The sequence below is a fragment of the Cyphomyrmex costatus genome, unplaced genomic scaffold (assembly GCF_001594065.2).
Source record: "Cyphomyrmex costatus isolate MS0001 unplaced genomic scaffold, Ccosl1.0 scaffold205, whole genome shotgun sequence".
NCBI lineage: Eukaryota > Metazoa > Arthropoda > Insecta > Hymenoptera > Formicidae > Cyphomyrmex > Cyphomyrmex costatus.
In genome coordinates, this window is record NW_017276095.1 from 1,301,519 (window position 1) to 1,362,930 (window position 61,412).

The window sequence follows — 61,412 nt, forward strand, 5'->3', positions numbered from 1 at the left end:
AAGAATGTAAATCAATATAATAATTTAAAGACTCCTTTAATTGATAATTAACAAATATAATAATAATATAAAAACTGGACAATAATAGTCAACTCCTATTGCCCACTTCTTATATTTTATATAGATAAGAACAAATTACATAAGATCCTATGACACGTCATCATGATTACATCTTGATGAGTATACTTTGCACTCTCAGACTTTTGCTCCTTTTTTATTACTTTTATTTCAAAGTATTATTGGCTGTGGTCAGTAGACTCAACAGTTGAGTGAACGCTTCCTGCTATTGATGTACTCTTCTAAATTTAAAATTCTGTTTGGATAATCTAAAAGAATACATCAATAACAGCAAATGCTCACTCAACTGTTGAATCCACTGAATGTACCCAATATCAAACTCAGAAATCGCAAAACAATACAAATAAAAGAGAGATCAAACATGAGCAAATAATTGCTCAATTAACCTTTCTTTTTTTTCGTTACTTCCATTTCATGTCACTAGCTATTTCCATTTTACATTTTGAACATTTTTTTCATACAGATACCAACAGCTTTTCTGATATCTTACTTTTTGCTGTAAATATGCCTTTTATGTTTAATGCATTCATTTTTCATTATCAACGCTGAATGATTTGTTTTCATTAAGTTTAATGAATTTAATATATTATTTTGTATTACTATTTTTCAAATATCTGAATATAAATTCTTTCAAATCTTTATTGGACCATGAGAATTTTAAATGAGAAACTATAACGGGATACACTACAATGGATTAGCACACATTGAAAAGACTGCTTTATATGAAGTGTTTAAATGCAATAGATAATATTATCAACTTCGAAAATGAAATAATATTATATTCTATTAAATAATGACAATATCATTATTGCATACTTAATCATATAAGATATTTATATGTTTTTATATTTAAATTTGCTAATTTTACATTAAAAAAACAGATTTTTTAATTAGCCATAATAAGTCCTGAATTTAGTACAAAGTAATACTTATGGTATATCAACATAAATTCAATCAAGATTACAATCTTTGAAACAAGATTATAATAAACCTATTTGCTTTAACTAAACTTGCACAGTTCATCTTTTTTCTTTTTTTCAGCATGGAAAGAAAAAAAAAAGGGAAATGAACTGTGCAAAAAGTTCAGTTAAAAAGAGTAAGCCTAATATTTTTGCTATGTATGAGCATATTGAAGTTGGATTAAGCTTCTCTCTCTCTCTCTCTCTCTCCCTCTCTCTCTGTTACACATACATATTATAGCTACTTTCAGCATAAATTAATCTAAGTAGCCAATTCGCTAATAATTTATTATAAATTTATAATTAATTCACAAAGATCCAATCTGGAATGACTCCGCGATTTCATATGTCATGAATGGCGTAATGCTCTTCGTAAGAGCCGTTTCAAATAAAAACGCGACAATGAAAGGAAGTGAGAAGAGACCATAATAATTATCGATCACACGTGCACGTTCGAGAAAATCTTGAAAAAGTTGGATGAAAAGAAGGTTTGTAGGAATCTCGCGAGTATAGCAAGCATACCTCCAGAATATTTAAGATTGGTTGAACCGCCCTCGACACAAGATTCAATCAAATCTGCGGAATGTAGTCAGTGTCGTTAGTTATCCTGACATTCAATATCCGCGTTCAATTCTCAACAACAGAATCCGAGCTGTATTCCAACCCCAGACTCGCTGCTCAAAGAGATTCGTTGAGACTTTCGATAAAGAAACGATATTAATGTACTAACAAGTATTAACTATTTAACTGCGTTAATAGATTATAAAGATACGTTTTTGAAGGTTCTTGGATCTCCCCAGTGATGCCAACACACAACACATTAAGCTGGAAACACAATAGGCACAGGCAACAGGGAATAATGAGCCTTCCAATCAGAGCTCTGAGATATAAGTGCGATATTATATCCCAGAGCTCTGATTGGACGGATTATTATTCCACTACATATGTAACATGAATATGATTGGTTTATACATTTTGGTCCAATGGGGAACTAGCAAGACCAATCATAGCAATAATTTTACAATAGTTGCAAAGCTGCTTTTTCTGCTGAACGCAACCAATTACATTGCACCCCATAGGCACCCATAGTTTGTATACCAATTGAAGTCCAAACCCATCGAATTTTTACATAAGCAATTTAGGCCCTGTGAAAACACTAATATTCAATATGAATCGTTTTATGACAATTCTCAAGAGTAAGGAAACTCGCAATTATTTTATGAGGCAAGTGATGGTTATGTCATTTAAAGGTGCGTTCCACTTGAAGTCCGTAACACTCGTGAGCATCATTTGTCCTTGTTTAACATTCAATAAACAAAAAGAATGATTCGTAGATTAATAATTTTCATTCAACTCTAATTCAAGTTACTCAGCTGACAATTTAGGGATAGATCATCGTGGACGATAGTTGATATAATTTCAGCATTGTTCATCCTTTAGACTTTACAGGAGCGATGTGATACCGGCATCATAACCAAGTGTCTTTGTAAGGCCTTACAAATATCTAATAGGTAAGCGTATAGAAATATTTTAAAGGAAATGATACGAACGTATTGGCGAGCTTATTAAAATTATATGGGCATAAGAGAAACCTTAAAGCAGATAAGTCTAATTTAAATTATAAATTCACATTATTAAGGTCCTGGTAAAAATGATATTTTTAGATTACTTATTATGTATTAAACAGTAAGTTAAATCGATTATTTTATTCTCAATGATTCTGTGAATGGAAATGATTAGTTACTTGTAACGTTATTACTTACCTTATCATTACTCTGTTATAATAATGATTTGACAATGACAAATTTTTTATGACCATGATGGTCATCACAGTTGGAAAGTGATTCAGTTGATATTTTTTATGAGTTGGAAAAGACTTGTTATTGAAAAAATAACTCGACATTTGTAAGTCGTTGCTTTTTAGTTGTTTCTTGAAAAGAGAGTAACATTACTTGTAAATTCCTTTTTTCATTAAGTAAACCCGAAATATGTGTGATGCAAGTTACTTTTCAAACTTTCCTAAAAGTACTTTCCTAACTTTCTCATACTCCACTAATTATGAAAAATTTTCATAAATGTTTCAACCTTTTACATTTTATGTATAACAATTCTGAAAGGATTCTGTAATACTTCACATAAAATGTTGCAACAAAGAATTCTGCAATATGTCACATAAAATGTTTCAAAAATCTATCACATGCACTAAATTGAAAAACATCCAAACAGAATTAACAAAAAATCATGACATTAAAATGACTCCAAAATGTTTACTAAAAGTCATTTTTTGATCAATCAATTCAGTTTAATATTATTTTGATGCTATTGTAACTTGCGTTTTACTTAATTGCAAAAAACTTTTATATATGAATCATTTGTTCAGCTGTAATTGCGAAAAACTTATATATAAATAACAATATTGTGTAGAAATACAGGTGTGATTTTTTAATACTGATTATATATATATATATGTTTATACATATAATGTAATTAATCAAAATAGTTGGCGGTATAATTACAATTTTTGAGAAATACTTTGAGTTTATTTCAATAAGTTTCGTAATCTGTGTAAACAGATCACACTTTTTTTTTTTAATAAATTTTAAATATTTTAAAAAGATTACAGATTTTTTCTGTAATGTTTCAATAATCTTTCAACAAGATTTTTTTGTACAAAAATCGCAGACATTTTGCTACTCCAGAGTTGTCTAAAAAATGTTGCAGACAACTTTTATAAGAGAAATGTTTCACTTTTCAATTAAAATATTTCTGAGACAATTCTGAAAACTTGGTGCTGTATATAAGTTAACACAATTTCTATGTTTAGTTAATTATCATTACAGTCATAAAATAAAATTACATCATTATCAAATTGTAACTATAAAAGTAACGGAATAGTAACTGTTTCATTCTTTGTTATTTTAATATTTAATATAATAAAGATTTTTTCTGTATATTTATTGTGAGTTTTATTATAAATTGCTTAGAATCTACGAATGGAATATATAGAAGATATAATTAGTAAGCTATATAGAACTATAACTATAATTAGTAAATTATATAATGTCTCCTTGTATAACTTGAATGCGAATTATGAAATTCATATACATTTTTTTAAGTTTTAAGATAGAGCAGCATATGAAAACCGAGTGAACATCAAGTCGGGCGCACTTTGAATTATCACTACTTATGCAGGTCACGATGGTGCATGTGCGTATCGAGATATTACGTGATAAACGATAATATTTTTTTAGCACGCATTTTTGGGGACCCGTTGCTAATTGGGCGATACCAATTGCTGCCATCTCCGATATCCAGAGAGATCCTAAGTACATTAGTGGTAAAATGACCTTTGGTTAGTTCAATTATCTTTTCTATATGCATTGCATCTTGTTCACGAGTTTTAAGGTATTTGAAAAATTCGGGTCAACAATTTTTATTTATTAAGTTCTAGTAAGCGTACAGTTAAACTGTTTTCTATTGAATGTAAAATATATATTTTCTATTAATTTGCAACATTTGTGATACTTATTTTGTATTTATGTTAGCTACAAGATTTATAATAATTTAAGTAAAATTTAATAAAATTTTAGAATGAAAACTATACTTAGCAATATCTTAGTGTTCTTATTGTACAGGGTGTTTGGAATTTAAATATTAAAACTTCGGGAGCGTGTAGAGGATCGATAAACCAAGAAAAAAAGTCTCTCTCTTTCTCTCTCTCTGTAAAAATATGCTCGTTTTTGCTTCATTTTGAAGAAAAAAAAAATAAAACATAGTTTTCGATTTTATACTTTTTTATTACTCATTCATGTTGTATTTATTTACTTGCTTAATGTAGATATTGTTTAAAATGTTGGCATTTAAATTCCGGACACACCCTGTATGACAATATCTATTTCGAGAATAAGACTTCAAAGAAATAAATTACAATAAGTAAAAAAATATGCAGACTAATATAAACCGACACTGGATAGAATATTGCTTGTTTCGTCTCTTAGTTTGTCTCGTATTCAACTATAAAAAAAAAAGATAAATGTTTACTATACGAATCTTTATAACTTATTTTATATTATTTTAGGATTTATGAAAATAATATGAAAATAGCTTTCGAAATTTCGTAATTGTTTCTTATTTACTCGTATCAATTTTCAAGACTTTATGCTGATTTTTTTTCAGCCTTATGCTTATATTCAGCAATGTTCATGAGATTTGCAATCAAGGTGCAACCACGCAACATGCTTTTATTTGCCTGCCACTTTGTCAATGAAGGTGCACAAATTACGCAAGGTTGTAGATTTATTAAGCATCATTATCTTAGTAAGAAAGAGCAGTAAGTCGAAATATATAATATACATGATATTGATTTTAAAACAATAGGGCTTTACATTAATATATACAAAGATCATGTTATGTATAGATATTTGTTAAACATATAAATACATAAACAACAATTGTCTCTTAATGACTAATGTGTTATCAATTTTTCTCCACTAATTTTTAAATTTAAAAATAATGAAAAAATTTTGAGAGATTGAATTTTCTTATTAAATCTTGTACAGTATTGGGTTTTCTTTTTTAAGAAAAATATCAAATATCTTAGCAATTAAATCATAAATTAAAATCTTATTAAAATATAAACTGTATTTTAATAAAATTACATGATAGCATTGATATAAACTGATGTAAAATATTTATATTTCATGTAAAATACTGATTACTAAATACATAAAAAAAACTACAATTATTTATCGAATTTCAAAATATCGATTTATTATATTATAAATAATAGAAATAATTTTAAGATATAATTCGTACATATATTTTGTATAATAATATAAATATAATCTCAATTAAAAATGTGTTCCATATTTTTTTCGAAGACTATATTTAAATGTATATAAATGTATATATATCGTAAATATAGAACGTATTAAAATACGTAAATGAATAAGATTATATTACGTTAGAATTTATGAAATTACGTATAATTATGATTAAAACACAATAAAGACGTTTATTAACAAACGTTTATTGCGGACTATATTGTATTTTGTCCATGAACACTGTCTTTGGAATATATTTAATATAAAAATTGACGTTTTTTTTATAATTGTGTATATGCCTATTAAAAAAAAAACATTAATCTAAGATTATGCATAAGTTTGAACGCTTACGTGTTTTTAAGTGCTTATAATCATTTTGTCTTTATCCTTTATTAGTAGTGGTGTGCGAGATCTCGAAAAAACCCGTTTGAAACGGGACGGGAAATCCAAACATTTTCGGGAAACTCGAATATTTTCAGGAATCCCGAAATTTTCAGGATTCTGTCCCGATCTCGAAAAGTCCCGATCCGATTTTGCACACCTATTTATAGACATAAAACAAATAAAAGCGCTGAAAGCGTCCAAACCGAACGCAGAATATCTTATACATTCATTAATTGAAAGATTGTAAACTTTTTCCGATGAGTTTTAGAACACAATCTGCTCAAACCAAAAAATTGTTGACGTTCTTGTTTCCTGCGGTAAAATTGCTTCGAGGACACTTGGTTGAGAAAAATGAGATTTTCCCTGCTTTAAACGTTTTATTCGTAAATGCTTTACGTGCGGACGAATGTGCGTTATACTGAGTATTGTCAATTGATTGATTTTTACTTATGGATCTAACTATGTTCAACCACTCTATAAGCAAAACAGTTCCAAAATCCATCGAAAAAAGCTGCAACCTTTTAGTTCATGAGTGTACATAATATATATAGTAAAAAAATTTTAACAATATCAGTTTACTAGCAGATTCGACCAAAATATTACAAATTGATATCAACTGTTTATGTTTGCACTATACTAAAATAATTTTCTCTAAAAATTTACCCTGAAATTATAGTCGTGGGATAACATTGTATTTCAAAGAATTTTATGTTTGTATAAATCTCTTTCATTCACACTAATAAAACTACAATAAAATATAAAATAAGTTTGCTTAATTTTACTGAAATGCATGGTAAAAATCTTTAAAATATTATATTGTACTACATATTATTTTCAGAATAAATTTTAAGAGAAAATTCTTTCCGTGTTGGTTCATATTTTACAAGGACCATCACACACTAAAGCCCATGACATATATTAAAACGTACAATAGGAAGATGTAAACTACAAACGAATTAGCCAATCACAGTAGAGACCGTAAAGCCAGCAGCGAATTCAATGTTACGGTTTCATTACTACTTTACGTTTTTGTACGTGCGATGGATTTAAATGATATAAGCTTCATAATCATAACATAAAATCGCTGAACTAATGAATATCTTATATATCAATCAATATGGCGTTTTTATGTCGAATGCTTATCCAACGGCTTTACGTAGCTTTGTCATTTTGTGTGTTAGATTGCCCTAAAGCCCCTATTAATATCTGCAATCGTATTCTATTAACAGATTTTGGTATATATCTGTGTTGGTATTTTGTCAACAAAATTATAACGTTTTGCACTGTTTTTGATAAATTTTGCTGTTTGGATTTCTACATTTCTGTTAAGCTAACTTATAAGAATACAAGTTTCTACAAAAGCGCATGTATCAAATATTAATAGATATTGATAAACAATTCATATTATAGAACATCTTTCAGTTGTTACTTAACTGCTAAAGTGTCGGAGACTGGAAAACAATCGGACGGATTCGTTTTTGGACGGGTTATATAACTATCAAATAATTTAATGTCATTTGCATCGTTAATTTCAATCATAATTGAATAAGTAAAAAAAATAAACACACATGTGTTCTCATCTTCAATACCGCTTTATCATAAAATTCCGAAAAATTTTATGTAGATATATTTTTTGAGATTCGATTAATATATTATAGATATGAAAATATAAAAGTATAAAACAAATTATTGTCTTATATGCATTTATCATTACAAAAATCGTACTTTGATTCATAATTCATTTATATGTAATATGTATGTACGAGAATCGTCTGAAGTTTTGAATTTAACATAGAAATAAGTATTTTTTTGAACAAATTCGGAATGCTCTTGTCATTTTTTGAAAAATAATGGTTACGGTCGATTAGCGTAACTCAATGTGAATGTGTTCTATTCACCACAGATACGGATACACCGACACGTTGCGCTACATAATGTATACTGTACCCTTTCTTCCAGAAGTGCAATCATTTGGGTAACTTCGGATACTGGCAAGTGTCCGCGGCATTTAAAAAATTTGCAATTGAGACTATCTTTGTTACAAACCTCAAACTTCCTAATAGTCTCTATCGAGAAAAGAGAAGTTCGCGCTAAGCGAGGATGTAAGTGACAGTTTTGCGTTAACGCGAACTTCAAGTCTTCTTTTTTCTGGATAGAGGCTATTGGGAAGTTCGCGCTTTGTAACAAAGATAGTCGCATATTGCAAATTTTTTTAACGCCGTGCAGACCACTTGCCAGTATCCGAAGTTACTCGCATAATCGCACTTCTGGAAGAAAGATACAGTATGCGTTATAAAGCAAAAGTGATCACTTTTAACGTTCAATAAAAAAGCAAATTAAAGATAAAGATTCACTCTTTCGACTGCTGCAAACAGCACTTTCGTGTAATTTTTATGAATTACTCACGCCATAGATCTTTGTAAAGTTTATGAAAAATTTTTAGAATTGACGGATATCCATTTGTGTCCGTATAACTTCATAAAGTATCAAACAAATTGAAATTCCAATTATAGATTTCGAAAGTAGAGATTTCAATCTTTAAAATACTTTTTTAATTTTTGTCTGCGATGATTTTTCACCGAGTTACGGTGTTCTGAATATTGCCCAATTTTTAACGTATTCGAAAGTGTTCCCTAGATTTTGTTGAGTAATATATATGTATATAATACATACATATATACATAAACCCCAACTAATATAAAATAAAAAATATACATACATATATATATATATATGTGTATATACAGGGAAGAAAAGTAATTAATTATTTGTAACTAACAGAGAAAAGTCCCCAACTACGTAATTCAGAAAACTGTGAAACTGTAATAATTAATACATAGAAAGTATGTAATAAATAATTTTTTTGTTGCTTAAATTCACTCTGAAAGGGTAAAATCAACCTTTGAAGATTATCTCACTTTTTTATTTTATTATTCACAAATAGAACAAAATTTTAGAGAAAAAAAATTTATGTTTTAAAACAAAATATAATAAAGAATTTAATATGATGCCTTGGGGGGGAGTCAACACTGGTTATAAATGTGTGTATACAGTTCAATATTTTTATAGCGAATTCAATTGGACGCGCTAATACGCACTTCTGCATATTAAAATAGTTGTATATACATAGATTTAATCTGAATGTAAAAGTAATATTTATGTTAACAAATGCAAATATTTTAAAGTATTTATATATTATATAAAATACATATTTTATTATCGATGAGATACTATTAAAGACCGACATGCTTACGGAAGTTAGCGTTCCCGTTAAAATTAAAGTGATTAAGACCCAATTCTACAATTTATTATTGCTTTAAAACAGTACTTAAGACGATTTTGAAATAAGAACCGACTATAAATACCGACCTTTAATCGAGGTTCAACATATATTTCTCATCTCTTTTCAATTCTTAGAATTGAAAGAGTTAACTGTGAATTGTAAAACGGCCTATAAGAAATTAATAATTTAGTACAATACTAACTTTATGATTTATTAATTTCATAAACATGTATTTAAAACTTTATAACAATTAATTTTATCTAAAATTATGATTTTAATATTATCATTCGAGTTCTATTATCAATAGAGATGATAACTGTAGAGAAAAAAAATTGTTGCGACAATATACATACAAGACACTATAGAATTACAAGTGCATACATTTATGGGTATTTATATAATAAAGAATCATGAATTTAATTATGTATTAGTTTGCAAATATTTATGTTAATAAAATCGTAAATTTATATCAATTGTCGATAATGTCAGTGTTCTTCAATTACCTCCAGGATTTCGGAACTCTTTTTTTTTTTTTGTAAAAACGAAAATTTGTCCAGGGTTGATGATCTTTAATAGTAGTAGGGAGTTTTTACAATACCGTTTACCCCAGTGAATACGGTGAATGCTAAAGTCACGTTATCCTTTTCTTAATTAGATGTGAAGAAAAAGATAACGTGACTTTAGCATTCACTGTATCTGGAATAAACGGTATTGTAAAAACTCCCTATTATCTCGCCGGTGACTTTACCTAACAGCACAATAAGTAATACCGAGCAATTGATACGCGTGTCAGAGGTAAATTTGAGAGAGGACCTTTTATGGCGAATTCGACAGACTGCATTAGTGCGCACTGAGTACGAACTTTTTTGGAGCCATGCATTCGAATTGCGCGCACCGTATCAGTGCGTTTAGATTGTCGTATTTGACAAATGAAAACTGACCTAGGCACGATATAAATTAGGCCAGTGGCGTAGCCGATGCTCACCAAATGTGTCACTAGTATAAAAAAGAATATTTGAAAAAAACTAATTTCTACAGCCTTCTCCCCTTCTCGAAACATTTTTCTACGCCACTAAACTAGGCCATTAAGTATTTCAAGGTTTAACCAATTTTCATATTTATAAAACATAAATATTTATATCAATTTATGTACGACAGCTTTAATGTGCATCTGTGTGCACTGAGTGCGTCTAATCTAATTCGCTATTAATTATATTTCTTTCAGTAACTAGTTATTAATTTGAGTTACTTTTACTAAATAATGATGTTACAAATATCATAGTTACTTCCATTCCCTGGTGTATGTGTTTGCATGTACCTTTATGTGCATGTATGTATATATATGTATATGTATATACACACCAAATATGTATACATACACACAAGATGTCCAGACTTACCATATCACCTGTTGGCAGATTCCTAAAGTCATTTAAAAACAAAAATTCTAATATCAAAATGTCAAGGCTATAATAATTTTTGAATTATAAGTATTTATTCTTTCAAACTTGATTTTATTTGAAAAATTGTTCTAATTCAATTTATGTGCCTTATAATAAATAATTCATTATTAATTAAATAATTAATTAAAATATAACAATTAAAGGACTAGGGACTAAAGAACGTTTAATTTAAAAACATAAAAATAAAAATAATTACATAAACAAACGTTTCGATGCCGATCGAATCATTCTCAATGTTGCAGTAAATACATTATAATTATAAAATTATTGGAAATCTATAAAATATTGCTTCATAGTGGTATTCTCGTTTTTTTTTCCTTATCATAATGTTGCAAGTCAATAAATTAAAATAGTCAAATTGGTTGTTGACAAATTCATAGCATTCATTAACTTTAATTATTTATAATTTAAAAATATTATAGCCCGACATTTTGGTATTAGAATTTTTAAATGATTTCAGAAATCCATTAGCAGATGGTGCAATAGATCTGCAATACCTCATATATTTTTAATAGTACTTACATTTATAATGGACGGCTTAAAAGAGATAATTGCTAATACAGCAATTGTAGCAGTAGCTATGTTATCTCAAAATGTTAAAGACATTTTCAACCCCTTCTTTGAACTGGAAAGAATATCATCAGCACTGATAACAGTAGTACCCAGCTCGCTTGAATTGACGAAGCACCAGCCAACCGGCACTTGAACATATCATATCTAAAATAATAACATATCTATAGAGCATATATAATAATAATAAACAATAATAATTATGATAAAATCTATAAATCGTTTATCATGTAATTATTAGTAAATAATTTTAAGATATTATTATAGACATAAATTTTAAATTACAAAAAGGAAAAGTATAAAAAATGAATTTACCTTGTTTCTTTATCATTAACGATATTACTAAATTCAGCTTCCACTAATTGTCCATCATAATATGTAATTAAATCCTCAAATGGATATTCAAAGCCTTGTTTGCATTCACATTTGTATCCACCTATTTCAAATCCTCTTCCAAGGATAGGTACGCACTATGGAAATCAAATGTTTAAAACTTATTATTATTATTATTATTATTGACGTAAGTAAAATGATACTGATTTGATGAAAGTGTTTTGAAATTATGAAATATAAAAATATTTTGCAATATTTTATGTTTACATAATATAAACGTTATTACTCAAAAGAATAAAATAATATCCGCTTACGTATGATGTTTTTTTATCACACTTGTGTGTATCCTTGAATGCATTTGGTTTGTAAAATTTATCATCGCATTGGTTTAAATCTAACTGAAGCATATCCATAGTAACAGCCACGATACCCCTGTAAGTATCTTACTGTTAAATATGATCTTCCTCGTTTCTTCCCTTTTTATTACAAAACTGGTTCTATATCTCTGCAGTGTCTCTCATATTAAATTTCTTTGATACATGCGCGCAAGCATGCACAGATATACACATACTCGCACGCTTACAGGTGTATGCATTCATACATATCCATACATACATACATATATACATACATACATACATACATACATACATACATACATACATACATACATACATACATACATACATACATACATACATACATACATACATATACACATACATTGCACTCCTTTCTACCACGTGTAATGGCATTCCGATGAGAACACTTACTTAAATTCCAGTTTCGCCTTCAAGCTGTCCCAGCCGAAAAATGGGGATGCATAGGTAATTACCCACTTATTCGTACCGTTACAATCGAAGTACGGAGTTGTCCAATGTCCATGGTCCAGGTTTGCTGCCCTACACAGACAGTCCATTCGCCACATTCCCATACATTAGAATAAATTGTACTTTAGAGATCAGATTCCCCCCAAGCTTTCGGGAACGTAATCCTTTTATACTTTAATGCTCCACTGCTTTATCATCACTTTGGAGCACATCGACAAAATACAATCATGCGAATTTTGCACTAACAAATAATATACGTTTTTTTTTTACCTGTAATAATTTGGATAATGCTCGTACTTTTTCAAGTGCTCTCCTGTTTCATTAAATCGAATCTTTATCTTCATGTAATATTTCTCCAACTGATCAAAATTTGTTGCCCAACGTTGCTTCAATGCTTGGAAATAACTCTTTCTCGTGTATACTTCATCTATAATCACATAAATTGTATCACAGCAAATCAACAAACATAATGCATTGAAATTAATATATTTACAAAATTTGAACGCTTACACATGAATATAATTCACCAATGGAATAAATTTAGTTAAAAGAATTCGATTAAAAAAAATACACGTTTCGATTTAAATTATATTTCTACTCGTTAAATAAATAATTTTATTTTACCTGATTTATTGAGTCTAGCTAAATCTTCGAGTTTAAAGTTGCGCGTATTTAACTGTGTCTTGTAAGCGTATGGGGCAAAGAATGTTCTGTTGGTAAATTTATTGCGATCCCAGAAAACACCAGCTGTCCATATCTTTGTGTCACCAAGCACCAGGGCTAGTGTCTCCCCTATCATTTGATCTTCTGTGAGTGGTCTATCAGCCACTCTCTTGCCAGAGTAAACTTCCAAGGGATCTGATACTTGTAAGAACGCACTGATAAAGTTTGCCAATCTAATTGCCATTTTCGCTTCATTTTCGAAGAACTCTTCTGCACCAAAACTAATGTCTCCACGTAACATTAACTCTGACGGCGTTTTACTGAAATTACAATTTAGAAATTGCACACACACAAATTCGAATATTTTAATAACAAAAAATGTACAATATGCTAACAGAATAACATACTTCTTGCAATTGTCTTTTTTCATACCCAAAATGTATTTAAGAGCTTGGTCGATGTTCAACTTTGTATCCTGTAATGAAGCTGATCCGGTTGAATAATTTCTATAATGATGATATTGCTCGAGATATTTTTCCCTGAGGTATGGTGGTGCTTTCTTCCATTGCACTGGCATTTTATGAACCCCTGCAGAATAAAATCCTTGTTAAAAGAGTGCTGGACAATATTATGGTCAAATTAAAAAAAAAAAATTAAATTAACACATACAGCCAATCTTCGAACAATCAAAACCATTGTAATATTGTTCTTGCGTGGCTCTCTCCACTATTTCACCGAGATAAGGTCGTCGTACGACAGTTGGTAATCTATAACCTGGTTTACATCTACATTGATATCCACCTCTTCTGAAACCCCAACCATGTATCGGTTCGCACTATAGATCGGATACATGTGAGTGTCAGTTAATTGTTCATTATAATAATAAGTAATCACTATAATAATTCTTATAAATAACCATTATAATAAAGTTTATTATAATAATAAACTTAATAGAATTTAAATATGCTCATTTTATATTATTACATTATAATATGCTCATTTATATTATTACATTATAATATGCTTTATTAATAAATTTAATAGAATTTAAATGTGTACCTCTGTAGTATCAGATTTGCACCTTGCAGTATTAGCAAATCTGTTGTTGCCGCTGTTGCCTTGACCCTTAGGACATTGATTTATATCTATTCTGTCAAAATCCAGTTCCATCACTGAAACGGCAGTGTATGTTGGGTATTCAATATGTCTGAAACCAGTATGACGTGGATAAATATCTGCTATAGGTGATACCGCAGCTACAAGCCATCGGTTTGATCGGCCACAATCAAAATAAGGTCTAGTCCATTGAACAGGTCCAGGATATTCATCGGCAGCTGCATAATAAAATTATGATAAAAATAAATACAAAACTTGAAATTCTGAAGTAACTTCTATAGTTCTTTCATTACCAGGTGGACCATGGAAGTTAACCGTTTCATTTGTATTGTTGGCATAACGAATTTCAATGTGATATGTCGTCTTGGTATCATGTCTTTTACCTACATTATCTGGCAACCATTTTTTGTACCTGTAAATAAATGAATTCAAAAGTAGAATAAGTTTATAAAAAATTATACATTATACAATTAGTTTTAAATTATCTTAGTACAATAGTTTCCACTGTTTGCTTTCATATATCCATAAAATTTATTTATCAGTAAAATTTATTTTAGTATAAAAGAGTTTATAGAAAATTATACATTATGCAAGTAGTTCTTAATTTTTTAAATAAAAGTTTAGTTATAAAAGTTTCTATTGTTCGCTTTTACATACCATTCGTTTATACGATAAAAATCAGTAGTATAATCATCACTGAGTCTGGTGCTGGGAAATGCCCCCAAATCTTGTACAATAAATGTGTTTCTAGTCGATATTCTTTCCAAGTGTATAGGATCATTGAAGTCATCAGCCCTGAAAGTCCGTGGTGCAAATCTAGGAAAAGTCTTATTGAAGAAACCTCTATAGGAAGGTGAGTAAGACATGTTAGGCGAGAAATAGATAGACGAAGCATTGATGTACGGATTAGCAGAAACATCTGCCACTGTGGACAAGAAATAGTACATCATGCCAGGATCGTAAGTATCATTGATCGCTGGTCGAATGAAGCGTGATTGCAGAATGTAACTCCAGAAGAAGCTCCTGCTGAGTGCCATATTATGAAGGTGTAACAGAGCGGTGCGATTCGGGAACACTGGATTGATATTGATATCCTTTATATCGGGCAAATGTGACACCGCATCGTCCGGCAAGTACAAATCACCGAGGTGCTGTATCTGGCAGTTATCCTCGTTCACCTTATCTATCTGCATGCGGACCTCGTCGAAGGAGTCGCGAGCTTGCCACTCGTACTGACCGACAACGCCCAATAGGGAGTAAAACCAGCAGGCGATGACGACTGGCGTCATCGTTTGGAGAATTCTAATCATTTTTGAAAAATGCATCCTTTCTTCCTCTCTTAATTCAATCTACGATCACCGTTGAAGGTTTCTGAACATCTCAATTAATCTCAATGTACACTATGCATTCTGGCTTTCCCGCTCTCACTATGTTTCTTCAATCTCTTTTGGATACTTACTAATTTGTATAAACAAATTACGTTTTCTTAGAATAGAAAGATTTTTTTATTGTATAAGCAGACTTTTATAGATACGTCGATGAGCAGAGATTCTCGAGGTTTCTTACTTGCTCGTGCAGTGGACGGATCCCTCGATCGAACGAAGATCCAAAGAAATTCAAAGAAATTCAGAGAGATTGAGAGTGATTCAGAGTAAACACGCCCAATTGGCAGTCAAGTGAGGCGTGTTTCATGATCCACAATTCCTTCGATTGTGATGTCATCTGGGTATCGATCATGGAACTTTTTCCCTAGATCGGAAATATGAAAAGTAAAAACTTTTATATGTGCACGCGCGCGTGTGTGTGTGTGTGTGGTATGCATCAATATATTCTTCTTCCTAAATTAATGGTTTTCGCTTCTCAAAATTGTAACACAGGAGGTCGATACGGCCAGATCACGTCTTAAGAGAGTGTTAAGTTATACTAGTCGAAAATTATGATGCAATGCCCGCGAAAATGGCGTAGCCCGCCCCCACACCGGACCGTCTGTGCCTACGACGTCGTCGTAACGCCGCAAAAACGCGCGTCAGGATGAATGAACGGGCGGCCGTCCAAATTCGAGGGACAATCAATTGAGGTACTTATTCTCGGTTTAGTCAACAACACACTTTCAAAAATATACAATTAGATTGTATATATATATAGCACCCGAACCGTTGGAGGATCAGGGCCAACAATCTACTAATTGTAAGAAGAAGAGCACCCGAACCGAAACGCGTTCGTCGCGGCCGAGTGGTTCTCCAGAACTCATTTATGTACAATATAATTATGCTTTTCTTTTAGAGGACATACTCAAAACAAATATCGTTCTATCTTTATCATTCGTTGAATGTCAAGAAGGATAGAAGGACGTTTGTGTCTAAAAGGAAAGTATACACGGTACGTGAAAATTTTCATTTTTTATATTTCAGAGCATCAATCGCGTAACTTTTTCCCTAGGAGGAAAATTTTTTGTATATGTTTGCATACATACATACAAAATTTCACGTTTCCGCTCTAGCGAAAAAGTTACATGATTGATGTTCAGCTCTAGAAAAAAAGTTACACGATAGATAAGTGCCTATATAATTAGATTTGTTCTTTTTCGCTGCACTGTGTGCACCAGACAGACGGTATATATATATATATATATATATATATATATACAGTGAGAAAGAATTAATAAATATATTATTATTAACCTTCGATTTCACACAGTGATGATTATTTGAATTCCTCTTTTCAAAATTATATTGGACAACTCTATATCCTATAGAGATCTGAATATTGCTTTGATTATTTGAAATTAAAAAAAATTTTGAAAGTTTATTATTTTTAAAAACAAATCTTTAAAATGTTTTATTATTTCTGTAGTGTAATAAAAAATATTCTGTATGTAAAACAAAAGAAATTTAAATAATAACTTTCCTATAGGTACATAACATTATTTAGTATAAAATAATATTTTAGGCATGTTATTAGTATATTAAATGTAACATTTTAAGGATACTTTGCTAAAATTATGTAATATTACATAATATTCTTGGAATATTAATACATAGTTATGTGTTCACTCTAGATAATATTATACGATTATTAAAAATAATGTTATTTAATGTTATTTTAATATTGTATGAAACTATGAACATTAAAAATATTATAACAATCTTAACTTTAATTTTTAAAACTATTGCACCGATTCAGTTTAAATATACATTTAAAGATTGAAAATGATTTTGGCGTACAATTGTAGAACTAGATATGTAAATCACATCGAAACATTATTTAACAAGATGCAACGGGTGCTTTCCAACAAACGACGCAGATGACATGACATGGCATAGTGTATCAGTGTGTCCTTGTTGTTCGCCAATGTTAAACAAGGATGAGATGATCACTGTGTTGCACTGTATCGCTTGTTGGAAGGCACACATAGACTGATAAGACTTTTTCGTTACTGGATTATGAATTCAAATTGCACTAATATAAAAATAATTAATATTAATAAACATTTTATTAATATTTCAGGGATATTAGGGTTTAGCTCCAATAGATTAAGGAATACAGAATTAGGAATAAGGAATAACGAGTTTTGACCTATGAGAATACACTGGAATGTACGGTTTTTGATAGGTTGAAATTTCTTATTTCTTATTCCTAATCTTTATTCCTTTTATTGTAGCTGCACCCTTAAAAGAGATATACTAAGGATATTATGTAAGTGGACCTATATATCCACAGAATACTTTCATAATATTAAAAAATATTATACAATATTCTTGATATATTATAATAACTTACTTTACTTATTTTTAATTAAATAATTATATAGTATTCTTATTATCTAAATAATTTACATAACATTCTAGGAATATTTTGTGCCTATGGGAATGATACGGTGACACAGTGAATTATTACATTCTTATTGTGTGCCTTCCTAACAAGCGATATGGTATAACACAGTGATCATCTCATCTTTGTTCGCCAATGTTAAACAAGGATGAGGTGATCAGTGTGTTATACTGTGTCGCTTGTTGGAAGGCACACCTAATAGCATATTTCACTGGCTGCACTGAGTGCGCACTAGACGAGAGCAGCGTGTTTCGCTGAGCGTTTCGGTACGCACGGAGACGGTGCGTGCTGTTTCACTGGGAAACAATGGAACTGCATTCCATTCAACGCTCACAACGCTCGTGAAATCATTTTATCCTTATTGTTTATCAAATGTTAAACAAGGAAAAACGATATTCGTGAGCGTTGCGAGCGTTAAGTGGAACGCAGCCTTAGTACTGAGTTTTTGTACCTCAGTACAGAAATTTGACATGAACTTCAAGAGGTCGGTTTAATGCAATATGGCAGCATGGCGGGAAGTTAAGAATGCTTCCAAAGTTTGCGTTTGAACTACTTGATTTGCTGTCTTCGTCATCGTGTGCCTTCCAACAAGCGACACAGTACAACACAGTGATTATCTTATCCTTGTTTGACATTGGCAAGCAACAAAAGGACATATTGATGCACTGTGTCACACCGTGTCATCTGTGTCGCTTGTTGAAAGGCACCCATCATCTAGTAGTAGATAAAGATGAATGTTTTAAAATTCCACGTAAAATTCATAAAATTAAAAACTTTATTTGATGCATGAGTGTACAGATAAGGAGGTTACACACATATGCCCGTATTCAGAACGCGCTTACAACGATATTAGCTCTCTATATCATGCTATAATTTACGTTACGCATACTATAGAATTTCAGAAATAAAAGCGCGTTCTGAATACGGACCATAGACACTTTTTAATATTAACACGTTTATTTTTTATTTACATTTATTATTTACATTTTTTGTTTACATTTATTTTTTATGTACATACGTTTTTATTATCGACAATCTACATGGGAATAATCACAAAATCCAAAATCATGCATCAATGTTCCTGCATAATTCTACTTAATCATCAATTTATTGTATAACTCTGTTTCATTTGGTCGAAACTTTAATGAGAGTATATCGTAATTGACTTTGAAACAAATGCTTAATTCTTCTGCTGATTGTTCCATAATGAAATTTATATCAATAGAAGTTTATGTGCCACTACATGGCACTTGAACATGAAGCTGTGTTTAGTTAAGAGTGCAAGAAATTCGCATTTTCGGCAGTGCTGCTGCCATTGATGAACGAGTTTTTCGTGTGCATTCAATATGGCCCAATGAAAAACGCTATTAGATCACGCTCGCTTTATGTCGTTAATAACATGCAGAGAATATAGACTGGCACACGACGCAGGTGCGAGCATACACGGATATAAATTTACTGTTATGTGTGTACCAATCTATGCTCTCTTTATATTATTAACGTGCCGTAAGCGAGCTGGTAAGCGCAAAATGGCATCACTGAATATATAGGTGTTAGGAATGACGAATGAATTTGACGATAAGAATAATGAACAAATCTCCTGTTTAAAAAACTATTATAGTCCATGTCTGCAATGAGTCGGTAAGTCGAGGATAGATGAATCGGTGTAGAGTTGGGCAGCAGCCCCAAATTCAAAGATACCTACTACCAATTACTGACTCATTGCAGACCCAGCATTAAAATATTTATGTAAAAGGTGAAATTTCTGTAAAAAAATCGTCATTTGTATCTTAAAATTTCTGTCTTACAAGAAAACTTAGACCGAGTTTCGCGTTTCTACAACTCTGATGAAGTTTGTATTCATAGTCCGTTTTTATTTTAAGACCGCGTCTTAATGTGGTTTAAATTGCTAATACGACTCTTTTGATTAGTTTATAACATTAAAAAAATTATATTTAAGACTGTTTTAGATATAAAAATCGACTATGAATAGCGACCTAAAAAACATCTTTCGAATTCGTATTACAATTCCACCCGGAGGCCTTTCGCATCCTGTCTCGTCATGCGATTTGACTCATCCCACCCTTGAATAGCGTCCGGGTGCGTCTCGAGTTTTACACAGGGTGTGTCGCGCGCGGAAATAAAGAAGCGCACTTCCCTTGCTACGTAAGAGCAGTTCCCAGAGTGCACAAGAGGAAAACAAAAGTCTGACTTAATACGAGATAACATTTAGGCGGCCTTTATTATGATAATCCACATAGCGCCCTGGTCCAACGACCCCCCAAGGGAATCGGGTTCTTCTTTTCCCTTTCCTGTCCCTTCTGCCATCTTTCGTCCGGGTTACGCGCGGCTGTTCCGCCGGGCAGTGGTATTATTGTCCTGCAATACAGGTTCACCCCTATTTATCTGCAAAAAAGGGAGAATTTCTCTTAGCGATAAACGAGTTTGCGAAGGAGAGCGAGAAGACAGCACGACTTGCTGGGGGTCTGCTCAGAGGACCCCACGGTTAATGCCACGCTGTTTATGCTGGCTTGCGCAGGGGGGAGGCCCTCCTGAGAAAAATCTTCCTTACTGTCTGCACTCGTGGTGTGGATCGCCGATATTAACGTGGGAAACAAACCGAACCTGTATGGCGCGATGTCATTAAGTACTGTCGCCAAAAAAATTGTCGTTCGCTGCCTTGAGTCCCAATGTTCCTTCACACATGTCGGGTTACATTATTTCTCTTGTTAGTCGTATAGGTACATATTATATTGGCGATATTTGGCGGAAATCATCAAATTTCTATCGCTCATGATTAATACACCATAGCAAAAGATTTATCCAAATATCAATTATATGATTTCTCATATAACCGCAAAGCGTCTCTATACCCATTAAAGATCATTAGTATTTTAAAAATTATATTATATCTGTCTTTTGATGACATACAACTTCAGTAAATAAATTATTTCATATCTCTAAAAACAGCGGAGATATTCTATGTAGATGGAATTGATGAAAACTCCGGGAGCGTGTAGAGGATCGATAAATAAAGAAAAAAAATCAGTCTCTCTCTTTTTCTCTCTCTCTCTCTCGTGAAGATAAGCTCGTTTTTTGGTTCGTTTTGGAGAAAATTACAAAAAAACAAAATGTAGGTTTTCGTTTTTGTACTTTTTTATTACTCATTCATGTTGTATTTATTCACTTACTTAATATAGATATTGTCTAAAACGTTGGTCTCATGCAGGAATGCAAGCGCGGATGGCTCGTGTTGCAGCCAAACATTGATCTGGTGATATTTACTGCACTAAAGCTTTAATTCGTTTTCTTAATTGTTGTCTTGAGTTGATTGACAGCGAATACGATTTCCTCCCTTTAGGACCCCTACATAAAGAAGTCCAGTAGTGTAAGATCAGGTGATCGAGATGCTCAAGACACTACTCCTTCCCGTCCAAGAACAAAGCAACTATGTTTTGTCTTTTTTGCGATTTTCTCCAAAACGAAGCAAAATCGAGTATATTTCTACAGGACTATTTTCTTAGTTTATCGATCTCTTACACACTGAAGTTTGGACATTTACATTCTAGACATCCTGTATATATGTATACATATCTATCACACACATTAAAATTATATCATAAATAAAAATTAAATTTTATCTAATCTAATATTACGAACTGAATAAGAAAAATTCTTTATCGTTTTACAATTCAATAATTAATGAAAAATTAATCAATAAGAAATTTACCAAAAATGTACATTTGCATGATTCAATGACAAAAAACAATTCAATATTTTCAACGCAACATTAGTGATTACGCAACGTTAGAAGTAATTAAATGCTTCTGCTAATGTCTCGCTATGTATATAATAATTGTCGCATAATGCTATATATATAGGCTCTCTTACTCGCTGCGCGTTTATATTCGCTACTATATTACGCAGATGTATACTCATTCGCAGATAATTATTAATTAATTTTTTCAGAAATGCTATACGTAAAAAAACAAGCAAATTAATATACACTCCCAAGGGAAGTTACCCAGCTGTATCTAATTAGTTTTTAAATGATAACAGTTAAAAGTTATAGTATTATATCTTATCTACTATTAACTAAAATGTGAGTATCGTTTACTTAGAAAATATATTTGTTTGGAGTACCAATAACGGTTCCGAAAATAGATTTAAATAACATTTTTTCGTAATTTCTTTTTTACTTTTTAGGATTTTTGTATATGTTTTTGTATATGCATAATATGTTTGAGTAATATATAATACGTAAATAGAGTACAAAGGAAAACTTGGATCTTGATTCGAATGATGAGTGTTGGACCCGAATCTTGACGAATATTATCCAGACGATCCTGAACAATATTCGAGAGGTTTTAGCCGTCTGTCGAACATCAGTAATGCTAGCTCCGGTGGAACTGTAAGTTATAACTTTCAAGTTTTAACTCGAAAAGTTTTTAATAAAGTAGAATATTATTATTATTATATGATAGTATCTTGAAAAGTTGTTGAAGCGAGCTATGAGAATATATGTAATTAAAAATAGGGGTTTTTATTAAAAAAATTTATAGTGACCTTGTTATGACATTAATTACGCTACTCAAAGGCAAATTAATGGTACTTCTTATGTCTGCTTCCGAATCATATAACTTTTGTTTGAAACATTTCTCCGTAATCTATCATAGATTTCAAGAAATCTTAATACATTATTTAAAATGGAACACCCTGTATATATGGAATATATATGTATACAAGGTGTCTGCGAAAAACCATGTTTAAGAGGAGATCTTTAAGACTATTTTAAAAGTCTTAATGCCAAAATATCGAGGGTTATAAATAGATTTTTAATTATAATATTTAACATTCTCGAATCAAATCGCCTAAAGTTAACGCATTTAGATGTGATTGGCATTTATCTGCCATATTTAAACACGTGAACTTTAGACGATATATGATTCGCTAATTTTAAATACTTATACTTATTTTAAAAAATAATAAAATATTATAGTCTTTTAACATTTTGGTATTAGGATTTTTGTCTTAAGATGAGATTTCAGAAAAAATTTTAAACATTGTTATTATATATATAGTGTTTTGGACAATATCTGGTCTCGGTCTCGTCTCGTTGTCGACTGAAATCGAGACAAAACTTTGTTTTTAAATCAAGATCAAGATCGAGACTATTATTCCGAGAGTCTCGGCGAAAGACTTCTTGAATACCTGGACTAGTCATCAAACCTTCATTATAAAGCTTATGTATAAAGGTTATACGTTCCCGTCGCCCGCGCCGTACGCGGAAATCTCGCACATCACTCTGTGGGACTGATCTGTCGAAGGTTTTCTAATCAAAGACTGATTACAAACTGAACACGAAAGAGTCATTAAAACAGATTTTTTTAGACAAATGGCATTTAAAGATGCTTTGCCTATATAATATCAACTAAAATATCAATCAAATATTCAGCCAAAAATAGTAAATATCAGCTAATCTTATTTTTAAAAATTTGACAATATTAGTAAAGCAACTACAAAAAATAAAACACAATAAATGAAGACATGATCAGGCAAAATCGAGATGATATCGAGAGTTTCGAAATCAGATTGATTATGAGTCCGAGATTTCCGAGGCCAAAGATATAATAGTCTCGTCTCGTTGAGACGAGACCGAAACACTGTAGTCGTTATGGTTTTTACCGGACACCCTGTGTATACACACGCGAGTACATTTCCGTATAAATAATATGTGATTGAAATTATTCAGTTTCCGATAAAATCGCTGATACTTTTGTGGTCAATAGTCATTTAAACTATTTAAATAATGATAATTATTAATCGACAAAAAGAGTTGAATATTGGGATGCATGGGAAATGTGGGATAAATAATGTTTTGCACTTTAAAAATTTGACCTTTGCATTTAATTATATAACAAAAAAAAATTAATTAAATTTTACATTTAATTTTACATGAGAATATATTGAAATATAATAGTAAAATACACATACATATATACAAATTTAAAAAGAAATTGATACTGTATAAAGAAATTATTTAATTCCGTTCAATTATAAATGAAAAATGTACTTTAAAAAAAAACATGTATTTAAAGAATAATTGAAAAAAATCGAATTTTGAACACGTTCTCCAAATTTAAAAAAAAATAGCTACAAATTTACGATATGCATATATAAACAAAAAAAAACAGATTTTGATCAAAGTATTTATTTTGAGGGAAATAAAAAGTGTTAAAAATACTAATTAATATAAGGCTATGATAATATACGTAGCTAATGAGATATACAATGTTCAACAAATGTTTCGACTCCGATCGTTATTTTCAATGTTACAATAAATACGGATAGTTATACAAAATTCGTTGTCCTACAAAAATTACTCCGTGTTCTTCATGCTTTGAGTCAATAAGATGAAAATTTAAAAGTTAAATTATATAAAAAATTTCAAGTTTTACTTTTCAAGGATGCAAATTAAAACTGTGCTAACAGACAGTTTTTGAAATATACTATTTAGCGCTGATATACCGTGTTTTCTAATGTTTCACGTAAGTGAAAAATTTAATTATACTTATAGTGTGTGTCTAAATATTTTGTCTAATCAGTATAACATTGTCTCACACATTGTGTAATATAGATCTGCGCGATATGAATTTCCGAAAACGCAAATAGAAAATTGTGTGCGTCTTAAATTTTAACCTCCCACGACAATGCCATACGAAGACCGTGCAAAAAAGTGCATTGTCTGTACGGCGCAGACGGTCGATTGGTGTGATGAGGATAACGTGAGGAATCGAGTATTCTTGAAAGAGAAAAAAGAAAAAACAAAAGAAAGATAGTGAGGGAACGAGAGGAATAGAGAGATGTGAAGAGGGCGATGTAAGAGGGAATGTGAGGAAAAAGACAAAGTGGACAGACAGAAGAGAGAGAGAGGGAGAGAGAGAGGAGGGGAGGCCGCAAAGGGAAAGGAGCAGAGGAAGAATGAAAGGAAACGAAAAATGGGGAAAGAAAAGTGCACAGTATGTGATCGAAGTACTCGAGGAGAATTAAATTTTTACGGCGAGAATGCAGCTTGCCGCCGAGTTGTCCAACCGTTGATAGTTTTTAGGATGGCCCGCTTCCGGCAGAGCCGGCGCGGCGCGGCACAGCGCGACGCAACTTAATGCGGCATGGTAGATGGTACGGCACCCGGCCGGTTGGCCGGTCGACCGGCTAGCCTGTCTACCCGCCTGCCTGCCTGCCTGCTTGCTTGCCTGCTGTGTGCGATTCTCAGCAGATAAAAATAATCGTCAAGAAAGTAGAAAAGTTCCGAACAGGTTTCTGCAAGGCGAGAGTGAGCGAGTCGGTCGGGCGACGTATCTCTGCTCTCGCTTGCGTTTTCGTTGGGCCGCGTCACGCCGCGCGCCGCCGTGCCTTGCCGTCGGAGGGATGCGGGACGCGAGTGCATGCTCCGACCAGACGGATAGCTTACAGTTAGCACGTAGGGCCGTAACATTGTCGAGAAATCCCGTCCGTTACGCCCGCCGAGATCGCTGACCGTTTCTCTTTCAGCGAGACGCGACATATGCGAAGACGCGTCGAGGTCACAAACACACATCATTTGTAGGCATGTCTGTCACAATTTACCGCATGAGAAATTTGTACTATTAAAGAAAAATAAAGAATAGAGAAAGAAAGGTAGTAGAGAAGAAGGTATTTACGACCGCTTTTTTTGAGTCTATATAATTCGTTGTAGTTTTATTTAAAAAATTATATTAGCTACGTTTAGCAGAAAAAGCAGCTTTACAACTGTTGTAAAATTCTTTAACATGATTGAGCTTGCCCTTGGTTTCTCACTGGAACTGAATGAATAAACCAATTATATTCGAGAATTTTACAACAGTTGCAAAACTGCTTTTCTGCTGAACGCAGCCATAGTTCCGTTGTACAAAATATATAAATGTTTTTTTATTTATTTTTCTATATCTCCTTCCTTTCTCTCTTATATTTTATTAACATATACAGAATATATAACTCATGGTATTTTTATAATATAATTTATTATATCATAAGTATGGAAAAAAAGTCTTAAGAGATTTATTAAATTTTCAGTCCCTCACTAAATAATATATTTTTACGTATTGCGTGGACAACTTTTTTGGAATATTTTCGCTAGTCCTTTCATGAAAATATCATAAAAATGATGAATTCATCAAAGAGAGCTTGATTATTATAATTATTACATCTTAAGAAAAATTAATTAAAAAACATAATTACAACGACGATCTATCTAAACATGGAAAATAATATAATTATATAAAAGAAGCAATATTCAATAATTACATTAATGGAATTCTTATATGACGTATGATTCAAACATGGGTAACGGATAGATTTGAATGTAAAAAACATTTTTATTTTTTACAATTTAAATTCTATATATTTCTAGTACAAAGTACAGCTAGTAGTAAAGTACATATATTTCTGTAATACGTAAAAGATAAAAATGTCAAGTGGCATCTGAAAATATTGAAATTCAAAGTGTTTTTTCGTCTCGGGGTAATCCGAGTCTCTTGCGACAATCCTGAACAAGGCGGGGTCCGCGTATCCCACGAAGAAAGATAAGCGGTTGAATCGGATTGGATTGAGGTGCGTCTCTGGTGGCGAGCAAACTGGTTTCAGTTATGTGGAGCTTGCACCATTGCATCGCTCTTTCAGCGAGACAGTCCAATTTATGCATCACGACTATGTAGGACTATACGATACATCAAAACGCTGCGTCCGGGCCTTAAACTCACCTCGTCGTTCTTTCTCTCATTATAATCATCTACTATCACTATATACCACCACAATCACTACCACAATCACCATCAACCTCCCCCCACCACCACCAACACCACCACCACCACCACTACCACCACCGCCACCACCATCACCACCACCACCACCACCACCACCACAACCTCTACCACTACCATTATTATCACCACTACCACCACCATCACTACCACCACCACTATCATCATCATCATCATCGTCAGTATCACCGTCGCCGTCGTCATCATCGCCACCGCCACCGCCGTCGCCAATAAAATAATCTACGGGATTTGTGTGCCTGTTTGATCTGTTTCGGATTTTAGTTTCGGTTTTACACACAAGTGCCTACACAAAACTAAATTAAACGATTTAAAGTAACGCACATTGGCTGTACGCGATAAAACGGACATCTCTTTCATCTTCAACTCTCCTTCATTCCCTCACACGCTGCATATCGCTCAGTGCAATTACGCGCGACGACGTGATTATAACCGCGAGTGTAACCATTGCTGCTGCCGTCGCCACCACTACCACCACCATCACCACCATCACCATCGCCTCGTTACCGTCGTCGCTGCTGCCATCGCTGTCGCTGTCGCCGCCGCCGCCGCCGCAGCAGCAGCCGTTGTTGCTGCCGCTGTTGCCGCCGCCGTCATCAACCTGAAGTACGGAACACGCTCTTCGCGAAGAAACTGTGACGTGCCAATTATGAGTTTTACGACGTTCAGTGGGAGATCCTGACTGCTGTCCTGTGTTGCCGTTGCAACTGATATTTCTTCATTGCCAAAGCAATAAATTTGCTAAATTGATACCGGTGTAAGGAGCAAGAATTCAGCACAGGTACACATGCATATCATTTATCACGAGCACGTTCCCCTCTGTCTGCCTTTGTCTCTCTCTTTCTCTCTTCCTCCCCCTCTTTCGTTTTGTCCCGTCTTTCTTTTGACAGTACACGCAAAGATTATCTTTTTCCGTTTGCGTGAGTTAATTGGACAAACGCGTTTACGCACAAATGTTGGTCTGTTTGAAAGTTAGCCTCGTGTATTGCGATTTTCTGAATATTTCAGCCGTAATTTGGATATTTCTTCATATTTCCCCCCCCCCCCCCAAAAAAAAGTTCTCCAAAAATTCTCCTAAACTTTTTTTAATCTCAAAAAGAGTATCGAAAACAACCTAAAAATTTAGAGGAAAATGCCCCAATCTGGCAACATTAAAAAAAATCACACATACAATTACATTCTTTTTTTTCTCACATAATGGCTGCGTTCATCAGAGTAAGCAACTTTGCAACTGTGTAAAATTTTTGAATATAATTTATACATTTAGTAGGAAGTAAGAGCAAGACGAATTGTATTCAAGAATTTTACATACATAGTTGCAAAGCTGCTTTTTCTGCTAAACACAGCCAATAATTCAATGCGTGCAATGTTAGAATGTAGATACAATGGAAGGAATGAATTTCAACTTATTAGAAATCAAAGACACCGGAATTACACAGTTTCTGATAGATTGAAGTCGTTTCTACTGTGTCTGCAACCTTATATGGATAGCCTAATAATAAATAAATTAACATGCTCGGAAGAATTTTTCTTTGTCTTCAATAATCGTGTATAATATTTCCTCTTTTCTTCTAAAAAAAAAAAAACTAAACTACTGAATTTTAATTTCGTTTCTAAACGGCAAAATGGAAAATGTATAACGCTCGATGATTCTGAATTGTCGATATTATTCGAATGCACCGCGTGAGCGACATTTTCACGCGACCGTTATGGCTTCTTCGTGACTCGTATAATGCGCTTGGCGGGTTCTTGCCGATCAGGAGGAATATAATGGACACCGCGACAATGGGAGAAGCATGCGATACGGAATAAAATCGTACCTAAAACAAATCTTGTTTTCACGAGTGGAAATATGCGGCAAAGTCGCATTTTTTGCGAATATTTACATGTTCGCAAGTACGTAATTATAATAGTGCGTTCGCGGAATGTAAAAGCACGTTCGCGTGCACGCGCGAAAGCGATAGCAAGTGCGTAGCGATATGCGCCGCGTTGGCAGGTGAACGCGTTCATCAAAGGGTCGCGATTGTATATCGACGAAGTGAAAATTATAAAAGTGAACATAGTTAATTTCAATGAAATTCTAAATATTTTAATAAATTTGCTTATTTTTATATTTTTAACTTTCATCAAGTTATTTGGTGCATAATCGAATCTCCCATGGCCTTAAGCCGTAATCACACTAGCGATTGCGCGATTGTGATTGACGATTGAGGATTACTTTTCAACCAATCAGAGCAAAGCAGTCACCGATTGCTTTGTTCCGATTGGTTGAGAAGTAATCCTCAATCGTCAGTCACAATCGCGCAATCGCTAGTGTGATTACGGCTTTAGGCCATGGCACACAAAAAAGCTTAATCAATCAAATGTAAATAGTAAGTGAATTGGGTGGGGGGGGAGGGGTAGTCACAGTAAACATAAGGTGAAATTATATTTGTGCGTTTTTGTCGTATGACAAATTTTTTAAGCTTGTTAATTAGCTGCAGGACATAATTTCTCGAATTTCTCTGTCTTGCAGCTAATCAATCAAGGCTTGTGCTTATGTCCGTAACTTTAAGTCTAAAGCCGGTTGTTCTACAATAGAGTCGCAGGCCTTAAGCCGTAAGAAATTAACTAATCAGAATCGATTGTTTGACTCTGATATTTAACTATAATTGACCATTTTTTTACGTCTTATGACTTACGACTCTATCGTAGAATAACCATAAGTAAGCGTTACAACAATTCTTATGCTCAGACCCTTAGGTACATACAAAAACGTAAGGTAATAGGCGATAAGCGAATCGACGAATCACAGTAGGAAAGGTTACTGTTTTATGTGTTTCTTACTGTGATTAGCCGATTCGCTTAGTGCTTACATTTTAGGGCTCACACCTTGACAGAAAAGCGGAAAGCGGAAGAGCAGTAGCCAAACAGAACTCGCGCTGGTAGTCGACTTTCTGTTAATTTTGTATTACTTAATACTAATGCGAGTTCTGATTGGCTACTGCTTTTCCGCTTTCCGCGTTTCCGTCAAAGTGTGAACCCGCCCTTACTGTCTTGTTTTTCTATGTATTTCTGGCTTTCTCATACACTTTTCGTAACTGTAATATAGGCTTTCGACAATAAGTCATTATCTGATAGCGAATTTGGTTGGATACACTAGTGCGCACTGGTGCATTTTAAAGCAATAGTACAATGATTTAATATAATAAAAGTGTGAAATGCAAATATTTCGAATTATAAAATACATATTTAAGGAGATTCTAAAGTTGTTTTATCGATCAAACGCAATAATTTTTGTGTATAACAATTACTTTTTTTCTTTTTTACAAATTGGAAAATCTTTTTGCATGATTAAAATATGCACATTCATACGTATCTGTGAGATGGAGTTTATGCCGAGAACAAAAAAAAAATATTTAAATTGAAATCTTCTTTACCGTTTCTTACTCCAATCCAATATGGCGTCAGATCTATTAATATCCTATCAACATTTGCTTTATGTAAAAGCTCAGGTGCCGTCCCATGACGCGTATCGAAGGATTCGACCAATCACTGACGACCCGCCGTTTTACGTACGTGACAATTTTGTTCCTTAAGCCCTATCTACAATTGTGTAAACGTAGTTGTAGACGTAGTTATAAGAATTGACCAATTATAGTTGAATATGAGGAGAATATCCAACTGTGATTGAAGGATTCTTACAATTACGATTACTTACAACTACGTTTACACAATTGCAGATCAGGCTTTATGTTCCATGCAACGGATCGCGCGTAAGCGGATTAGCGAATCGCCTATCACAGGATCATTGTGCATAGACCCTAAGATATATTCGTAGTTGTGATATTTTTTTTATCCAAATTATGCAGATATTTGTAATTTTGGATGGGCTCTGGTGAGTCATCTTAAATTTTCGGCACTTTACTAAAGAACCATTTAATTATCTACATAGTCTACATAGATGATACCTTGTACAATAGTTTACGTTGTTTAATATTCTACGTGTAGAATATTATAATTTAGGTAATTTATAATACGTCCACGGATTAATAGAAAGGAGTGACATCTCAATAGCTTTTTTGTTCTAAAAATGGTCCCTAATTTTTTTATCGCCGATAGAGGCGCTGTTATAATTGAAGACCTGACTGTCTTCCGTAGCGCAAAAATTTAAACGGCTAAAATAAAAGAATCGAAGGTAATTGTTTAATTTAGCCACAACCACTTAAAAATTGATAAAATTATGCTCGTTCGAGGCGTTTTTGTTCCAAACGAACGAATCATTCAAAAGTTTAAACAAAAATTATCTAAAAGCAAATATTTTCAATTCTAGCCTCACATATTCTCATTGATTGACATTTACGGAATCTGCAGCAACAATATCAGACAACACATTCAAATTCCATCTGCTGTTCTGATAAGTCGTCTATTCTTTCTATCAATGTCATTGGAATTGCACCAACTTTTAATCTAAGTACTATTCATTTTGAACGATATATTCTACCATAATTAAGTTGCGTTTCATCCCATTTAATGAGATCATCATCCTTAAAATGATCTTCGCAAACGCAATTGTTTTCAGCCAGAGGCTTTTTCAAGTTAATTAATGTTGCTCCATTGCGACAATAGATTTTTGTTCTAACATGTAAGAGAATAAATATAAATAACCATTATAATGTATAACAAAAAAAGTATAACTTACAAACTTTTGAAACTATTCTTTGGTGCTTTAAAAAGACTTTTTTGCACTGGTTTGTTTATTTCTACAATTTAATGCACCTTTTTATCATGTTTACCTTTTCACTGATTGTGAGTCTTTCAACGCGTTATTCATCGAGTCGCAATAATGATGTAGACACCATGGTACCAGGATGTCACACTTCCATCAGTTCCACCTCCATAACCGGAAAAACGGGGTTGTCAGCGAAAGAAGCGCCACGAATTTCTTTGCTGCTGCGGAGTCCGCAGTAAACTGCAGATATTATTCCTTTCTATTACTTCGTGATTTTTAATATACATTTTATGTGAACTCTATAATATATTGACTTAGTTTACACCGAGCACTTGATACGCAGATCAAGTACCATACCCGTAGTCTCTCTCAAAAATTCGTACCAAATCACTTGATATGCTCGGTATAAACGCTAGGGGATTACTTTAGTGCGTTCTGGGCTGAGGCCCGATTTATACTTCGGTCTTAATCCTAAAATTCTAAAATTCAATCAATGGAATACAGATTGCGGTTAGGATTGACAGTCTTATTGGTTGAATTTTAGGATTTTAGGATTAAGACTCGAAGCATAAACTCAACCTGATACTCCCGAATCGCGAATAACAAACCAAGTTAATACGCGTATTAAAAGATTCTATTGCGCTATAAACGCTTGATTCGTTTGGGACTATTAAATCCCGCTATTTGTTGTTACATGTTAAGATTATTTAATATAGTTATGATTAAAAGTTTATCTCGACAATAAAAATGTGTAAAAAGGGAGTAAATAGGACATTTGCATTGTATATTCTTCTATTATTTTCGCAATAATTGCTATCAATAGGATGATTATTGTTTAGCTTATCCTTTTCTTTTTTTATATTTCTAATACTAGACAAGAACCGACATTGAATCTAAACCAGTGACCACAAACTGACAGTTACTTACAATTTTTCGTTACTTTTAATTCAAATTGTCAAGTTGAGACTTTTAAAAACCTAATTTAACCCGTTTTCAGATAAATCAATGTAAACAGGAACGTATCAAATACTTAATCCACACCAACTTGATACGTGTACCAAACAATTTTACGGTTAAAAAGGGTTACTGGAGCGCACGCGCAAGTCTTCTCTATACTGAATTATAGAATACTATCTGAAGGAGAAAAGAAAGGCAAGCGATCGTATTCGTTTCTCTTTTCTACTTGTAATAGTAATACATCATTAGTTAATCAGCGAATCTCTGACAAAGAAAACAGTACCAACTTTGCATAAGAACATTTTTGGAGTCGATTGTGTATTTCGAAATGAGATGAAAATTATAAAAATAAGCAAATTTACTAGAATATTCGTAATTTAATTAGTCAACATCTAGTGAATTTTTGCTTACTTTTGTAATTTTTACCTCATTTTAAGATACACAATCAACTCCTTTGTTTAAAAATTGAGACATCTTCACTCCTCGATGAATCGCTCCAGTATGTTGTAGACATAGAGATCACTGAATTTATATAGAGTCTTCTGTTCTTTATTCTTTGGTTATGACCTTACAGCCTCTGTTGTGATTGGTCAATTCGCTTACTGCTTTTGTATAAATCCAGATCTGTAATAGGTGTTTTAAATCTTAAGGCTAATTCTACAATGTGCTTTTTGTTTCCTGTTTCTTGCTGTTTGTCTCTTATCTTCTTAATCAAAAAGCCAAGAGACAAATAGAGACAAACAGCAAGAAACAGGAAACAAAACGCACATTGTAGAATTAGCCTTAATGGCTCCTGCAAACAGAACGCGGCAACGCTTGCCGCGCAACGGAAGTTGGCGCGATAGCCAATAAACGTCTCGCCGGCAAGATGTTGATTGGCTATCGCACCAACTTTCGCCGCGCGGCAAGCGTTTCCGCGTTGTGTCTGCAGGAGCCATAAATCATAAGAAATGGACGAATCATAGCTAATTATTCTCTTCATATTCAACTGTAACTGGTCAATTTTTTATAGTTTAAGGTTTAAACCACCTATTGTAGATCCGGACTTGTAAGACCATAAGGGCCCTGGCATACAAAAAAACTTAAGGCAGTAAGATTTAACAGTAAGCGAATTGACCAATCACAGTTGATGCCGTAAGGCCATAAACTTAAGCAGTAGCAAATCCACAACGTTGATTTCCTTACTGCTTACGTCTTACTGCCTTAAATTTTTTGTGTGCCAAGGCCCTAATACTTAGAAAAATTTAAGATGTAAAACTCAGGCCTCACCGTTTCCACTGAGCGCGTCACGCGTTGCATTGTGAAAGAGAGAAAGAAAGAGTTTACGCAAATGGAATGTTTGATTGGTTAACTCATGATGGCACGACACGTGGCGCACTCAGTGGAAACCCACCATAAGGGGACTCGTTTATTTTTCTCACATTCGATTATGATTAGTCAATTTCTTACTCTTCTTATTATACACACTTTCGTCTATTGTAGATAATATATTACGTTTTTTATGTATCATGGACTTAAGTATTTTGATGTGCCAGCACTTGCTAGGGCCTTTATCGTTTAAGTGTCGCAGCACAGACTTTTGCATGTCGCATAACCCCGGGTCTACAATAGAGTTCTAAGCCTTAAGCTATGAGAAGTGGACGAATCATAGTCAATTATTCTCCTCGAATTCAACCGTAATTGGTGCATACAGTGCAATAAGTTGAAATGAAACAAACGTATATTTGTTTCATTTCAACTTATTGCACTCTGTGCACCAGTTCAGTAAAAAGAACAAGCCTAAGAAAAAAAGTTGAACTGTGTAAGAACATCGATTAGGTACTATATTAAAGACACTCGGCTCTAGGCAAATTTTTGTAACTATTAATACGGCTCCGGGGACCCGGGAATCATTGAAGAATGACATTATCGACAGTTAATAAAAATTTGCACATTTATTAAAATATAAATATTTTGATAATACATTATTAAATTTATTTTTTTTATTAATAAATACTGTATAAATAAGTACGCATACTTTAAATGTTATAACATTTTAAAATGTCGAAAAATTATAACTTCTTTTTGCAGTTATCATCTCTATTACTAATCAAACTCGTATGATAACATTAAACTCAACAGTTTTTAATAAAAATTGAGTATTATTAGGTTTTGAACATATTATTTATACATGTCCACGAAACTAATAAATTATGAAATTAGTACCGTATTATCAGTTTATTATTTTTAATCATTTAAATTTTAACAGTCAACGCGTGCTTCCATTAGAGGCGAGCACCTTTAATATAATATCTCGGTAGTAAGAACTTCTGTTAAAAGGTTTGTTCTTGTTTGCTGTGCACTATGAACACAGTGCAGCAATAAGTTGACGCGAAACGGACGTATATTTGTTTTACTTTAATTTATTGTAAATACATTGTAGAATATACTACACCGTGTGTATAGATAGTTGAAAATCTAAAAAGGACGGACCTTCTGCGACATTCGTCCATCGTCGCGTACGTGCATGTTACACGCGCAAATGTATACGAGGGAGAGCGAGCGAGTTTTCTCGAGTACGCTCCGCTCTTCGGGTTTTGCGAGCGCGGTACTCCGGTTTGACGCGCGGCGCGGAACAGTCAACCTTTTTCCGTCGAGCCGTTCTGCGGGCCGCCAATCAGAATTCGCGCGAACGCGGCCGCAGCGAGAAAATGGCCAACGTCGTGTCGCTGGGTTCGAGCGTATCTTTGCGCGTCGTTTTGTGAACCCCGTAGTCCGCAATCACGTTGACGTCTGTCGCCATTTCCTCGCGTGGAGGAGCCCGTTCGTTTATTTTACAAGGTAACGATCGACGTACGATTTCTATCGTTGGCACGATGAATTTCCCGCATTTGACTCGCGGCACCGTTCGTCGTTGCGCTTCCGCGAGTGCGAGTGAAAAGTACCCTGGGATAAATGCATTCCGAAGTGCATATGTCCAGAGTGCATACAAGTGCATCACGGCGGCGGTCGCCGTGCGATCGGAGTGTGATTGCATTTCGCCGGCCGGCGAATTGACACGCGGTAAAAGTGCAACCGCGAGTCTCGTCGCAAGAATAACGGCGACGTCGGAGAGGACAGAGGGATTATTTCACCGCGAGACAATTTTTGCCGCGCGAATCTTTCGCTAACATCGGCGATTGCGCCGCTCCGTTTCTTTCCTCTCCTCCCCGCTCCGCGCGCCATGCTGCGCTGTTGCCGCGCTGTTGCCGTCACCATTGCCGCCTGTCCGTCTGTGGTCTACGCCAACTGATCGGCGATCGCGTTTAATCGTCTCCGCTGCCTAATCGGTGCGCTGAACTTTGCGAGTGTCATCGATAACGTACGGCGTTACAAATTGGGCATCACGAACTTTCCTCTTCGGTTCCTGCTTCTCTCGTTTCTCGTATTAAGCGAAAATGTAATGTCTACAGACGGTCGCTTCGATATTTTTAGTTATTTATTTTTTTAATTTCGTGCGCCAGGTAAGTCCGATCGCCGACGGTTCACGCTCCGATCTTTGCACTCCGACATACACATATGTACATACATATATATAAGTATTTATTTATATACATATGTGCGCGCGCGCGTGCGTGAGAGAGAGAGAGAGAGAGAGATATATCTCTTCCAGTTTTCTTTCACAACATTTCGCGCCTATGCATTATGGAGTACCATCGAGTATATAATCGGAGCATTTGTGATTCTTTCTTCACGTACCGGCTGATTTTCCCACTCTTCTCCGAGACACTTTATCGTTTCACATTTCGAGAGAACGCTCTTTCATTACAAATGAATTTTTATGTGCAGATGTATTTCTTGAAAGAATGAAAATATCCTAAATTTGATAGATAATTTTAATTTGCTCGAAATAGATTTTTTTTCCAGAATTTGTATTAAGAATATTACTTTAATTTTGAATTATTTATTTCGTAATGAATAACTATAACTAGTACTCTCTCTTTAAAGTTTATTGCTAATAATTCAGACAGTCTTACTTATTAATTTGAAATTGTATCTGTTCGAAAGCCTGTTTGCGTTTTTATTTTGTCTCAGAAAATAAGAGAAATAAATTATAATATTCAATATTCAATACTAAAGACCGTTAATGTGAGAACACAACCAATACAAATACAAAGCCTATAACAGTCTAGTTAAATCTTTTTATCGCTTATGTATAAACTACCGCAGTACTATCACGAATTAAATTAAATTAATAATTAATCTCTTGCATCATTATAGTACTATATTAGAAAATAATGTCTTATTGTTGCGCAATATGTACAATATTTGAATTTGTATGTTATATATTACAGATATTTTGTTATTTAACGTACAAAATAATTTGTACAAGTATCATATGCGATATGTATTATATAACCAAATAATTCATTACAAATTTAATTAATGTAGTGACAAAGGATAAGCAATTTCAAATTATTGTTTCAGCTATGGCAGAAGGGAATGGAGAGATAAAAATGGAAGAAAAACAAGAATTGGAAAATGTTGAACGGACAGAAGATTTCAACAAACTCATGCAATACGGGCTAGACGAGAAAGTGGCTGCCAAATTGGATGAAATTTACAAGACGGGGAAATTAGCTCATATTGATCTAGATGAAAGAGCTCTTGATGCCTTAAAGGAATTTCCAGTCGACGGTGCGCTAAACGTGCTTACACAATTTCTGGAATCCAACCTGGAACATGTATCCAATAAATCGGCATACCTTTGTGGAGTAATGAAGACGTACAGACAAAAGAGTCGTGCTGGTCAAGGTACAGGCACCAGTACGACACCTAAGGCTCCCGATGAAGACAAAATCAAAGTAATTTAAAGACATTATTTACTTAATTCTGATGACATGTATCATTTGTATAAAAGATTTCATATCAATAGTCAGCGCCAAGTTAAATTCTATCTTTAAAAACCCAAGAGGTACTATCCTTATTATTTATTTAATTCTAATGATATTTGTATAAAAGATTTGATATTAACAGTCTTGGCGCCAACTTAAATTCTATTATCATCTTTATAAACCTACGTGGTATTATTATTATTTACTTAATTCTAATTTGAAGATAGCTTTTACATATGATATATATAACTTATATTTATAATATAGCTTTTAAATTTCTCTAAAGATAGTTTATTTTACTTAAATACCTAAATACTCCACTTTATAATAATATAAATGTTTGTATTTTAGTTAATTCTGGAAAGAACAGGATATCCCTTGGATGTAACTACTGGACAAAGAAAATATGGTGGTCCTCCACCAGATTGGGAGGGTCCAACTCCTGGCACTGGTTGTGAGGTAAATTTATCTTTACAATAAATTGTATGCGCGCATATCTTTTCTGCTTCTACATACACATACACGCGCGTGCACACACACAATGTTATTACATATATGTATATATTTATCTTTGTGTATTAGAAATGCGATGTGTATACTGAGAAAAAAGTTTACTAAATTTTAATAAATATTTGAATAGTTCTGACGGAATATTTACTGAAATGCAAGTAACGTTTATTAGACACAAGAACCATTAGTTTAATTCAACTATTATATTTTTATTTATTTAAATATTTGTTTATCGTAAATAAATGTTCCTTTAGGATCATTCAAAGAAATATTTATTAAAATTTTTTTCTCAGTATAATATTTTTAAATTATCCTTTTTGACATATAAAAATTTTCCAAAGATATCTCTTACAATCATGATTTGTATTATTCACAAAAACGTCATGTGTATATAGTGCAGTTATTGAAGGAAATATATTAAATGTTGTTATATAAGTTGTGTTTATATTTTAAACTTATTATCTCGAATATTTTTATAAAAAGGTATTTTGTGGCAAAATCCCAAAAGACATGTACGAAGACGAATTAATTCCATTATTTGAGAAATGCGGAAAAATTTGGGACTTGAGACTGATGATGGATCCCATGTCAGGTTCCAACAGAGGATACGCATTTATCACATTCACTAACAGGGAAGCTGCGCAGTACGCTGTTCGAGAGGTATGTTAATATTTTTCCTCAAATCTTTCCGTAATATAATTATTGTGTATATTTTCGTACAATATATAAAGTTATTTTTGTACTTTCTTAGTTATTAACGTATTGTCATACACACACATAGATTAGGATCCTTTTTTCTTTTTATTTAAAAAATTTTTAGAAATGTTACAAAATTGTTATTGCTACCAACATAATAGTGCTTGTTCGAAATGTTTATAAGTTAAATAGAGAAGTTTAATTTTGTTATACAATGTCTATTTTATATTTAATGATACAAATATTAAATTTAAAATATTAATATATCTTAGTTTTTGTTTTAAATATGAGATGTGGCTGAATTATGTATATTAATGATGAAAATACTATATGTGTATATATGTATATGTGCGTGTGTGTGTATGTGTATATAGGTGTGTGTATATATGTGTACACACACACTCACCCACACACACACACACACACACACATACACATATATGTTAGTTTTATGTTGAACATTTCGAATGAGTGTTACTATATTCCTATGTGGCTTGTTCTATATTATCTTTTTATATTTCGTTGTTTCCCAGTAGATTTAACGCAGACATATTAATTTAAGTCCTTGCATTTTTATAATTTTTTAAACCTACATACTTTTAAAAAATATATACACAATTTAGAGAAAATAAAAATTTGCATACATATGTACATATGCATTGCGTGTAAGAAAGAATGATGGAAGTAGAAAGAAAGAAGTGGAAAGAATGAAAAAGTAAGACGAAGTGTGAGAAAGTGAGAATGAGAGAAAGAAAGAGTGAAAGAAAGTAGGAAAGAGAGAGTATGTAGAAAGCGAAAGAGTAAGAGAAGAGTAAAAGGAAAGAGAGAAAGGGGGGAGGCATATGTACATGAGTATGCAATTTATATACGTATAGGTTTTTTCATTAATATCGAGAATTTTAAATATTTTTGTTATTCTAAATAATAAGAAGTTGAAATTCTATGGCTTTATGGTTTTGTGAATGACATGTCATACATAAAATGACAAAAAAGTCCGAAACCGATAAAGTATCTCAAAGAAATTTTTTTGTTACCTTGTATAGTGGCAATGTTATATATAGAGATTTGTTATATATAGAGATATGAAGATTTTAAGACTAATCTGATTTTTATAAATTAAACAATTTTTCTAATTATATAAAATTGTTGACATAAAGTTAAACAATCAATAACTTTCAATAAATTATGAAATATTTATGTCCATTTTCATCAATGTAGATTAACTTTAATCTCAGTTCAATTTGCTCTTCGTCTTTTTCTAGTTTTAAAACTTAAAAAAAGGTGAATAGTATATTAAACCGAAATTAAAGTTAATCTACATTGATGGAAACAGGCATTAATGTTTTAATATGGCACAATTTGGCATGAAATATAATTATCTGAAAAAAAATTAATTTTTAAATAATCTCACTGCTCCATACTTTTATATTAAACCTGCGGCACACAATGCTGGTTTTCCTACTTGATTATTTACTTGATTAGTTTTGATAAACTCCTAAAAATTTTGCGATTATTATAATTTTGCTAATTATTTACTAAAATACAAGCAATCTAGGAGAAAAACATTTATCGTGTATTGCAAGCTTTATTTTTATATGCAAAATAATTAGGAAATTTATATTATGTAAGAAAAATCATTTTTATTTTTATGTTAAAAGAGAAAAGCGATTCTCGAAATTTTTTTATGTTTCTACATAACGAAAGCATTGCTACTACACATATGTTTTTCGAATTTATTAAATCTTGTAATTTAAATTTTTTCTATTACTTAGAATAACAAAGATATTTAAAGTACTCGAAAGTTAGGTGAAATATAATATTTTAAAATAAATGAAAACACGTATATATAATATATTTAATATTTTTATACACACATACACGCACATACACATACATATACGTAGGAACAATCCACATATTATATGTTTATATGTATATGTCCCTGACCATTTATTCGTGTTTAAATACGCAATTACATCCACTGATCCTATATATTTAATAACACTGAAATATATATATTAATGATATCCTATGGATGAGTTTCTTTTCCAGCTCTCCTCTTTGCTCAGAGGGCAAAATTGGGAGTGGAGAACCTTTCTGAAAATCATGATGATTATGTGGTCTAATTGGTTAGGGGTATATTTATCTAATTGGTTGATTCTCATTGGACAGTGACAATTTTTGTAACAAAATTCTGAAAATTGGTAGGCTTAAAATTTGTTTACAGGAGTACATGAAAGGCCGGTTTGCTATATTGTGAAGACTCGAGCGACAAAGCGCATGCCACTTTCTCGCTTTCGTGAACCTACGCCAGTGTTAATAATTAATATTCGTATTAAATTGCATATTTAGAAAAGTTTTTTCCCAAATTCAGTAATTATCTTAAAAACCATGAAACCGCCTCATTGGAACAAAATTAGGCATGTGTCTGTTTTCTGCATCCCACAGCTCGATAATCACGAAATAAAACCCGGCAAGAGTCTGAAAGTAAACATTAGCGTTCCTAATCTACGTCTTTTCGTGGGGAATATACCAAAGTCAAAAGGCAAAGAGGAGATCTTGGAGGAATTTGGTAAATTAACAGGTAAAGTGAATTCGAGGCGTGTGTACCTACCTACCTACCTATTACCTACCTGTCTACCTGTATTGTATAACTTAAGAGTGCTAGCTTTTAAGTAGTGGTTGTAGATGGTATGGAACTGTGGAGCATCCAAGGATCACATTGATTTTATGATCTACGAATATATACCTTATGGCACCTTTAGTTCTGGTCAGTCTCCTTGCCTCTCGGTTTATTAGTGAACAGTAACACCTCTCTGGTCCAAGTCTTCTTTTCCTCGCATATTTAGGTTGACTTATGAGTTTATCTGCTTCCTATTCTATACATGCGATTACCTTGTTATCCTCTTAATTTCCCCGTCCTCGAATTTATGCAACTGATCAATTCATCAATCTTTATTACTGATATCTTCTTCGTCTTCTTTTTTTGGAACGGTAAAAAAGAAGCGAGACGATGGAAGGAGAAAATGTGGAAGCCGTATGATACTTTTAGATTAAGAATTATTTTATGTACTGTGACAAAAATTATGCTGTCTTGCATCATTGCAATTTTGCAATATGCAAATGTGATTCATCACTAAGTCTTAAGCTTTGGGGTATGGGAGATTTGCGTGGACCGCTGGGGCGTTTGGCTCGCTAACAAACGGACAGGCACTCCCACCCACCCTGTATGATATTGATCCTCTCAAACTATCAAAATGTCCATGATCCTTCGAATAATGGCCCTATATTTATATAAATAAAAATCTCTCCATCCCCTCCACCAACCATCTTCCCTCAAGGACATTTCATGAAATCCTGCGTTCAGACAGCCAATAAGCAGGTGAAATCATAAATGGCAAGCTTAATTGGCACTCTCCTTCCACATTATTCTTACAGCTGAATGATTATGAGATTCGGAAAGGGAAAAAGATTGGTGTTACCGTATCTTATAACAATCACCGCTTGTTTGTGGGAAATATTCCAAAGAATCGAGACCGAGATGACTTGTTCGAAGAGTTTACAAAGCACGCACGTAAGTTGACAATTGTCCTTAAATCAGCAAGCAGTAACCAAATGGAAGTTCTCTGGGAGATATGGAACAAAAAATTTATCATCTTATAACAAATCAGGTGTTTTTCTTTAGTCAGTAGCAGAGTGGGTTAACCAGGTGGGTTAAATCCAGCCCTCTTGCATAAATGTGAAACAAAAATCTTATTGTAAATTGATACTCGGAGAAACGAAATTCTTCATTATTCATTTTCAAAAATATTATTGATGTTTGGTAACGCTGACCAATTTATTTATAAGCTAAATGTGAACTCTTCTTATCATATAATTCCTTTCATTTTTAATAACTTTTCATTTGCAAAACGTGCATAGTTGCAATGAGTAGACAATCGTAATTGTGTCCTACAACCAACTGAGTTTATTTTATTTGAAATATACATAGGTACACACATGTACGCGCGTGCACGACCGTCCATTTTATCCATCCATCCATCCATCCATCCCTCCCTCCCTCCCTCCCTCCCTCCCCGTACCCCTTGTTTACCTCTTTCGCCCTCGACTCTCCTCGTCATCTCCCCCATGAAACACACACACACACACACACACACACACACACACACACACATATATACACGGTTATTAAAAAAACGCGCGAGGAAAATATAGTGGAGGGAATGGGAGGAGAGAGAGAGATTGGGAGGGAGGGAGGGAGGAAGGGAGGGTGAGCAAGGAAGGGAGGAAGGAAGAAAGGAAGGAAGAGGAAAAGACAAAAACAGTATATGAGTTTTTACAATTTCAAGAAATTATTACGAGTACTTGGTTTTGGGACACAAAATTTAAATTGGAATGCAAACTTTATAGCCAATATCATTTACTGATATTTTTATTTTATTTTAAGAAATGGTAACAGTTTTTTATTTTATTAATTTATATTTTGAAATGGAAAATATATTTTTTTTCTGTATACAAAAGTATTAAGTATATGAATTAAAATAGAGACGCAATCGTATTTCACGAATGAATAATTGTGTGTTTATTGTGATATCTTTAATTTCAGACGTTAAATTTAATATGAAAGATATATTGTTTTTGTAAATGTAAATATAGCGAAAAAGAATGATCAGTGTGATCGAATGAATGTGTTTGTGATCATCACTATATTTCGTATGTATGTGCATAAGATTCTTGCATGTAACATTAATATATGGACACAGAGAGGAGATCAATGTATAAAAGTGATGATAAAGGCAAGAGCCTTTTGAATAATTAAATTCACATAGAAATAATCGAAAAAGTAACTTTAGGAAAGCAATCAATACGATTGATATAATGATACAAGGCATCTAACAATGACCATTTGATTTCCGTCTTATGATTTAATATACTGACAGACAAGAAACTAAAAGAATTAATGCATTTACTATGAATAATGATTAAATTAATACAAGTAAATTATATTTTATTCATATTAGTTAATAAAATTAGTGAGTAATTACAAAAATTACTCTATTATGATAAAACTTTATAAATTTAGTACATATGAAATCGATGGTTTGCTGCTTAGATTTATTATTCAAAAAAATACAAGATGCCTTGTTATCCGGAGGTAGTATAACTTCTAAACTGAGAGGAAGGAGAGGAAGACTATCTCTGAAAAATAAAAGTTCAGAGAAATGATGTGAGATTAATTAAGTTGCCTAGTGATAATTGTGTTGAATTGCTTCTTGTTTGACAATCTTTAAGTAATTTTACTACTATTTCCAGAAAAGCTCTGTCAGATTAAATCGGAGTGAAATCAAGTCGGGAAGTACAAATGATATTCTCACATCTTAAGATTAGAAGACAGAGACATGAAGGATATGATATAATTATACATAATATTAAAATATTGATTTCTTTATGTACACGTAATTGAATAATTATAATGCATGGGAGTTCTAATAGCATGAGAATTATTCTACTTAATAATATTTATATGCTTTTAAATTAAATAATCCTCTCAAATTCTCCAAAAAGAATACAGATTCAGTAAAAAAAATGTTAAAGAACATATGTAGGTATATGTATTAATATACATATAACTATTCTGATAAAGAGCGTTTTACAGAATTTAGAGCTTGTAATCTCTCTCTTTGTAGTTATTGATAGCGTCTATTTTTTCTATTCTTTTAATTCTGATTTTCTGTAGTTTTTTATTTGAAATTTTATTGTGAGCATTTGATGAAGTATAATGTTTCTTTTATTTCTTTTATATTTAATCTTTGAATTGTTTCTTTATCAAAGAAATTTTACTTGATAGATTCTGTTTTGATGCTTGTTTTTCTCCTTTTTTTTAAATTTTAAGTGTGTTTGTTCTCAAACGTACAAATATAAATAAACAAAATTTATAATTTATGAAATAGAAATATTAACAATGTCTAAAAAAGACTTAATAAATAGTATAATAACGTCACTTTTTATTATATAAAGATACATATAAGTGTTTTAGGAATCGTACAGATAAATTAATGTAGTCAGTCATCACATTAACGCAATTATTATTTTTTTCTCTTTAATTTTCTCTTTAATTTTTTGTTCTTAAATAGTATTCTTGCATTGCATAGCAATATAAATATGGAATTATTACATCTATGAAAAAGTCAAAAGTTACATACGAATTTTTACGTATGCGAATACGTAGTATCGTTAATAATATTAATATAAAATGATTTATGATAATTATTTTTTGTATGATAAAACGATTATATATATTATAATATATAATTTAACATGAATGTTGTAAATTTAAGATATTCCAGATAGGCAATATAATTATTATAATTACTTGAAGCATAGTACAAATATTACATATAAAATTATATAATAGCTGCTTGAATTTATATTTTATTTTGAATACTATTTCTATTTTTTATTATATATAGTAACAATTCTGAACATTTTAGGAGTATAAAGTTCGAATAAATCTTACCTGTTTTTTGTATGTTTTTTTTTTTGACATATAGCTGGCCTGACAGAGGTGATTATCTACAGTTCACCAGATGACAAAAAGAAGAATAGAGGTTTTTGCTTTTTGGAGTACGAATCTCATAAAGCAGCTTCCTTAGCCAAGCGAAGGTTAAGCACTGGACGTATTAAAGTTTGGGGATGTGATATTATTGTTGATTGGGCCGACCCTCAAGAGGAGCCAGACGAACAAACCATGTCCAAAGTAAATGAATCAGAATACGATCAAATTTAATTATTTTTATCATTGTGCTAGTCATCGATTCTTGTGTATTAACAATAGTGATAAAACTGTCTTAGGTGCGTGTGCTTTATGTACGAAATTTAACGCAAGATTGTTCTGAAGAGAAACTAAAGGAAAGCTTCGAACAATACGGCAAAATTGAGCGAGTGAAAAAAATCAAGGATTATGCATTTATACACTTTGAAGATAGAGATAATGCTGTTAAGGTAAAAATATATCAAGTTACGTTCTGTATAATAATGAATCTCTGATAAAAATTTATTTTAAATACATATATATGTTTCCTTAAGGCAATGAACGAATTAAATGGTAAGGAAATGGGTGGATCCCATATAGAAGTTTCATTGGCAAAACCACCATCCGATAAAAAGAAGAAGGAGGAGATGTTGCGCGCCAGAGAAAGACGAATGATGCAAATGTTACAGGGCAGAGGCGGGTACGTTATTGATATTTATATTTATCTTTAATTAATTCGCATCATTTATGTGTCCTATTTCACTTTAAGTTACTTATTTCATTTATTTCACTGGAATTTAAATTAAAGACGCTATATAATTTTCCCTTTTATAGTGGATCTCCATCTCATCCGAGCATGATGGGAGGTCCAATGCCAGTTCGTGGGCCCACACAGGGACCTCGGGGTACTGGTGCAGGTATGCGTGGACAGATGGGACGAGGCGATTATGGTTAGTACCAAATTTGAGTTCTCTTTTTTACATTTTGCTCCATTCATGTATTTTTTGACAGCGTCCTAACAGAAAGCAATTTTGATTTTCGTGCTAATATAAATTTCAATAATTCTTTGTATCACATTGATATACATTCACATGTACGCTTATATAATTTTATTGCTCTCAGGTAGTAACTTTCATTTAAACGTTAACTATTTTTCTTAATATCATTATTGAATTCTTAAGCTAAATCACATAGTATATATGTATATTAAAATTATAGTTATTAAAGCTATGTGATATATAATATCAAGATTGTCATTAATATTTTATATGTAAAGAAAGGATTTACAAATTAATAATTATAGTTTTATTGAAACTTAGAGATATAGAAGTTTTGTCGTTAAAAATTATAAAATGTTACATATGAATTAATACATATGTTCATAATTCATTTGTTAGGTGTATAAAGATTTATGAGAAGATATATATATGTATATATGTATGTGTATATATGTATATATATATAACTTATGTTGTACATAATTTTTCTTTTGATTTTTATAACTTTTTGTTCAATTTATTTCAGATTAAAAATATTTAGTGTGTTGAATAGTTATATATTGTTATATACATACACACACATATATATATATATATTATATATATATGTATACGAGATGTCACAAAAAGATTGGGACAGTAGATTATCGGCAAGATGATGTTTTCAGAAAAAATTTTTTTTAATTGTAAAAGTTACTCATTATAAGGTGATATGGTTTGATTTTGATTTTGAAAATATCAAGGTCACTAAATTTTTTAAGTGAGGAGAATCTCTATTTTTTATTGTAATTTCTTATGGTCAATGTTGACCTTTTCAAAAGAGTATAATTAGGTTCCATTTAGCTAAAAACTATTCGAGATATCCGCTAAAGTTTAAATATTACCGGGCGTTGGCATTATCCAAGATGCCGCAAAAGTCGCACAGTTGGATTTTTACATCTTTTATAATATCACCACATAATGGATAATTCGACACCCTACAACCTACACATGAAATTTTTTTTCCAGAAATGTGTTTTCGAGATAGTTCAATGTTCTGATCTTTTGTGACACATTCTGTATAGTATCTGTCAAAAGTTCCAGAATATCTAAATAACTTCTGAATGGTTCAATATATAGAATTGAAATTTATGGTCATAACAATGTGATCATAAAATCCATCATTTAATCTTGAAAATAAAGAAACAGGGGTCGGAAAAGTTTAAATGGCAGACTTTTGAGACGAAACTCGGGGTGACCGAAGTTTCTGATTTTTTTTCGCATAGTTATGATCATTTAGATCACTTGGTCGTTAAATACCGCAGAAATGACGAACCGTGGGATCTTAATTATTTGTACCTGTACTTCGCATGTGTGCACTCTGCACACTTTCACATGTATTTCCCTCCACTCAGGAAGGCGTGTCCACGCGAAATCATATCTTTCTCACGTTCTTGCCGTGGGTCTTCGCCGTGGGCCCTCACTACCGCACAATCTCAGTAATCATGTTTAAATAGTTATAATTTTCCGGGGAAAAAGAACGTAAAGACTTCGATTGCTTCGCGTTGTTCTTATCTTGAAAGCTCTTTCAAAGGAGTCCTCATTCGATCCCAAATTCAATTTAAGTTTTTCTAACACTCCCCTCCCTCTTCTTCGCCTTCCAGGGGTGTTGAAGTGAATGTTTTCGAGGTTAAATAATAAATTTTATAATTCTATTGTATCTCTATAAACTTCTTATATCTTATCGAACCATTGAAAAATTATTTAGGTGTCGCGAGATTTTTGACACTAAATATATATACATATGTATACATCATTATTTTTCAAAATAATTACATAATATAAACATTTGCATGCTTTTGGGATTTTTTTACTATACTCATTACATATACCTTGGCTTACGCGCATGATAAGTTATTTTGAATTGAACGTGTGAATGAAAAATACTGATTTCCATATCACATTATAGTTTTTTTTTGATCGAAATCTTTTTTGACCAAAATCATTTTTTTATTACAGTTTATTTTATTTATAAACTAGGGGTTTGAGAAGTAATGAAAAGTTTTATCGCATAGGGGTAGAATGGACTAAACTGAGAAGAAAAGTCCTCTACCATTTTACAATTTTCACAATAATTAACGAAATATTAATTTATAAAAATATTCAAATTCGTCCGGCCCACCGCCAAATGTAAACGCGCGACTGGATATGACCGGCGAGGCGCGCCACGCGCGTTCGCCGTCGCTACGCACGCATTGTTTCTAATAAACAGCAATGGACATTGTCTAGCGACGACCATTGCCGCTTGGACCATAGCCGCGCTTACATTTGGCGACGGGCCGGGTGAATTTGGATATTTTTATAAATTAATATCTCATTAATTATTGTGAAAATCGTAAAATGGTAGAGGACATTTTTTCTCAGTTTAGTTCATTCTCCCTATGCGACAAAACTTTTCATTACTTCTCAAACACCCTGTATATATTCCGATAAATGAAGTAAAAAATCTTTTAAAAGGAATAATTACTGATTATTTCATATAACTTTGTTATATATTTTTGAGAATATTATTTTCTTTATATGTATGTGTATATATTTTATATATATAAATTGATAAATTATTTTTAAACAAATCATGTGAAACGTATTACAATAGGTGCATTTAGTACGATGACCGCTCATTATGCGCTCAGTGAGCGAAGTCATACCGAATGCACGCATTATGATATAAATTGTTTTTGCTTTTTAAGGCAGTACTTAGAATTAGTTGCTCATTTTATGCTGATTCCCGAAGTGACGTCCACTGTTCCCGCACTACCGCTCGTTGCTCGACAGTCGAACTGCCGATCACGCGGCTATTTAGTGAAAAGTATGCTGGTAGCATACCTTTATTTTTTTTTTAGAAAAAATTGTAAAAAATTTCTTTTGAACATAATTTTTGTAAATAAAATCTTCTATTATTTACAAAAATTATGTAAAAGAAAAATTTTTTACAAGTTTTTCCTAAAGGTACGCTATCAGCATATTTTTTCATTGAAAGACGCTCCTGAGGCATAACGCCAGCCGCGTAATCGGCGACTCGACCATCGAGCGGCGAACGATAGTGGGGGGGACAATGGACGTCGCTTCGGAAATTGGTCCGAAATGAGTAATCAATTCCGAGCAATGTTTTAAGGCTTCTGAGGGTGTGTTCCGATATAGACTGTTAGTACTGGCAATAACAAAAAATCATTCCATTATTAATGCGCACAGCGACAGCATCTAGTAACGTTATAAATGGTAGCTATATTGCCACTGCGACTACTGCAGTTTTCGAGGTGAAGCAGTTACAGTAGAAATATGGCATCGAACATTGCATCAAGATCAAATAGTATCAGGCATGGCAAAAATATCCGCATCAACTACTGAAATAGTATAAATATTATAACAAGAAATAGTATAACAAATGAAAAATACACTTTTCGTATGAAATTCCAAGATAGCTAGTTTTCATCTATTTTTAGGATTTTTATAAATCCGAAACAAGTCACATTTTCACAATTAAGTATATAATAAGGAAATGGCACGCAACAGAAAATTTCGTTGTCAAAACATCACTTTTCATGCCTATTAGTTGAGTCTTTTATCTTGGCGAGGCGCTGTAATACACACACACACACACACACACACACACACACACAAAAAAGCACGAGCCCATATTCCTGTGCTCACTTTCGAGCCGAAGACGAACACACGGACATGAGTTCGTGCTTATGTGTGAGAATACCGGTTTCATTAGGCCGCCGACTAAAATTCGGTGTCGCCACCATCAACGTGGAGTTCTTGACTGAGTACTCAGAAGCCTTAAAAATACTTAAATGCAAATTATTTAATAAGATTGTATATAAGTAGAGATTTTATTTAGATATATCATTAAATCGTAAAATAATTTAAGGTATAAATTTATTTATTTATAATTTATTTATTATGTTTGATTCGAGTCTAGTTTTGAGATACTGAAAGCATTCTTTAGCTTTCTTGAACAATTTTATTCAATTATGTAAGAATAATTATTATGTTTATCACGAATATATATTGTTAATCTATACTATATTTGTTACACACGCACACTCATATGTATATGAATACATATATGTATGTTAGATATGTGCTTAGCATTTTGTGTAATACGAACACCTTGTTGCCTTACCACTGCCACTTCCTGTGATATGTTTCGTTTTTTAACCAAAAAATTGCATGTCTATTTTCTTATTTGTTTTGTACTTTTGTTTGATGTCTCAATGAGAATTATTTTCTGGTAATACATAGAATATCACATGCATCGCCAAGGATAATTTTTATATAATTTTTTTTTCATTCATTTGTATATACGTGAGCGTATGTGAACCTCGTGTATCTAGTACAATGCATCATCAGTTCAAAATCTGTTTACAGCTCTCCAGGAAATAGGTAAGCCGTGATGAATGATGAATGCAACAGTTGTAAAGTATCATAAGTAGTCCTGTGTATTTTCTTCCTTTTTATGTTAATGTCCAATTTAAGTATACATTGTAAGGTCATCGAAAATTAATCTTTTCTAATTAATCTAATTTATAGAAACATTTTTTTTATAATTTACTTTTTCAAATATTTTTTAAATTGTATAACGTATTCGTATTTTTCCTTCGTTTTTAGAAACATTTAATCTAAATGCCTATAAAATTTAAAAGATTAGAAATGATAAGATTATGCGTATATAAATTACATTTTATTTCTGATAGAATTATTTTTTATATTTGTTAATTAATATTTTATAATATCTCGTATTTAATTTTTTTTTATAGAATTATTTTACATTTCAGTAACATTTTATCTGGGATAATGTGAAATTTTTGAATGGCCTTGCAATTTTCTATCTCAGGAAATGTGATGGTGGCAGGGTAATCATTACGCAGTTTTGTATGATATTTGTATATACTGAGTGTTTTTATAATTTTCTTCTTTTTTGTTGAAATCATATTTTCTACATAAATATTTTATTCTCGATATATGATTAAATTTATTTTTGTTTTTCTTTCTCTTTTATTTCTATTGTATATTGGCATTTTCCAAATTATCTTTTCCCGGCATGCATTCTTATAATATTGAAATAGTATTATATTATATCTCAGTAAGTTGTCAATTGGATATCGTGGCTAAATTTGGGTCTATTTGTAATGTGTGTTTTTATAGATTATGATTACGACTATTACGGTTATGGGGATTATCGAGGTGGCTACAGTGATCCCTATTACGATGACTATTATCGATATGAAGATTACTATTTCGATTATGCGCCGCCTCCGCCGCCTGCCAGAGGGAGAGGCAGGCAGCCTCAACCGGTGGGTCGCCTTTTTAATGGTTCTAAAAAGTCGTTTTCGTTCCTGAAATCATTATTATTTTTTTTTTTATACTAGCAGTAGTTTGACTGTGGCACAGTGTTCGCGGATTCTCCTAATATATTTCTTATTTCTCTCCAATTTTTCATCCAGATCAACATCTGTTACATATCTTTTCTTTCTGAGCGTGTAAATTAACGCTAACTAATTAGGTATGCGCTATTTTTACTATAATCATTATTAACTCACAGGAAGACATCTTAATATAATCCTGATTTTATAATGTTAAATGCACATCCACAGTATAGTATTTATCTGAGCTAGAAAACTTTTAATGAATCCAATGTGTGTGTGTGAGAGAAAAGGGAAGGTGAGATGGGTAAAGAGAACAGGAAATAGTGCTGTTAAGAACGTACTATAATTGGTATTATATTTATATAAACTCTACATGAATCTATACTGTACTAACATTAAAGCTTCGATACCACTAAAATTAGACCTTATAATCCGAACACATTGCCACTTTCAAATTGCTTGCAAATCATATCTGAGCCATGGTAGACCCATTCTAAATTTCAACCAAAATACAGCCGGGAAAAGCAATTTAAATTAAAAAACATAAAGAGAATAAAGAGAAAAGGGAAAAACATGCGGATTAAAGAACGGAAACTATATTTGAAGATAAATATTCATATTTATATGAATCCTCTCAAGGAAGAAGATGGCACATTTTACAGTGTTGCAGGATCCCTTAACACTATTCCACCTTCATTATTATTCTAGCGCAGCTTCAGGAGAATTCCAGATGTAGGCAGAAAGCAGTGTACAGGACTTTTTGTATATCGTCGTCGTTCTTTATATACATATTACAGTCTCCATGTATGAGTAATTTATTTTTGTATTTTTTTTTTTCGTAGAGCGACGTTGCGTCTCGTGGCTCGGATATGATGTTACACTTTTTCTATGTCAAGTTGCAGGGTTATCCAAACAAAAGGGAGCATATGGGCACCCTGCGCGAAAAAATTTACTTTGTTTTATTTTTATTATGTTTTTATATTGCGATCAACTTTTTCTCTTGGCAGTGCCTTGCTATTGCGATAACACATAACATGCGCACTCAGGTTTCTTATATATATTATTTGATGTTACTATATTCCCCGTGCTATATGATGTGTATATCGTACAGTACGATGTAGTTAGCCTCGTCTCTTTCGGGGAGAGATAGATAAATGAAAATCTTTTTTAAATTGTTTTCGCATTATCTTCAGCCTTTTTCTAACATTAATTTTGCATTATTTTTAACGTAATCTCGATTATATTCGATGATTCCGTTTGCCTCCTGAGGAAGTATATTAATATATTCCAATTTCTTGGTACCTATAAATCACATTTATTATTTTCATTTTGCTGCATCCGCACGATTCAATATTTCACGTATTATGTTTCTTTTACACTTCATTTTCCATTTTTTTCTTTCACAAATTTTTGCCGTCAGATTGTCGTTGTATATATCTTCGCTGTAAGTAGAATTATCGAATCTCTTACTTATTATAAAAAAAAAAGACACAAATATAATTTCTTCGTAGTAGAAAAAGTTAATTTAAAAATACAGATAAGGATATAGAACAAAGTGGAGTTTGTTTTTTCATGATTTCAGATTAAACATTTTTTTCTATATCAGTTCTGTACTATTAAACGTAACTAACTTATATAAATAATGTTGTATGCATCTTTAATTGAGTTTCTTTTAGGAAAAAAGCTTTAGGAAAAATGCATGCGCTATATATATAGTGTCGGGTAATAACTGAATTACCTCTTGTAGACAGTAAAGTGGATTACATACACACACAGAGAGAGAGGGACGGGGGGGGGGGAAGGATAGAACAACCCTCTATCTGCTGTAATAATGATTAAAAAATTAATTATTGTCGAACTTTCAAAAGGATAGAAAAATTTTCTATTTAATTTAACCCGTTTGTTATCAGACACTCTGTGTATATAGTGCATACATAATTTATCGACTAGTAGTTTCTTCAAATATTCACTTATATTCACAAATATTTTTTCAAATTTTGCAAAAGGTAATATGATTATCATCACTCTGTATATCCGATATATGTAACTATGCAATATATACATATATCGCTTTGGCTTTCAAGAAATGAATTAATTGAGTATATCAATTTAATTTTTATTAAGCAGGAGAAAAAGTTTGTCGCAAATTATAAACAGCAGTATTGGAACTAAGGAATGATAAACGTCATTCAAACTTTTTAAATCAGTAATCTATTTACAAATAATTTATCGTATATGTGTCACGTGACGATTAGTAATAACTTTATTAATAATATTTTATTACTTGTACACTGAATTATGCGTAGGTATGATAAAGACCAACGGAGATAGATGATGGAATAGCGAGGATTCGTCCCCCGTATATAGCACCAGTGAACATGTTTTGCAGTTCTCGCTTTAGCCTTCCACCGTCCTTACATCCATGTATATAAAACCATAGCTTACGCTTAAATCATATTTGTTTTAACGCTTAACAATGCGCCGCTTATTTATATAATACGACTTTTGGTTGAATTTTGTTTTAGCTGCCAGTGCAATAGCTTGTGTCGCTTAAAAGTTCCTACGCCAACCAATCAGTTCGCTTTTCGCTTTACTACATTGGATAACTCTGCTAACTCCTACTGCTGTATGTAAAAACGTGGTTAGTAAAGATTTGGTTATAGGTGATTTACTTCTTCTGCCACGTTCTCTCATGTTTCTTTTTTCCTTCTTTCTCATTCTGTCGCTGTTTCTCCTTCTCCATAACTTTCTTATTTCCCCTTCTCTCTGTTATTCACTCGTCTTTTTTTCATGCTATGTCGTCATGGATGTATACGTATATATAAAAGCCTTGTATGTACGTCTACGCTCCAAATATATGCATTACGAATAAAATGCACATATATGTATTGGAAAAGCTCTTGATCATTCAGCGATATATCGACCAATTCTAATGTATTTTATTACTATTACTACTACATTTTTAAGGGTCTACTGCGTGATATATACTGTACATAACTAAATTATATATAAAGCAGAAGAGATACATAAAAGTATTAAGAAAAAGAAAAGAAAGTTAAATGAAATGTAATGTTTAATGCAAATTATTGTACAATTATGGGGTAACAATTTGGGTATGTTATTTGGGTAGGCTGGTCGTGGCCGTGGAGTAGTGCCACGTGGCCGAATCGGTGGCCCGCAAGCCCGTGGGCCAGTCAGGGGGGGACGCAACCCCGCAGCTTCAGGGGCCCGTGGGGTCCAGCGGCTGGCCGCTCGTGGGGGGGTCCGCGCCAAGGGAAGTTTACCAGGTGAGGATGGTCTGTATCTCCACAATAAATCGTCTTTTACACTGTTTACATTTAATTCTTAATTACATAGATCATATTCACCACACATGTCATATACATACATACCCAAGCACGCGCACATTTTCGTGAATTATTATCTTTGTGAGAGTTCGTACTAATACCGTTGTATTGGTATAATGTGAAAGTTTTAATGATGAAGTTACTAAGACATTATTTTTAAAAATTAAAAAAAATATATGTTAATAATTTAGTAGGAAATAATTAATCACTTAAATGTTAGGAAGCGAGAAAGACAGAGATTTAGAACTTTGCATTATTTTATTATTTTAATTCGATTTTGCAGATTAATACAAGCTATAAGCTTTTAATTTAAAATAATATAAATTATTTATAACGTTGTGAAACATAATAGTTTTAGACGTAATTTACTTTTAATATCACAACAAATAAGCTGATATCGTTTGATTATTGTGGCGTTACACTATGTAACAAAAAATTACTTTCACGAATATCAGAATAAGACTAGTTATTTTTATATTTACTAAAATTTTGTTAATTTGTAAATTTTATCGAGCGTTATTAAAATTGTTATTTTTATATAGTTTTTGAATGCTGCAATTCAATCCGAATTTCAAATTTTTTCATAACGTTCAACACAATTTTGAAAAATTTGCAATAAAGTTGCAAAAAGAGCTATTTTCACATATTTTGTTTCATTTTAACTGTGATATCAGGCGTGTTGGAGAAGTTTTATTGCGATCAAAATTAAATATGTTATTAGAACTTTTAGAGTCCTAAAAAGCATTTTTTAATATCTGCTGTGAATAATAAAATTTATAGAATATAGGATCTATTGCGGAAAAGCTGTGGATAGGATTAACGGTTTATTTAGATGCCTGGATAACAAGTTTGTTTGTAAGTTGCTATCAATTCTTTTGAGACTGCTTCCCTTAAGTTGCCTTCAATATTGTAGAAAGCAGCACTTGATTTTGCTTATTGGATTGGATCGATTTTATTACCAAATATTAACAATAAGCAATTTGTGAGCAATTTGATGATAATAGTTTCTCTATTTCAAACGATTTTCCGATTGTATAATAGGTTGCCGGAAATCGCAGGGCACGATGAAAATAATTTCCACCTAAAATCTTAATCCAATAAATTGGTAATATTCTAGCTGCATTTTAAAGAAAATTATTGCCACAAAAAGGCTTATTCAATACTGTTCTGCACCGATATATTATATAAATGTTTTATTTATTCAGAATTAAACAACTAAAAAAATCGTATTATACTTTTATCTTGGAGTCCTTGGCACACTTAAAGAAAATTATTTCTTTAGATACAACTAGAGAATCTTTTAATATTATTTACTTAATATTATTTAATAATAATTTTAAATGAACAACAAGAATAAGATGATACTCGGGGAAAGCTGGGTGATACTTCCGAACGCAGTTTAAGAATAGCTGAAATGCTAGTGGTACATTTGTAACGTTGAAGTGTGTAGTGTATGTACACGAGATACGAAAAGTATCTTCAAAAGAAAGTGTCTCCCGCAAGTTCATCTTCATTATATATTCATTATTATCTCTTGTATTTTGTACATCGTGCTATTATAAGAAAAAATACTTATGATATAAAAAAAGTTTCTTATTATTAGTATGTAATATCGTTTTTATTTATTAATATGAAATATCATTTTCATTTAGAAATTAGTACTTCAAATTTAGAAATACTACACGATCCAGAGTTAAAGAGTGTAATACAATGTTCCTAGACGATCCGGATATTATAGTTTTCACATGCGTGGCGTAGAGTCGCAGAGATTGGCTACCTGGTAAAAAATTTCTTATACGTAATTAAACAAAACTATATCAAGGACACGATAGTGTCTCACGGTATGTGAACGCGAGGCGAAATCGCACCGTGTTCTTTACATGAGCTGATGAATTGCGAGCGTTCGAAATTATCGGATCTGTCAATAAACGGAAACGGTTGCATAAATTTAGTAACTTTTGGGTAGTCTCAAGCGTCAACTTCGGTCTAAATTACAATTCAGTCTGAAATTATAATAAATGTGTTTTTATTTTCTACGTACCTTTTGAACGGAGATATCGCGATACGAAATTGGAAATGTCAAAATTTCACATCAAGATACGTTATCATAGCCCTAAAAAATGTTGTCCGTTTGACATTTTAAACGGTAGATGGCATTCGTTTGTCATTATTTACTAGAGTTACTATAGTAACTAACTATTTACCTATGGACTGTGTTCCAAAATTGAGTTCCAGTATAGTTTACGTCACGAGCACTATAGGTTTTCAGTACTGGCAGTCAATTTTGGAACACACCCAAAATTTTTCGTTAGTATTATATTGATTTATCGATAGAGAGTTAGATCGTTGTCATTTGTAGCAACGCTTCATGAAAATATGTTGTTATAGTATATAAGAAAATCAACCAAACTATAGTAAAAATGTACAAATTAGGGCCTTAAAGGAGTCAATGCGGTAAATGGAGCGGATATTTGTAGCTTTAGGTGAGCTTTGAATAAGGCTACCCCAATTTTCGGCACTAAATAACTATCTTAAAAATTACAAAATTATGTGGAAAAATCTCTAATCATGTGAAAAATTCTTTTATTTATATATAATTTTACATAATTTTTATATTTTACAAGAGAGGAAACGGATCCAATTATGATGGAATTAGACAAGATGTTGTATTCCCGAAAATACGCAGTAATTTCGTCTCTAAATGCAACTGACACAAATGTAATTTTTAATAATTTGATTTTATTTTTCCGAGTTATATATTTTACATATCGTATTAAATAACTTAATTGTATACACAATATAGAGAAGTATTTTTAAAGAAGTATTAAAAAATATACATTTAGAAGCTATCATTTAGGAGCGATTTTTGATTAGTCACTCATACGAAGGGATATATTAATATTATACATATATTATATATACGTAAATTTATAAGATGCTTAACACTAAAAAATGCGTGATAGCACAACAAATTCCTCCTTTTAAAAAAATGTTTAAAAAAAAAAGCGCCAAGTGTGTGTGCTCCTTTCAGAAAAAACCGTTACATAAAAATTATTATATGCATCTATATGTGTGCTATTCCAAACCTATTTTCCAAATTATCAAAGTAACAATTTTTTTGAAATATGTGGAATTTTTAAATTGCGCCAATTATAAACAGAAAAACAAATATTTTGTTGAAACACAAATGTTGTATAACTACTTTTAAAATAAAACTTAAGTAATTCTACTTTTAATTCTTAAAAAATTATTTAAAATATATAAAAATGTTTAATATAAAAACACTTGGCGCTGCTAGCAAATTTGGTTTGATCCAGCGGCGCCATGGTTTTTTCTGAAAGGGGCATGCATATTTGGCGCGTTTGTTTTACATTTTTTAAAAAGATGAATTTGTTGTTATACAACCTACAGGATGTATACAGGATGTCCCAGAATAACCACAAAGTATCTTGCGTGCTGATAAAATGGACTCTCTCTAAATTGGGTTGAAAAGTCCTTTTATTTAATTTTAATTGTAATCAAATTTCTTCAACGTATTACATGTCACAGTTATAAATGACAAAATATGTAGAAATAGTTTTTTTTTACAACTTTAACTGCAAATTCTCAAAATTTTGGATTGGAGCAATTTGAAGAACAGTTTTGGATTTAGCGTTCAAAAACTTACAGAAAATAATTATCTCGTTTTAGTGTTGTTTCTTGTCAAATATTGTTGTTATTGTAATATATCTCGCCGCGATAATTCTCGCAAATGTATATACATAAAGTTTTTACTTATATATATTTATACAACTATATTGTTGTAATAGTAATAATTACAATTTTATACAGGTTTTGCATAAATATTCCATATAAATCTGCTATAAATAGTATTTCATCGCTAGACAGCTCTTATTATATATTCGCTTTTGCTTTTTAGTAAATTTTTGCTCTTCTCCAATACGTTGTTTCGATGTACGTATTTAAAAAAATATTCGAAAAAAAAATTATTTTCTGGATAATTTTTTTTCATTGAAGGTAGAAACTTCTTCCAATATACATCTATTTCTTTCCTGTATTTATATACAAAAATATATTTTGATGTTGAAATATATGTAACGTTATATGTTTATAAAACGTTTATCTCCTCACTTCCAAAATGCAAATGTAACCATTAAGTACAATTAATTTTGAAAAAACAATTGACATAATGCATCTAGAATAATTTCTTATTTACCAATCTTATAATTATTAAATTTTATTCGAGAAGATATTTAGCTACAATTTGATTTCGTTTTTACAGATTAGTGACAGATATTTTAAATCATCTGAGGTTTTCGAAGTGCATAAATAATAATTAGTTTGTCAAATGATCACATTGTACATATGTCATGAATTGTTTACATAATATTCATCTTACAGTAAATCATCCAACCCTTCTCACCAAGGTATCCAAGTCCCATCCATTTGATAGTAATAAAGCTGTAGGTCAGTGAATTTCTTTATGCTTATATCACATACTAAATTGAAAGGCTTATAATTCTTGCAATTTTGTAAAGTCAATGGAATCAATCAAATTGATTAACTTCACTCCTGCTATTTTATGCGGTTATATATCACATGTCCGTACATATTCACATTTTATGAACACATTACATGTATTAACACAAAAACTCTTGAAATTTTCTTCATCTTCCTTTGCGTAACATTTTACAAACGCCATGCACAATGGTAAAAAGAAGTGCATTAATTTAATATTAATGCCTTAAACTTTAGGCGAGTTCAAGTCGACAAAGCAACTAGAGTGCCTATTATGGAACATTTTGGAATGAATTTCAATCGAAATTATTTTGTTTTTCCTAAAAAACACAATAGAAATCTAGGAAATAATTGAATAATTTCCCTCGGAATCCATTCTGACTTGATCCATGATAGGTGCCTTAGGTCTGCTTGCCGAGCAAAATTAATCATGATTGGTTAGATCCATAAGTAAGAACCAATCATGCTCATTCGCTCGGCAAGCATGTCTAGCTGCTTTATCATGAATTCGCCCTTTCTTTAACATAATTTATCAATCTTATCATCTTAATATCTTACAGCAGGTAAACGAAAATTTGACGGGGGTCACCAGAACCAGGGGGAATCTAAGCGTCGCTTCCAGAGCAATTGGGGAAACCAGCCCCTTGCCCAACAACCACTGGGCAATGCATATGGATTGGCGAGTGTAAATGGTGGCAGTGGTGGTGGTGGCGGTGACATAGCTTTTGGAGGTAGAGCCGGCACACTCGGCGGTGTTTCCGGCGATGACCACGAATGGTATCAAGACTCTTACCAGTCGTGGAGCTAACTTCTGCAATTCTGTGAGTGATAAAAAAATATGCACGAACAAATGCATGATAAACGAAGTGAGAAACAAAAAACATAAAACATAAGAGAAAAACATAAAATCAGACTGACGAAATGTAGAGAAAAAAAGAGAGAGTGAGAAAAAGAGAGGGGGAGGGGAACTCGAGATGAAGGAACGGAAAGAGATCATCCATTTGTATTATTATCGCTCTTAATCGAATTCAAGTAATTGTAAATGTTTTTCATATTAATGATACGCAGCAACTGTATTCTGCGCCACCACCATCGCCCACTGTTGTTGTGATTATGTACAGTGATGTGCCACTGAGACTAATTATTATCGGAGTGTGACCACCCACCCACCCCGTACTATTATTATTATTATGATACTAATACTAATCTAAGTACCACTACTGCATTGTCACATTGTTTACTGCCAAGTGATGAAGATCAGCGATGTTGACATAGAGATTGTGATGGCTTGTATTAGTTAAGAGAACTCATAGAAGCCTGCGGTTTATTACGCGATGACTAGATGTTTTGAATCTATGTGACGAAGCATGTGTGTTAGATAGGACGAAATAAATAGCATGAGGGAGAAAAACGGAGAAGTTACAAACGAGAGATAGAAATTGAAAAGATGAAAGTTTAACTTTGAAGAAATAGAAAATGTTACGGTCGTGTAGACAAGCAGAAGATGCAGGGCGAGAATGCGATGTTTAGTAAATATGCGAGAGAGAATGATTGTGTGTGTGTGAAATAGAGAAAGAGATAGGGAGGGAGAGGGCGAGATAGAGAGAGAGCGAGCGAGCGAGAGAGAGAGAGAGAGAGAGAGAGAGAGAGAGAGAGAGAGAGAGAGAGAGAGAGAGAGAGAGAGAGAGAGA

At 32.4% G+C, this 61,412-nt stretch overlaps 4 protein-coding genes across 16 annotated transcripts in view; 2 read left to right on the forward strand and 2 right to left on the reverse strand.

The window, feature by feature from the left end:
• Nucleotides 1-1,791, reverse strand: part of Moca-cyp (nuclear cyclophilin protein Moca-cyp) — a 6,426-nt gene extending 4,635 nt beyond the window's left edge. Inside the window, exon 1 of the mRNA XM_018539098.1 lies at nt 1,560-1,791. The gene's annotated coding sequence lies outside the window, so the exon portion shown is untranslated. The remainder of the gene's footprint in view (nt 1-1,559) is intronic.
• A 287-nt stretch (nt 1,792-2,078) lies between these two features.
• Nucleotides 2,079-5,432, forward strand: Mpc1 (mitochondrial pyruvate carrier). Its single transcript, XM_018539111.1, has 3 exons — nt 2,079-2,261; nt 4,289-4,389; nt 5,214-5,432. Exons 1-3 carry the CDS (start codon nt 2,206-2,208, stop codon nt 5,369-5,371), a joined length of 315 nt encoding a protein of 104 aa, XP_018394613.1. The 5' UTR covers nt 2,079-2,205; the 3' UTR covers nt 5,372-5,432.
• LOC108773343 (uncharacterized) lies at nt 5,017-15,812 on the reverse strand. The gene is made up of 12 exons (XM_018539110.1): nt 15,160-15,812; nt 14,796-14,914; nt 14,446-14,720; nt 14,056-14,221; nt 13,794-13,974; nt 13,348-13,706; nt 12,994-13,150; nt 12,667-12,795; nt 12,208-12,325; nt 11,876-12,030; nt 11,513-11,707; nt 5,017-5,051 (listed from the first exon to the last, which is right to left on the reverse strand). The coding sequence occupies exons 1-11, from the start codon at nt 15,810-15,812 to the stop codon at nt 11,599-11,601; spliced, it is 2,421 nt and encodes an 806-aa protein (XP_018394612.1). The 3' UTR covers nt 5,017-5,051; nt 11,513-11,598.
• Nucleotides 15,813-27,806: 11,994 nt separating this feature from the next.
• Nucleotides 27,807-60,562, forward strand: Syp (synaptotagmin binding cytoplasmic RNA interacting protein). Of its 13 annotated transcripts, none has more exons than XM_018539196.1 (12): nt 27,807-27,969; nt 37,303-37,679; nt 38,061-38,168; nt 38,703-38,879; nt 41,364-41,499; nt 45,467-45,672; nt 45,768-45,917; nt 46,002-46,147; nt 46,282-46,397; nt 51,636-51,784; nt 54,987-55,152; nt 60,282-60,562. In XM_018539196.1, exons 2-12 carry the CDS (start codon nt 37,305-37,307, stop codon nt 60,527-60,529), a joined length of 1,977 nt encoding a protein of 658 aa, XP_018394698.1. In that variant the 5' UTR covers nt 27,807-27,969; nt 37,303-37,304; the 3' UTR covers nt 60,530-60,562. The 13 variants fall into 13 exon arrangements, 12 of the variants coding, with proteins under 12 accessions (XP_018394698.1, XP_018394696.1, XP_018394699.1 ...); XR_001940684.1 differs by lacking the exons at nt 27,807-27,969; nt 54,987-55,152; nt 60,282-60,562 and adding exons at nt 35,620-35,676; nt 54,163-54,280; nt 54,382-54,423; XM_018539194.1 differs by lacking the exon at nt 27,807-27,969 and adding an exon at nt 35,620-35,676.
• Nucleotides 60,563-61,412: the final 850 nt, after the last annotated feature.

Bases quoted from the DNA above. Each gene is read 5' to 3' on its own strand.
- Mpc1 (XM_018539111.1), top strand. From the start codon at position 2,206: ATGAATCGTTTTATGACAATTCTCAAGAGTAAGGAAACTCGCAATTAT. The intron at 2,262-4,288 runs GCAAGTGATGGT...ATATTTTTTTAG, and splicing joins ACTCGCAATTATTTTATGAG to CACGCATTTTTGGGGACCCG. The intron at 4,390-5,213 runs GTTAGTTCAATT...ATTTTTTTTCAG, and splicing joins TAGTGGTAAAATGACCTTTG to CCTTATGCTTATATTCAGCA.
- LOC108773343 (XM_018539110.1), bottom strand. From the start codon at position 15,812: ATGATTAGAATTCTCCAAACGATGACGCCAGTCGTCATCGCCTGCTGG. The intron at 13,151-13,347 runs GTAAAATAAAAT...ATGTGATTATAG, and splicing joins AGCTAGACTCAATAAATCAG to ATGAAGTATACACGAGAAAG. The intron at 12,796-12,993 runs GTAAAAAAAAAA...CTGTCTGTGTAG, and splicing joins CATTATCCAAATTATTACAG to GGCAGCAAACCTGGACCATG.
- Syp (XM_018539196.1), top strand. From the start codon at position 37,305: ATGGCAGAAGGGAATGGAGAGATAAAAATGGAAGAAAAACAAGAATTG. The intron at 37,680-38,060 runs GTAATTTAAAGA...TTTGTATTTTAG, and splicing joins CCGATGAAGACAAAATCAAA to TTAATTCTGGAAAGAACAGG. The intron at 38,880-41,363 runs GTATGTTAATAT...TGCATCCCACAG, and splicing joins CGCAGTACGCTGTTCGAGAG to CTCGATAATCACGAAATAAA.